The sequence below is a fragment of the Salvia hispanica genome, chromosome 2, assembly GCF_029641045.1.
Source record: "Salvia hispanica isolate PSC_SH4W2 chromosome 2, Shi_PSC_v1, whole genome shotgun sequence".
NCBI classification, from domain to species: Eukaryota; Viridiplantae; Streptophyta; class Magnoliopsida; order Lamiales; family Lamiaceae; genus Salvia; species Salvia hispanica.
In genome coordinates, this window is record NC_142693.1 from 64,526,164 (window position 1) to 64,586,363 (window position 60,200).

The window sequence follows — 60,200 nt, forward strand, 5'->3', positions numbered from 1 at the left end:
ACTAAAAATACACAATAATCATTAATTATAATTTGGATCCCCCACTATAAAATTCCTGCGTCTGCCATTGGTGGAATATGAGTCTTACTTGTGTATATTAATTTTAAATAAAATGTGAGTGAAATGAGTTGGTGAAAGGTGAGACCCTATTACCAATTATGGTAAAAGTGAACTTGGACTCCTATTCGCGGACGGACTCAAATAGAAAAACGGGACTCCTATTCACGGACGGAGGAAGTAACTAGTATCTCCCCGTGCGATGCACGACACATTATATTTCATCAAATATGTGTATAATACTGATTTATTAAACATAAAAAGTAGAAAATAAATTATTATTGAAATTAGCTCTTAAATATTTGTAGTAATTAAAATCTTTTGAATATAGTCTAATACAAAAACTGAAATTGCATTACCACATACCGCATGAAATTAAACAGACCAATCACCACATATCTAAATACAAGTATACAACACAACATATAATTAAAGAACTTTCAAATCACAATAGTGAAACACCATCACCACCAAATAAAGAAAATACAAGTAAAATCTGGAATAAAATTTAAAAAAAGTTTATTTTCAGATTTTAATGGAACCAACAAATCAAATGGAGTAAATATTATAGTATATTTCACATACCGCATAACATAATACGATTATAGTTTTCAACGTTAAGAGTCGCATTGAAAATGTAAAAGAATGATTGAATGTGGAAACAAAAAAAGTTTATGTACTGTAAGAACTAAAGAATTTACATTAGTTTCACTTCATTGAAGCATTACTCTCAACTTTCTTACTATTAGAACACGGTCATATAACTGCTCCTTAGTTGTAGTAAGAAAGTACCCAATTTTTACAGTGGAGTCAGTGTTGCAATTTTACAATCTTTGTCTTGTTTGATCAAATCTGCACTTCTCCCACTTTCAAAACCTTTTATTTTCTCAAATTATTAAGAATAAAAAACCTATTTGTGAATGTGTTGACAGCAGGAATCGAACCCATGCCTTGGCTGATTTTTGGTGAGACAAAGTGAAGAAAAGCGTGTAAGCTGAAGGGCGTTTTCAGCTTAAGTAGTAAGTTTTTGTGAGCCGTTAGATTTGATCTTGTTAGATAATTTGTATTTGAGCCGTCCATTCTAGTTGATGGATTGTTAGATTGTTTCTTGATTTTGTTTTTCCAGCTAAGGGCTTATATCCCCAATTTGTAGGGTTTCGATATTCATTCAATGAAAAACACAATTCCCTCACATCTACACTCTTACTCATCTTGTATTCGATTTGTTACACGGTTGATCACGAGAGCTTCTTCCAACACTATTTATTTCATCACCTTCATTCTCTTAAGTTTCATAGAATGCAACGGTCATGCTCTTGCTTATGGCCTTCTCTATTTCAAAACCTTTTAACTTTCCTCCATCATTATGAAAATAAAAAAAAAAAACTCTTCATTTCCTCATCTTTATTACCTTCATTCTTTTCTGTTTAATAAGATTTAAATTTATATATAAAATTTATATGTATAATTTACAATCCAAATTATCATAATGACATTGAAAGGTCTTTTATACAGTAATAATTGGAACTATGAACAAAATGTATGGCATTCCCCATTTAATTAACATTACGAATGGTATCTACAAAATTAAAATGCAACAGAGTTTAATAAAAAAGAAAATGACATTTTATTATTGTCTCGTGTATCTACGCGACTTAATTAATTTCCAAAAATAAATTTTAACATTTTCATTATATTAATTTAAAATAATAAATATATACTCCATAATACTGTAAGATTTTGTATAACAAAAAAAATATGGAGTAAATATCCACTTTAATGTAAATTTCCACTTATATAAATCCAAACATTTTATTATAATTATTTGGGAAATATTCAAAGAAGTCAGCAACAAATAAGTTAACACGAACCGTCGTTCATATGGTTCTTTTATTTCATTGGAACCGTGTCATAATTGAAGGATGTAATTATGGTAAGATAATTTTAAAGAATAGATAATGAATTTAGGAAAACAAAATTATATATAAAATTGTAATTTAGCGGTTTTGTAGGTCTGAATTTTAGGAATATTTTCCATATTTAATGTTTTGATATATATACCATATTATATATATTTGAATTATATTAGGGTATGTATATTGCGCTATACTATATACTAGATATAAATCACTCTGTAATTATGGATCCATCTCCCTATAATTATGAATTCAAATTATGTTAGGTTTTGAATATACAATGGAATCAGTTAACATCTGTCTCTAATAATAAGTTATTAATTTAATAAGTACAATACAAAATTAAATATTTTAACTCAATATATAGATGCAAAATATTTTGAATTTCTTTAATTATTTTATTGAATAGTTCAGACTATTAAATGGTCCGTTAATTCGCCAATCCCATAAATTAAGAAGTAATTGGTGCCCGCAGGGGCTTATCGCAGTTGGTTCTGGGGGAGCTGATATTGCTACAAGGAGCTGGGTTTGAATCTCACTATTGGCGCGTGGGAGCTTCCATCTCTCAAGCACAAGTGTGAGGCCTTGGGAGATGGGCTCCTGTTAGAACAGTGGATTGAAGGCCTCCTCTCTAATGGGCCGTTGTGTACCCTGATTGAACCCCCTCACAAACTGTCGGGCCGGGGTGTAGGGGCGGCCAGGATAACCGCATCACCTTTTTTTGCTACAAGAAGTAATTGGTAGTTTTACACCAATTAATCTCATTAATTATCAACCAATTAACAATTACCCATTTATAAGTCTCATTTCTCAAAATGGCTATTAATATCATTAATTTCATAAATTAAGAATGAATTGGCTAATTTGGCATCAATTGATCTTATTAATTATCAATCAATCAATAATTTACTCATTAAAATCATGTTACATTTTTGTTTCAATTTTTTATTTATCAATAATTTATCCTAAGCCATTTTCTTATTTGAGTTGCCTATTATTTGAAAACTTCTTAATTCCTTAATTTTCAAACCGTTATTTCACATTTTATAGAGATAAATGTGATAGGTATATAATGGAGTATAACTTCGAAATTTGTCAATCTAAAGTGTACTCATCAGTCATCAGATATAATGTGTAATATGACATAAATGAGAGATATCAAAAAGATTCTTATGATCGATAAATAATATAATAGCTATAAAATCTATACGAGAAATTTACTAATAGTGCCGTTAGTTAAAATGTCATTTACTTGTATGATGTGATCCCCAACGGAAGTACATGTCAGCAGAATAGAGGATCAACAGATCCTCCATGAAGAACATGGGTAGATCGCTGAATGTCGTCAAGCGATTTGTTGCTTCTACCATCTGTTTGCGAATAATATCCGTCACGGAAATCCCTGTGGGAGATGTGCCACACTGTATTCATTTGGTTTCTGGATCTCATGTGTTTGCTTCCTCTGGTACTAGGGTATGTTATTTTAGTATGGAATTGCCGAGTGCAGTCTCTGTCCTGGTCCAGAGAGATGATGTGCACCTTGGAGCGGTTGGTGGTCGCCATTCTGTTTTGGTTCGTCTTGGGGCTGCAGTAGTTGGACACTATCGTCTATCTCCTACTGGGGAGTTGCCGTACAATGCTTTGAATGTCAATTTGCGACCCATGCCGCTTGCCTGTCTCACCGTGTCTGATTATGTATGTCTCCGGCCAGGTGGGGAACTATTGGTTTTTGATGCTTTCATTGGTAGTTTTCTTTTCCGTCTAGATGTTGGTGTGTTAGCCCGCTGCTATCGTATGGTCGGAGGAAACCGATCCGTCCTAGTTGCCACTCCCTCTCATTTAACGCAGAAGCGTTGTTGATTCTTAGAGAGATTACGAGAGATTACGAATTTCTTTATGGTTCTACTTCTATTATGAATTTCATTATGAATTTCCGTGTAGAGAGTTACTTCTATTATGAACTAGTATCTACTTCCGTGCGATGCACGGTTCAATTAATTTTACGGAAACTAATTTAATATGTCACTTTATCATCACTCGAATTTGAAAACTAAATAAAAAAAGCTAAACTTGCGAAACTTAACATCTACAAAATATTTACAATAGGCATATATATAGACTACATATGTATTTGTTCTAAAGTTTTCATCCTATTTTTTTCTCTTCTAGAATTTTCTATTTTTTTCTTATATATTCTATTTATTTCTAAATATTTCTATTATAAATTATCTTCAAATTTTAATTTCAAAAATCAGGCTTATTATTTATTTGAACACATTATGAACAATAAAAAATACTAAAATAAGAAGACGATGAAACACTAATCACTTGATAAAACATTTTTTATCAACTCAATAAGTTAGAGGAATTCATATTATCACGAGAATAAATAGGAAATCTTTAATGATAATTTTTTCTAGAAAATAAATAAAAGTTGTGGATTAAGTAGGTTTAAGATGGTTTTCTCAGTTTCATATCAATCTAGAGTAATATAAGTAAAATGTTAAAACCTACAATTAGTATAATATTTAAAATTATATAAAAACAACAAAAGCACATATATTGATTAAAACATTTTTGGATATAAAAAGAATAATCTTATTTAAATAATACATAGTAAAATTATGTCTAACACCATCAATATGAAATTATTAATATACAATTTATAATGTTCAAAATATGGAAGCCATTGTCATAGAAAAATATAATAAATACAATCTACCTTCATATTTATTTATCAATTTCAAAGATCTAATTTATTAAATTAAACAATAAAGTCATCACATAAATCCAAGTCATCACATAAATCCATAAGAATTTATTATATCATATATGTCTCATAAAAAAAATAATCATGTAAACTCTTCACCTATATAATTAGGTCAACTAATTAAAAAAATGTATTGCTAACAAACTATTTATTAAGTATAGTAACTCATTTATATTAAAACATTACCCTTCGACTTCTCTTTGTACTCCAATACCCCTCTACCCTATCATTTTCCCAACATCTTTTATCCGCCTCCATCTAGCTCGGGTGCCCTTCTTCATCACCAATTATCATCTCCTGCACTTTTCTCGTCCTGCAGCGGCGCAATCTATTCCATAAGCCAGTTTTTCACCATCTACATGTAATAATTTAAAACAAAAATCAACTACATACCCTATATTACAACTTTTTACCATTTCATTGATTTAGGTGCTCTTTTTGCATAAAAAAATCTGTGGAAGTGACGAAGTTTGAGATGAATATGCAATGCTTAACTACAAAATATTATAGATGACCAGTTTCTATGATACTATATTCTATTTGTAAAACATTATTATAGCTAAGACTAAAAAAAAAAAAAAAAAAAAAAACTAACATAAAATAAAACAAACTAAAATTAAGAAAAGCATGTACGCGAAAACAATGTGATATTTTATACTCTACGTCTTCTTTGCTTTCGTTTGCCATTTCGTTGACTTTAAATGTTCTCTTTGCATGAAATCTGTGAAAACGACGAAGTTCGCGATGAATATGCAATGCATTAACTTCAAAATATTATAGATAGTTAGTTTCTATGATTTATTATATCGGATAAAAAATAATTTACAATGATAATATAAATTTTATGCTTGAAAGTTGAAACATTTACAATTATGTAAAAATGTACATAACGATTAAATAAAATTAAATATTATTAATGGATATGTAGTGTCATCAATCAATCATAATACTAAATGTACATAAATATCATTATGCATAGTATAACAACCTTTCATTTTCTATAATAATTATGACATTTTATAATTATTAAGGCCAAAACTCACCTTTTATATATGTTTCTATATTAATTATGACATATTTTATAAATATTAACATTTATACTCATAACTTACAAATATTTCAATATAAAGTCAAACCTCATCTTTTATATATACCATTGAAAAAGCCGTGCTATGCACGGATTTTTAATTTATTATTATATTCATACAAATTTAAAAAATAAAAAAAAACACAATTTTCTAATATTCCTTTTATTGTATGTAATAATTCAAAAATAAAATTAAAAAAATATAATATAATAGTAAATTATTCATAATGATAAATTTAAAAGTAAAGAAAATTTTTAGTTGCAAAAAATTTTAATTCTAACAAAAAAGATTTCTTTCAACTAATTTATGAACAAATAAATATAAAAAAATTGTATTGTGTCCTTAAACAGCAAGTTGCCCCATCAGCGCTAGTTCACTGGAAAATGATATAATATGTTAATTGTGAAAGTTTAAACTTCGAAATTTATTTTTCAGATTTTGAAAAGTGTAGGATGAACCAGAATGTGACCATAATTTTTTGATTTATTTGCCAATTTACACTTAATTGTCTGACACAATAATTCTCTACAAACTTAAAAACTGTGAGTTCAAATCTATTGTAAACGAACTATTTGCAAATTTGATCAACTAAAAACACACACAGATTCCATTCCCATCTCGTGGTTTTGCTAATTAACAAGTGCTGCAATGAGATGGCCTTATTTTTGAACACAAAACACACTACACACAGTCACACACCACAAAATCAGACATATCGGCGAATGTAGCTGTCCTCACCGCCGCCGGTATGCACAAGAGTGGAGGTGAAATACCACGATACGAGGTCGTGGACCGCGATCTGCCCTCCGGTGGCAGCCGAGATTCCGACCTCCACCTCCTGAGGAAGGAGGTTGCTCAGATCATACACATAGCTCACCTCAAAATTCTCCGACCCGGCGGCGACGCCAACGCTGATCACCTTCGAAGCCTGCCCGTAGTTGATCCGGGCAGTCACCTCCTGCCCGAGAATCGTGTTGCCGACGTCGGTCGTGTTCTTCGAAGCAGTCGATCCGATGTCGATCCCGACGTGGCGGTAGCTCGGGTCGTTCCCGGCGTTGGAAAAGATGTCAAATTCCACTGCGAAGGGGTCGACGACGGGCGCGATGAAAAAGGCGAATCCGTCAGCCGGGTTCGTGTCGCCGCTTTTGGGGGTTATGATGAATTTTATGGTGGTCTCGAGGTCCACCTGGGCCCCGGCTTGCCAGAACTGGATCGGCCTAGAGTACACTGCTCGGCCGACCCGGTACTGGAGCGGGGTGCCCGAGCTGTCGGTGTCGGTCATGCGGAGGTAGGTGGAGTCGGAGGGGAAGTGGGCATCGCCCTGGTAGATTAGGTCGGTCGGCTGCTCACCGTAGAAATCGTACGTGAAGGAGGTCGTCTGCGACCGCGCAAGGCCGGCCGAGGCGAGGAGGAGAAAAAGTAGTGGAATTAGGGTTTGGAGATGGTTTAGGTTGGCCATGACTTGATTAGGTATTTTGCTATGGATATGATTGAATGGATTGTTGTGTCGTGGCTTCTATTTATACAAGTCTAGGGCATATGTGAGCCATACTTTATGATATAATGTTTGTTTTTGGATAATATTAATAGACGTTTAAATTACAAATTTGGCCTGATTTCTGTTGATTATCACAAGGTTTGAATATAATATACTTCCTCTGTCCCATTAAAAATGCAACGTTTTCCTTTTTTGGTTGTCCCATTAAAAATGAAACGTTTCCTAAAATGGAAACAACTCTATCTTTACTTTTTCATCTCTCTTACTTTACTCTCTCTTCATTAACTCACAAAACAACACTACATAAAATCCCGTGCCGATTCCCAAATGTTGCATTTTAAGTGGGACAGAGGGAGTACTCCATTCATTTTAAGGTAGATGATCCTTTCTTAGGCGGCACAAGATTTTGTATGTTGGATAAGAAAGAATTAAGTAAGGCAGAGAATAAAGTGAGTCATCTTCATAATTGTGACGTTTTAGTTTTTCATAATTGTCCTATCTTTGTCCCTAAACTAAGTGACATTTTTTTAGGGTTTAGGGTTTATCTTCAAAGTATGAAAAAAAACTTGTCTTACTAAATCGACCGAGCATCACCAAAAGACATTGTTTGTACACAAATGATATCATTATAATAAAAGGAAGGAACATCTTTTTTTGTCCATGAATTTTGTCAAAGTATCATTTTTAGTCTGTGACCTTTGAAAATATCATTAATTTGAGGTCCATCAACTATGAGTTAATATCAATCGAAGTACTTTTTCTTTTTTTTACTATTTCCATGTTTTTTCTGATGAAAATATCCTCCAAACCTTGAAGGGTGTATATTTTTACTAAACTTATCACAATACTCACTTAATATTGTGACAAGTAAGAAAAGTTCATTCTTCAACTTTTTATAATTAAATAATTCTTCAAGTATCGTATATTGATTGTGACATTAATTTTTACGAGTATCCGTACCTTAAAAATATTTTAAAATTACTATTTAATTATAAAAAGTTGAAGAATGAACTTTTCTTTCATGTCACAAAATTAAGTGACAATATTGAAGGTCAAATTATATTTAGAAAATTTATCAAAAATATAGTAAAGATATTTATGAAAAAATATGAGTATATAATAAGTTTAGTAAATTTATATACTATCCTTCAAGGTATTAAGGGTATTTTCTTTCGAAAAAACTTGAAAATATGAAAAATATACTTTGATTGATATTAACTCAGAGTTGATGGACCTCAAATAATATTTTCAAAGTTCACGGAATTAAAATAATACTTTTATAAATTTAATGGATTATAAAACATGTTCTCTCTAATAAAAGTTGCCCTCTCCGTACTAGTTTGTTTGATCATATCAAGATATTAATCAAAATAGTATAGGGAAATATAACATCGATTATACATATAATAAAGGACCATATTTGATAAGCTTCATTGTTTCACTTAACAGAACACTCACATGCAATTTTTCACTTTGGAAAATGGGCAGAAATTAATGAAAATTTATGTTTTCAAGGACAAAACGAAGGTGTCACATTTATTTGACTATCATTTGAATAATGATTATTACGGCACACTTAAATATAACTTGCATGTGAAGTGCTCTGTTGCATGGGACAATAAAACTAAGATGGTCCTATCTTATTTGAATTACACAAACAACACACATACTATAAAAATAATAATTATAATAACAATAATAATAGTATTATAACATTGAGAACTTTGCATGTATGCCACCAAATCCATAACATTCTCAGTACCAATGCTAATTAATAAAGTAATACATACGTGTCGATCTTGAACAAACCTTCACTGAATCTGTTTTTCAATAATTATTTAAATAGTATATTAATGTAATAATTTATCATACAAATAATTATATTATATTTTATTTAAGTATGTTTAAAACCAGGTGAAAAATGTACCATAAATTAATCTAATCAAATCTATGTATTTGTAAATTTTGGAGTGTTGTATTGTAACTCAATATCCAATTGCTAACTACAACTAAATAATAGCCATTAGATATTCAAATTAAGGGCCTAGATCATCAACCAAGAAATATCAATACGATCAACAAAAAACGTCAATAAAGCCATATGATTAATTCCATAAAATATTAATAGGAGTATTAATGTCAATTACCTACATGTTTATCATTGTCTATTCTTCATTTATCATTGTCTATTTTTCATTTAAATATTTTCTTCTATATGTTTCAAATTAATCTTTTTGCGATTAATTTTTTTGCGAATTGAACGAAGGCTACTACTACTATTATGGTCATAAGGTAGCAAATTTCTTGTCAAGTAACCCAGACTTTCTCGGAGGAGGCTTGGTGAAATAGACATGCATGTGAAGATGCGGATTACCTGCACGGCTACACCTCGATAAAAAGACCCTATAAAGCCTGACTTTGTTGTCCCTGGGATTGGGATTGGGCCTTTCTTGCACAGCTTAGGTTGAAGGCGAAGAAGGCCTCCTTTCGAGGGCCTGAGTCATAAGTGAGATACCGCTCTGAATGAGCTAGAATTCTAACTTTGTGTCAGGATCTACGGGCCAAGGGACAGTCTCAAGTAGATAGTTTCTATAAGGCGTAGGCCTCCCAAAAGGTAACGAAGGTGTGCAAAGGTTTCCTTGGGTCGGACGGAGATTGGCCCTCGAGTGTGATAAACACGGTTTTTGCATGTTTCTAAGACCTAGATTTGACTCAATTTAAATGTCAATCATGCAGATTGTGTTCTTAAATTGCATATATTATACATTTTGATATTTTTACGTATTTGTTGATAAATGATTGAAAAAAATAAGAAAAAAAAGTGCAAAATGGCCAAGATGCAACAGCCTTTGTTCGTGCCCATTCAGCCAACGAGTTTAAATTCCAATTAGAGTGCAAAAGAAGAAGAGAGCTTGACTGCAAGACCCACCCATTGAGTACCAACAAAGTGGTAAATCAATTCTCAATACACTTAAAAGATACCAATAAAAATAATCCGTCGAGTACCAACAAAATGGTGATTAAATCAACTCTTATTTCACTTAAAAAATACCAAAAAAAAAAACTCCTCAAGTCGACTACTTCAATCTTAAACCTAATTTCAATTATGTAATTTCTATCTTTATTGTTCCTTGTAATTTTCATCTTCCATTATTCAAATTGATAAACTATTTTTATTTCATCTAAAAAAATATTTTCTTTCATAACAAATAAAAAGTAGTCCTCATTCATTAAAGTTTTAGGGTGTTTTTCAATTAACAAAACATTAGGGAACTTATCGTAATAACCCAATCTTTATGGTCTACATGAAATTTATCCTAAATTCTGACACCAAAAAGCCCCAATTCATCACTGCGAATCGGAAAAACCAAATTCCGCTTCATCGCCGCCGACGACGACAACCGTAAATTCCCCGCTCCAGCTTAAATTCAACGGTGCTCGTTAAATTCTCTGTTTTTCGTGTTATCGCGATTTTTTCCATTACTTTATCCGTTTCTTCCCCAAACTTTTCTCAGTTTTAGCTACCATCTCAGAAATAGAGCAATTCAATATCGCATTAATGCTAAATTTACTGTTTTAATCTCCAATTGTGTTTGAGTTCAACTGTTACTTGATTTTCTGGATTGCTGAGCTAAATTTTTGATTGATCATATTTCCAGAGCTGCATTGAAGTTTCTGAGAGAGAAGCAGCTCCGATCAATTACACAATAGAAATGGCTGAGAAATTAGCTCCCGAGAAAAGCCACAGCTACATCCACAACGGTAGTATTTTCTAATACAGTGAAATTTCTATATATCTCGATGTGATTATGAATTTATGAACTTGTGGAAATGTTGGTGTTCTAGGGCAAAAGGTGTTCGATTGGGATCAAACGCTGGAAGAGGTGAATATGTACATAGAGCTTCCAGCTAACGTTCCAAAGAAGTTATTTCACTGCAAAATTGATTCCAAGCATGTTGAGGTTGGGATCAAAGGGAATCCACCTTACCTTAATGTACGTTTTTTGTGCCTTTTTCTTGGACAGTTTGTTCTAATTCATCTGTGATTTGTAAGCTGTATTGAGTGGTTGAGAGTGATTTTGTCTCATTGGTGCACTACAGCATGAGCTTGCCTTCCCGGTGAAGACTGATTGTTCGTTTTGGACTCTTGGTATGTTTATTGTGCCCTGTTGTTGTTTGCTTAAAAAGAATACATCAATTTTAGTACTTCTTTTCTAGTGCAAGTTATAGGATACCACTTAGGTAGATCACAGATGAGGTTGTGACATTGATTAAGTCATTTCTCTAGGGTAGCCATGGTGTTAGATGAGTATGATAGCTTTTGTTGCTCTCTTTATTTAATTTATTCGTTAACTTTTATTAATAAGCGTCTACTACGGTTTATGGTGTGGTCAATGTATAAATTTTAGGACCAGAGGACAGTTTAAATGCTTTTGTTTTTGCTATAGGTAATCAAGATTCATGAAACTTCTTGAAAAAGAAAAATGTAGTATTGTTTGTAAGTTGAACTTATGCACTCACTATAGATATAAAAACTTCTGTTTTTACGAATTGCTTTTGGCCCTGCATCTTTATACTAATAGAACACAAGACTTTAAGATTCTGGAAATTAGATTTTTTTGGAGGAACAAGTGTAAAAGCTCAAATAATATTTTTTGGTCCAAAAGTCTCTGCAATGCTTGAAAATGAAGCCTATGATAAGTACATGCCCAAACTTAGACACGTTCTTAAAAGTTGTCTGATGCAACCAAGCCATCTTGCTGTTGGGGGGATATATTGTATTCTCGAAACTACAGGTGCATAAAAACATGGACAACTGTGTTTAGTTGATTGACATGCCAAATTGATGGAATTAACTGTACATGTTCTGGATATCATTATACGCTGTCGATTAACTTTTCCATTGCGGGAATTTAACACAAATTGGTATCTTGCAGAAGACAATATAATGCACATAACCTTGCAGAAGCGGGACAAAGGTCAGACATGGTCTTCACCGATAATGGGCCAAGCCCAGTTGGATCCTTATAATGCTGACCTCGAACAGAAGCGTCTCATGCTTCAACGGTTTCAAGAAGAGGTACACCATCTTAATTCTGTACCAAAAAGAACCCCAAGTTTTAGTTTTTGATTATTTGATAGATGAAAGGTTAAAGTTTGAGAAAGCTTTTGGTAACATTTCAGTTGATGAGCATGCAATATAGTTCTCCATATACATATATAATTGCAGCTAGATGTTCCATATAAAAGACGTTCGAGTAGAATTTCTGTATAATCATGTTATCCGTCAAGCAATACGAAGCCTGTGCATATGTAGTTCCATTTATTGCAAACAGAACAGCATTTTTCTAAAATGGAAACTAGATTCAGAATAGAACCCTCTATAGTGAACTGGATTTTGAAAGATTCGGCTTTATAAGGTCATTGTTCATGAAGTTGCACAACTTTTCCACTTCAAATCTTACATTTGCTTCTCCACTGTGATCTTTTCTGCAGAACCCGGGCTTTGACTTCTCGCAAGCTCAGTTCAGTGGGAATTGCCCTGACCCAATGACCTTCATGGGTGGGATCCGTTCTGGTTGATGGTCCTTCGTCTCAAGTTATGTATATATAGCATATTCTTATCTGGACGCGATCTTAATCCCACTGACGGTCATTGTTCTCGACTCTTCTAGGATTCGTGCACTATTTACTGCCTAGCAAGTGTACTTGTTAAGTTTCTGATAAAAAATATCCTCATTTGTTTGCAGAAGAAAATTATATACTGTGTTAAGTGTTTGCTACTCCACTTCAAATATTATTATTTTTAATTTAGTTCTATTAATATTATATGAAAATTGTTGATAATGCTAAGGATGGAGTACTCAACCAAGGCAGCCAACCTCGAGTGAGAGTTAAATCATAGAAACAATAACAACCAAACGAAAAAGAGAGAGAGAGTAGTTGTTGACAAACGCATAACTAAAAAAAAAAAGAGAACTGTTAAAAAAATCAAATACAGGACGAAACTTTTATAAAACACTAATAAGATTTTTCTAATGATGTTATATTCATTATGTCCGACATTGAATATATCTCTTTATCAATATCTTAAGATGGGACATGCATCAATATCTTAAATGGGGCACGTTTTGTACCTCAAAATGTGTACCAAACACATCACAAAAGTAATGTCATGTCTTCATTTTAGTTAAAGAATAAAAGCATCCTTAAAAACAATTATTTTCCTATAAATTTCGATAAATTTTGATTTTGCATACTTGTGTTAAAAATAACATATAAACAACAAATATAGATTAATATGATCTTATTTTACAATCAAATTATTGATTTATTCTGATTTTGCAAACTAGACATTGACATAAATTGATAATTTATTTACGTGATATTATCGGACGTCAATCATATGACGTCATGATTTAGACAATGAAACTATATTGTATTATTTCATTTAAATGATACTTCCTTCGATCTTCATTAATTGTCCATTTTGACACTTGTTTGATCTCCACTAATTATCTCTTTTTTCTTTTATTATTTTTAGTAAGTGAACTTCATATATATTCTATTAACTAATTTCAATCATAATTATTATATTATGTAGTGTAAATATTGGTTATTTTTTTATAAATTGGATTTAATATAAACTAAATTAAAGATCTTATGCGTAGGTATAAAACTAGAGAATACAAAAAAAGGACCTACTGTATATTCTAAAAACCTTTTCTCTCTTTTTTTTCTCAACAAAGACAAATAATTCATTAATGTGGACTGAAAGAAATACTCCCTTCGTCCCAGTTTTATAGTCACATTTTGCCACAAAAGTCTATGGTCACATTTAAAATTTTCCATATTTGGACATAAAATTTTACCCCATTATTCACTAAAATTACACCCAAATGTCATTATGAACATAAAAATAAATCAAAACAAAAATAAAAACCAAAAAGTCAACAAGGGATCCACGTTCAACCAACTCACTTAATTTATTACACACTCATTCATCTCACTTCATTTATTACACACTTCATCATCTCACTCTTCCATCTCACTTCATTTATTACACCCTCCACTAATTTCTTAAAACTCGTGTCCTAATTAAATATGACTATAAATGTGGGACGGAGGGAGTATTCCAGTTTATAGCATTAAACAATTTTAGCACCAAAATATCAAAATAAGAAAAAAAATCTTTAGTGCTGGTGCACAATTAAAGATGACTTTTTTAAATGATAGTTCCATGAAGCATCGATGGAGGAAGTAAACTCTGATCCGAAGCAGCCCTTGCTACTCCCAATCCCAATCCCAATCCCGCCAGGAAGTGTGAAGGAAGAGTTGAAGAAGCTATGGCAAATAGCAGCCCCCTCAATCTTTTGCCGATTGGCTATGTTTTCTCTCACTATCATCACCCAATCTCTCGCCGGCCACCTCGCCCAAAACCAGCTCGCCGCCATCTCCATTGTCACCACCGTCATCATCGCCATCACCTTCGGCTTCTTGGTACCTCTCTTTCCCCATTTCTGAGCTCCCAATAGCTGTTTATTTAAGGTTAAAAATCTGAGCTTGATGTCTCATTACCAATGTTAATTTTAGTGTTTAGTGTGTGTTTGTGGTAATGTGATGTTTTTGTTCCTTCTTTCCTATGGATTTCAGCAAATTTGAGCCCAAGATTGTTAATTTCTGTGACTTGCACCATATTTGAGTTCAAGATTCTTAATATAGATAAGTTGTAGCAGATTTGAATCCAGGCTTATTAATTTCTACAACTTGCATCAAATTTGAGTCCAAGATTCTTAATTTGGATAACTGCAGCAGATCTGAATCCAAGCTTACTAATTTCTATAACTTGCATCAAATTTGAGTCTAAGATTCTTCATTTCTATGACTTGCAGCAAATTTGAGTTCAAGATTCTCAATTTCTATAAATTGCATCATATTTGAGTCCAGGATTCTTCATTACTATGACTTGCAGCAAATTTGAGTTCAAGATTCTTAATTTCTATAACTTCCTGCAAATTTGAGTTCAAGATTCTCAATTTCTATAACTCTCTGCAAAATTTGAGTTCAAGATTCTTAATTTAAGTTAATCTTTGCCAACAACAACTCTTGAATGTTTTTTCTTGTCACGTGAAATAAGTGAAAAATGGCATTTATCCGCTCTCGATTAAGATTATCGATATTCGAAGCATGACTCCTCGTTATTAGCTAGGAATGGCTAGTGTGCTTGAGATGCTGTGTGGACAAGCCTACGGAGGAAAGCAATACCACCTGTTGGGCATATATCTGCAACGCTCGTGGGTGGTGTTGTTTCTGAGCTCGATAGCTCTTCTACCTCTCTTCATTTTTCTCGAACCAATGCTGAAGCTTGTGGGGCAGCCGGCGCCATTAGCAGAGCTGGCGGGTCAGGTGGCGTTATGGCTGATCCCTATGCACTTGAGCTTCGCGTTCCAGTTCACTCTGACAAGGTTCTTGCAGTGCCAGTTGAAGACGTGCGTTGTTGCTTGGGTCTGTGGTGCGGTGCTTGTTCTACACGTGGTAATAAGTTGGATTTTCGTTTATAACATGAGGGTTGGCATTGTGGGGATAGCCCTCACCCTCGATTTCTCGTGGTGGATGTCTGTTGTGGGGATGTTCATCTATAGTGTCTGTGGTTGGTGTCCTACTTCTTGGACTGGCTTCTCGAGGGAGGCTTTCGATGACCTCTGGGATTTCTTTAAACTGTCTCTAGCTTCTGGTGTCATGCTCGCGTATGCTCCCAAATCCCGTGCAATCCCTTCTTGAGTAGAACAATCTTTACTCATCTTCGGAGTCTAACATTTTCAGGTTGGAGAATTTTTACTTCAGGATGCTTGTTCTCGTCTCGAGCATCAAAGGGGCGGAGGTTGCTGTCGATGCCTTGTCTATATGGTTGGTGGATAATGATTCTTCTCGTGATTTTCTTGTTTTCGTGTTTATATTGATGTTTTCTTGGTGTCTGACAGCATGAGCTTCTACGGTTGGGAGTCCATGATTCCGATGGGGCTATATGCAGCAACGGGGTACGTTAAGCCTTTCTATTTGTTGCATCTTTACAACACTATCATACACTTCTTGCTCACTGGTTTGTTTCGTTTGCTTGTTTTTCTTCGATAAAGATACGTGTCTCAGTTCCATTTTCATTTGAGTATCCCTCCCCGATGAACTCAGGATCCGTGTAGCGTGTGAAATTGGAGCCGGGAATGAAAACTCTGCAAAGCTTGCTGCTAAAGTTTCCGTCTTCAACTCTCTGTTGATCGGTTTCCTGTTCTTTGTAATAATCATCGCCTTCCCGGACAAGATTGCAATGATCTTCATATCTAGCTCGTCTGTGATCTCGATGGTCGAGGAGCTAGCCCCGTTACTGGCAATAACCATTCTATTCAACTGCATTCAACCCATTCTTTCAGGTGTGGAATCCAATTAGCCTCATCTTTTGTTCCTCTATTCATCTTTTGATAGGCCAATCTTTTGGAACCAGTTCTCCTGTTTGGTCTGTAACAATCCTTCCACCTGAAGTCATGAATTGTGAATGTTAATAAAGGATACATCATTAGTCTCGAATCATGGATTTTCAGGTGTAGCCGTTGGATCCGGTTGGCAAGTGTGGGTTGCGTACATTAACATCGGGAGCTACTACATCGTTGGGGTACCTCTCGGGATCTTCTTGGGATGGTATCTTCATTTTGGCTTAGAGGTATAATGTCTTTTTTCTACAAAGATGGCTAATAAAAAGGCCATTTCTCAGAATTGAATAGACATTGTTGAATCCGTAAAAGAATCAGGCTTATATCTCAAGTGGTTTCGCAGGGCATATGGGCCGGGATGATCTGTGGGACGATAGTCCAGACGCTGATACTGTCCATCGTCACGGTTAGGCGCCCTTGGGGAAAGGCGGTGAAAGTCCATAGTTGCAGCTCCTTTGTCCACCACCGGACCTCATGAATGACTCCCGGTCCTAAGAACGGAGATTGGGTGTTCCGGCCACCCGGACCCGGTGACAGAGTGTATCACAATGATATATTATGTCAACTTTGGCTTTTTGTAACAGTGACACTGATGAACTTTTTATATCAAGATTTTTTTTCATAATTTTTCAGTTCATGAATCTAATAAAATTTACAAAGTTGAAGCCTAAATACATGTTGGTTAGTTTATAAAATTTTATAGAAAATGTTAGGACGCATGCCTTTTTTTTTGTTTATAAAAGTAATTGAAAATTTTCGGCGAATACATAAAAGATGGCTTTTAATAAAAATAACATATTCGCAAAAAGTAAAATAATTTTTTCAAAAATAATTTTTTATATACGATAAAGTTTCTTAAGCAAAAAATTAAAAACAAAGATTTTATATTAAAAATAGAATAAATGAGATATTATTCTTAATTCTTTGCAAGACGTTATTTTTAATTTGTGCAAGACGTTAATTACAAAATAAATGAGATATTATTCTTAATTTTGTGATTAACGTCTTGCACAAATAAAAGTGTTGGAAGAGATGTGCATTGTTGTTTACACTTTATCATACCCTAAAATTCAGAATCTTGAATCTGCCACTGCATGGAACACAAATCTGTAGTGAGAACAAGTGCTTATTCTTTAACGAAATAAAGTACTCATGATTATAATATTTGAGCATGATACAATTAAGTTTGATAGTTTAAATGATCCCACATAATTTGGTCTATATTATAGGAATATTTAATTAAGTTTTCACCCAATACATTTTCTTCTGATAATTTTATGACTTTTTCAAACCATTCCAGTACTACAGACATAAGACATAGCTCATGATGGTGGTAGTATCGATCTTGAGGAGAAATCTTTAGTGAGTAAGTTTTATGTCCCCACACATTACAAATTAAATATGTGGGAATATTTCATAATTGACAATCAATGATAAGAATCCTAATTTATTTTCTTAAACTTAAAGTTCACAAACCCCTCTACAGCTCTGCCCGACGCGATCTTCTCCCGTGCACAGCTTTATCCGATTGCCGATCAACACTTCGATACAACGAAGGTCGTATCACGCTCTCACATACATGATTGTTGTCTTTCCTAGCTAAGACATTTTTCATTCGATCAACATATGACGAATATATGAAATGTTCTGAGTCATCAACCATAAGTGTTGGGTACAAATTTGACAATATATCAAACTAATGTTGCAGTCGACGATCCTAACAATATAATAAAAAAATAAATGAGATATTATTATTAATTCACTTTAAAAAAAAATTAACATATCTCTCAAAATCAAAATCCCGGTGGACCTAACAATTTCATTGATTAGTCGACCTTTTTTCTACTTTTAAATATCATTAATCATTGTGGCCCCACGTCAGCAAATGCCATGACAAATTATCGTTTCATTTTGACGGATTTTATCATGAATGAAAGTGGCGCGCATTAATCGTGCCACGTGGAATTTTCTAATAAAGAAAGGCCCCTCCAAAATATTGATGTGATCATTAATAATACACTAATTCATCCCTAACAACAATCACCAAACTACATGATTATTTAAATATTCAATCACATCATCATATTATGACTTTATGCTTATAATAAAGTAAAAATTCATAGACAAACATATTAAAATAATTAACAACATCCAAAAAAAATCATAATAAAGTACCAACATTTAGGGAAAAAATATAGTAGTAACACAGTAAATTGTTAGAAAAATCACAAAGTTCGATCAATTTTTTTTTCGTTCCTTAACTTTTCTTCATCATCCTATCGTGAAAATTTTTGATTGCTTTATATTTCAAGTAGATGATTTCGGACAATATTATCTTATTCATAAGTGGTAACGCCCACCTATATATGACTTATATGTCAAATACAATTTCATTAAAAAAATTCATCAAGTAATAATTAAGAACAAACCCAAACTCCATTATTATTCAAGTTAATTTTCAAAATTATTGAACTGATCAAAATTTAACCAAACTTCTATTAATTTTCCAACAATTCACCCTACCTAGATTTTAAATATTGAATCCATCATCATATTATGACTTTATTCACATAATAGAAAAAAATAAAGAACAACATTAAGTAAAAAGATATTCAGAAAATAATACTCCCTCCGTCCCATAAAAGTTGAGTCGTATTTCTTTTTAGTCCGTTCCAACAAAGTTGAGTCATTTCCTTTTTTAACAAAAGACAAAACATCTAATCACTCTTACTTTATTCCATCATTTACTTTACTCTCTTATCTTTCATACTTTTTTCATCTCTCCTATTTATTTAATATAAATTCTTAATCCCCGTGCCCAAAAGTTTTGTCTCAATTTTTATGGGACGGAGGGAGTATAATTTGGACACCGATGCATTATTTCCCTTATATAATTTCCCTCTCTTCACACACACAAATCATTCACTCTCTCTCTCTCTCACTCTCAAACAATGTCGACTCTCTGCATTCCAGCTCAGGTCCCCCCAGTCTCCGAAGACTGCGAGCAGCTGCACAAGGCATTCTCAGGTTTGACTCCACCAACATTTTCTCTGATCTTCGATTGGATGATTAATTGCTTCTTAGTTGCCTCATTTGATTGTTTTGCTTCCAATTGAGTCCAACTTGATGTATGTTGCTCCGATCACTTCTCTATTGCTTTGATCTGCGATGATCTGTTTGCGATTGAAAAATATATGTTTGCAGTGGCGAGTTTCTCTGTTTATGTGAGAGTTGATCAGCTAGTGAGAAGTGATGATTGCTAGTTAAATCGGAAATGTTTGATTTTAATTTGAGAAGGGGGAAAATGTAGATGTGGATTTGATTTTGCTGAGTGTGATTACAGTTTGACCGATCTGTGATGAGATTTTTGTAGATCTCGATTGGTAGAAAGGATGTGATGGATCATCGCCCGATTATAGAGGCTGATCATCGTTGATTGAAGTTTTTTGTTTAGAACTCAATTGGAAGGAAGAATATGATGAATCTAATGTTGTTTTGTGCGATCGTATGTTGATCGTCTGAGATCTTCGTTTCTAACTAAGCGCAAAGTCTGTGTGTTGATTTTAAGCTGATTACTGATGAAAGGTTGTTTAGACCTTAATCGGGAAGAAGAATGCGAGTGATCGTACTTTGATCTTTATGGCTTGTTTAGTGTTTTCCTGCTTTCGTCTTTGATCTTTGTATTTAGTTGAGTTCAGAGTTTGTCGATTATTTGTAGGCCGATCATCAACTGGAAAGGAAACTGTGATACATCTGATGTTGTTTTGTGTGATCATGTGTTCATCTTTTCGAATTCTTTGGTTGCTTACGAATTGTGTTAAACTATTCTTTGATCTTCGTATCTTGTTCGATTGCAATTTTTTTGATTGATAATGCTGACTTTCCTTGCAATTTGTATGCATTGAAATGTACGTGTAGGATGGGGAACCAACGAGGACTTGATCATATCGATTTTGGGTCGTAGAAATGCCAGCCAACGGAAGCTGATCAGACAATGTTATGCCGAGACTTATGGTGAAGATCTGCTCAAAGCTTTGGACAAGGAACTCTCAAATGACTTTGAGGTTTGAGTCTACCATTTTTCATTTCTGTATCGATTTTTGATTGCTTTTTGTTAAGTGGTTTTTATTGATGATCAAGTGAATAAAGAGCTTAACATTGTTCAATAGCAAAGAGTAATCTAATTATACATTTTTATTTTCTCGTTGCTCGATTCCAGAGAGTTGTGTTGTTGTTGGCACTGGACCCTCCAGAGCGTGATGCCTACTTAGCTAACGAGGCAACGAAGAAGTGGACAGCGAGCAACCGGATCCTCGTGGAGATTTGTTGCACGAGGTCTCCAAAGGATCTGATTCTCGCAAGGGAAGCCTATCACGCTCGTTACAAGAAATCTCTCGAGGAGGACGTTGCTTATCACACGAAAGGAGACTTCCGCAAGGTGAATTGCTCAATCTCATAATACAGAAACAGAGGCGTCATTTTTCATACTAACATGTGAATATGGTTTGTTGAAAAATTTTAGCTCTTGGTGCCCTTGGTGAGCTCATACCGTTATAGTGGAGACGACGTGAACCTCCATCTTGCTAAATCGGAAGCCAAGATCCTGCGTGAGAAGATCACTGCAAAGGAATACAGCTGTGATGACATCATCAGAATCTTGACCACGAGGAGCAAGGCGCAGATCAATGCGACACTCAACCAATACAAAAATGAGTTTGGCAACGACGTGAACAAGGTTTCTTCAACTCAATGTTTTCATTTCCTACTTTCCTAGTCACATTAACGCAAGATTATGCAAGTGTTGTATTCTTGAGTGTTGAGTATGGGTCTGAAAGGAAACGAATCCAACTCATGATTGTAGGCTCCGTGCATATGTATTTAGGATTGTGTTTGTTTTGTCATATTCGTGCCTTTATTTCCGAACTCTGAAGTTACCTTTCTAACGGACAGGACCTGAAAGAAGACCCTAAAGACGAGTTCCTCACGCTACTGAGGGCTGCGGTGAAGTGTTTGGTCTACCCGGAGAAGTACTTCGAGAAGGTGCTCCGCCTTGCAATCAACAAGCTAGGGACGGACGAGGGCGCCCTGACCAGGGTGGTCCCGACAAGGGCAGAGGTGGACATGCAGACCATTAAGGAAATATACGAGAAACGGAACAGCGTGCCCCTCGACAAAGCCATCTGTAAAGACACCCGTGGCGACTACGAGAAGATGCTGCTGACCCTCATCGGGCATGTCGAAGAATGAGATTCGGGAGATGTATCAGAATAAAAGGCTTCTTTGAACTCGTGTATCTTGTTCTTGTTTGCTATGTTTCTGCACTGGTGTTTTTGTTATGAGCTGATGAATAATGTTGTGTGATTACGAACTTTTGTTCTCGATCTCTTTTTCTTGCAATATGATTTTAATTGACGAGTAGATAATGTTTATGAGGCATAAGACAAACATAAAATAATAAGCATTGGAAAAAAAATACGTATTGGAAGAAAATGCTAACATAAGCTATGTTAATAATACTCATATACTTTGGGAGTAATGCAGCAATCCTTTATCAAATCCAATTTGAACAGAGATGGATATGAGAACTTTATGTTTTATTTCGAAACAATTTTCTCGATTACTCAAATACTCCCTCCGTCCCACATTTGGAGTGACAATTAGTTATGACACGGGTTTTAAGAAATTGGTGGAGTGTGTAATTAACGAAGTGAGAGGTGGAGTGTGTAATAAATGTAGTTAGTTGGTGGAAAGTGAGATGAGTTGACTTTTTAGATTTTGATTTATGTTTTGGTTTATTTTTGTGTATATAATGGCATTTGGGTGTAATTTGAGTGAATAATGAGGTAAAATGTTATGTTCAAATATGGTAAATTCTACTACCTCTGTTCCTTAAAATTTGATACAGTTTACCATTTCGATCCGTCCCTGAAAATTTAATATACTTCACTTTTACCATTTTTGGTAGTGGACCCCATATTCCACTAACTCATTCCTACTAACATTTTATTATAAAACTAATACTTTAAAAGTAGGACCCACATCTCACCAACTTTTTCAACCCACTTTCCATTATATTTCTTAAAACCCGTGCCGGGTCAAAGTGTATCGAATTTTGGGGGACGGAGGTAGTAAATGTTACTTCAAATGTGGGACGGACTTTTATGGCAAAATGTCACTCCAAATCTGGGACGGAGAGAGTATTAAATAGTCATGAAATCGTTTGATGGGACCAGACAATAGAACGATGATTTTTACCTCTATTCAATTTATTTGCTTGGCAGTATAATCTTTTCTTTAAGAATAACTATTCAAATTCTCCATATCATTCCGTTCTTATTCCTCTTTATTTTAAATTTTGACAAAATTACACAAAATTAGGAGTACCATATTACGCATATTCCAATTCCAAATTTTTTTATTTTTAAAATTTGAATTCTATAATTTTTTTTTTTTAAATAATGACAATACGCATAACAATTGACGCACATTGTAAGACACAATAGTGTGTGGGCATGGGCAAGTGGTGTGTAGGGGTGTGAAATTGTGAATGTATAGTGTTTGTATTGTGGGTAACGTGTGCAGTGAGAATGCAGTGCATATCAGAGTGTATTCTATTACTTCCTCCATTTTTCCTCCGTTTTTAGTTAATAGATGGAGGCATTTCTTTTGATGGAATTTAAGAATTAGAATGTTAAATGGATGATGAATAAAATAAGAAAGATAAATAGAGAATAAAGTATTCTTTCTGTTCCATTTCCCATTTAAGATGGAGTAATGCTATGCAGCTATAATGTAACCGGCCACACAATGGCATTTTTGTAAATAAATTTAAAAGTCAATGCAAAAATTAATAGTAATAGCTAGTGCTAACGTGATTTTACGTAACCACCCTTTTCCCAAATTTTTACTTCAAATTTAAATTTACAACTTCTCTCCGTAATAATTTATGCATAGTTTACAATACAATTATATTATTGTTGTATTGGAAATAAACTATGGTAAGTACTGTATGCTTGCACATAGACTATAGTTAATACTCCATCCGTCCTATTAAATATGCAACATTTGCTTTTCGGCACAAGATTTTATGTATTGTTGTTTTGTGAGTTAATGAAGAGAGAGTAAGTAAGAGAGAAGAAAAAGTAAAGAGAGTATTGTTTCCCTTTTTAGAAACGTTTCATTTTTAATGGGACAGATCAAAAAGAAAAACGTTTCATTTCTAATGGGACAAATGAAATACTCCCTCCATTCCTTCATAGTTGAGTCATTTTTCCATTTTGGGAAGTTCACTCATAGTTGAGTCATTTCTATATATGGTAACCTTTTTCTTTTTCTTACTTTACTCTCTCTTAATTTATTCTCTCTATTTTATTCACTTTTTACTTTATTCTCTCTACCTTTTTCCCTCTCTTACTTTTTTATCTATTTATTTAACACACTCAACATCCCTTTCTTAAACTCCGTGTCGAAAAGTTTCGCCTCAACTATAAAGGAACGGAGGGAGTATATTTTATGAACAACAAATCTTATACACAATGGTACTCCTAGCTTTGGTAGTCATTTTTCATGAATGTGCAAAGTTATAGAATTGCACTGCATATCATATAAAGTGTACTTATATACTGTATTAGAATTTTCATATCTTCTAAACTGTAAATATAAGTCATATATTAATATTATAAATTATTGTGTATTTAAGATACTAGTATAATATTTTTCTACGATGTATTATGTAAAATAATTTAATTTTTTACATTGCAAAAATAACTATATTATATAATTATCATATTATTGCAAAAATAACTTCATATGACATAATACAACTTACACACACCAATAACTGAACTTGCTAGTAATACCAATAATAACATATAATAGTAATTATACTGACTTATATAGATAACATGGATAAATTTAAAATACAAAATACATTCATTGTACTAAACCACTAATAGGAGTTTGGCCGGAATGGTATATTATTAGTTTCACAGTTGTATATGATGAAAGCATTTAAAATTTTGTTACAAGAATATACTATAGCTTATAATAATTAATACTATCAAATATAAAAATTATAAATACAACATCATATTAATATATTAATTATTGCTATATGGAGCCGTGTAATATTATAAGTTATTATTATTGTCACAATTTTACTTTTATTATAGATTTTAGTTAAACTATATATGGAGTATTATTTGGTGTCGCAATTTATAATTATTATCAAATAACTAATAACTGATCTAATATCGAAAATTCTCAATTGATTTTACATTCAATAGATATATTATTCACTCGGAACAATTTCAAAATTTATAAAAAAAATTATTAATTGGAATTCACTTCAACTTCTATAGTTCTATTCTTGATGAACTGAATAAGTAAAATTTCAATCAAATCGAAATTGAAGAATAATATTTAAATTAAATTAAATCAAATTAAACAAGTGAAGCTAAACATAAATAATCACTAATAATAGAATTGAAATATCAGGAACATATTTTATTATGACTTCAAAATTAATTATACAGTACATATTACACATTAAATCATGTGAATAATAATTAAATATTAATATAGTTAAAATTGATCAAAATAACTAAATTACGTAATTAAAGTGTATGGTTCAATGCTTTTTTTAAATATAGGCATTGGGAAATAACTAGGAAATGTTTTTTTTTCATTAGAGTTGGATTTATTGATTTTCCAATCAAGTCAAGAATGAGGAATGAAATTAGAAGTCCAAATTATCGTATCATTGGTTGGATACAAATATACGAGTACTACTTATTTAAGATACAAATACACATAAGTAAATATATTATTTTACTACATAAGTTTTATACATAAGTATTTAATATTTGAGGATATATTAGTCTTTAAAAAATTGTTACTCTCTAGATACATAAATTTCAACAATTGAGTATTAACTACACAGAATTTTAATAATATTTTAAGATTATAGCTGGCCATAATGTGGCCATTTAGCATTATTCTTTAAGATGACACGTTTTCTTTTTTAGTTTGTCCCAACTAAGATGACGTATTTCCTTTTTTGGAAATTTTCTCTCTTCAATTAATACACCCAACTACTTTTTTCCACCCCTATTAAAATATTTATCTTTCTTTATTCCTCTATTTTAATACTTCCACCCACCTATTCACTATCTAATTAAACACATTAACCAATAACTCTTAAAATTCGTGCCGGCTAAGGAATGCGTCATCTTAGCCAGGACGGAGGGAGTAATAGAGAGTGTTTCTTTTTGTCAAAAATAGAATGACTCAATTATCTTGAAACTTCTCAAAGTAGGAAAAATGACTCAATTAATAATATATATTTATATATTATTTGTAGTTACCAAGTATAAACAATATTAATGAAGAAATAATAATTTCATTTTTTATTTTTATTGCACGAGACCAAGCTACAATTTGTTCTATTCATACTTTAATCTATTCTTGGTTGCCTACTCTGAATGGATGATTGCTGCATACAGTCATTTATTTACTCCACGAAATGACTGTTGCTGGCAGTTTCAGACAAACTGTGGCACATTATCTCAGTCACAAAATGCGTGCAACAATATTTTCTGACAAATTGTAAGAGATTCAATTTAAGTGAAATAAATGTCTTGCATCATTATAGTTTGACAGCAACTTCAACAAAGATACCCCAACTTATGAAGACATATTTACATCGTAAATCTAATATTGTACCCAATATCTCATTTCAACTTCTTTTTAATTTACCAAGAAAAAGAATTTCTTCATAACTAAACTACTCTCTTCGTTTCATAGTAATGAGACATTTTTTTTTCACACAGAGATTAAAAAAAATTGTGCTAAATGAATTAAATAATGAAAGAATAAAGTGAAAAATAAAAAAGATAAAGAGATGAAGAGAGAAAAAAAGTAAGAAAGAGTAAAGTAGGTGTGAAAAAATGTGAACTTTTAACTAAAAGAGAAATGACTCTATTACTACGAAATGTACCAAAATAACAAAATGATACTATTACTATGTAACGTACCAAAATGGCAAAATGACTCTATTACTATGGAACGGAAGGAGTAGTACTTTATAAACAATGCAAGTAGATCGCCTCTTAAGTCTTCACCTCTCGTGTGACAAAATTAAGAGTAAAACCAATCTTATATAATCTTGGATCAATTCACTTATTACTCTAATAACTCAATAATAAGAAAAATATGGCACAAAATTTAGTTTTGACCTCTACTCCGAATCACAGAATTAATCGTAAATAATGTCGCAAAATTCCAATCTTAGATAATCTCATATAAATTTACTTAACTCAATAATAAGATAATTATTATTATATGAGTAATAACACAAAGAGGACTAGAAATGAAAACTACAGCACAAATACATATTGACATAAACAACTCAATTAGCCAACTGCTTTTTTTTTTTGTACGAAAAAACGTCTAGAACATGTTAATCAAACCTAAGACAAACCAAAACCCACAACACAAGTAGAAAATCAAGAGCAGAGCACAATCCCCCATTTAAATAAGATAATCAAGATGCAAATTAACAGGTGGAGAGAAAACAATTGAGGTTAGGACCTAACAAGTTACACCAGGGCAATGCTGCTTTCCCCGCCGGGTGGCTTGCGCACGCCTCCAAAATAGTCGCGGGACTCCACTTTCCCGTCAGAGAAGATGTTGCTCCCGCTCATCTCCCGCAGCTTTGCCGAGCTAAGTGGCTTCTCGGCCGATGCAGCTGCCCCGTCCCCTTTGAAGATGTTGTTGCCCGAGAGCTCTGAGAATTTCTGGTCAGGTATCTTCTTTGCTGTTTTCAGAGGCTCCCCGGTCGAAACACCATTGCCAGCACCCTTTATGAACACAGTAATCGAATACATGATTACATATGCAGAGATTCTTGGTTCATAATAAACACAGAATGGAGAGTTGCACACTTACATTGTTAGAAGCATGTTCTCCAATTGTTATGCTCTCTCGTAATGCCAAGGCTCGAGCACCCAAGGGGCGGGCTTTGATTTCAGGAGGAGGAGCAAAGATGTTGTTGCCACTGAGCTCCTTGTTCTTGGCATCCGACAGTTGCTTTTGTAATTTAGCTTCAGATTCGCTCTCTAGATTTCCGCTCAGCTCTCGCTGCTTAGCAACTTCAGGAAGAGTGGCTGGTTTCTTGGGAGAAACTGTATCTTCATCACCAAAGGAGATGTGACTGACTCCCGACAATGCTTGCTAGTATCCAAATATCAATTCAGACGAGATCAGAATCGCATAACCTCAAATTTATGGATATAAATAAGCTAGAAACAGCGGAAGAAGTACCTGATACATACGCAGTCCAGTTTTGTTGGCTGAAGTTTCTTCGGCTTCATCAGTTTCCGACAATCCATTCTCTCCTTTGCCTTTAAAAATACCACTGCCAGTCATTTCCTTCATCTTATAACCGGAACACGGCTTCCTGAAAAATCCAAATATTTAGAAGGGAGAAGGTTTCTACCAAAACATGAACATAGGCCATGAACATTTTCAAGATATCTTCACATATACAGAAAGCAAAACATATCAACACCAATATCTAATCTTCACATTTAATTCATTTTTTTCACTTGAAAATGTCTAATTTACAAAAAGATCTACAAGAGATGATTGAATTCATCATAAATTTGATCTAATAACCTGCACAAGATTCAAATTTTCAACCTTTTCAGCCTTTTAAGTCATTCGATCTTGACGATCACTACAACAAAACCAGAAATGAAGACAGAGATCTCAAATCATAGCTGCTTTCTTCAATTAACAATGACATCAACTCAGCATAGCTTAATTATCACTCACCACAGCTCCGAATTTCACGCAAATTATTGACAAATAGAAAAATTATTGCTTACTTCAGAAACATACCATAATTATGCAAAAATAAAATTCAAAAAATAGAGTAACGTACATAACAAATAAAAGGAAATGCGAAGCTAGATCTCTGACCTCTTATTCAAGCTCTCAACTTCTTCATCAGTAACCTGACCTCCAAACACCACCTTGCTGATCCCATCCGACGGCTGTCATTTCATCTCAACCAATTCAAAATCATAAACTAAAAAAAAAAATTCAAAAACGGCGATTGTAGTACCTGGTGAGAGCGGGCGGCGGAAGGCGGCGCCGGCGAGATTTCCGGCGGATTCTCCGACCACGTGAGCAGATCTGCCGTCGAAGTGTGAGGCTTCCTCACCGGCGTGCTCCTCTCCATTCAATTCACCAACAAATTCTTCCAAACAAAAATTAAATGGAGAAAAAGTAAACTCCTCAGCAAATAATTAATCGACGGAATCGAGCTTCGAGATCTGAAGCTGATTGAAATTATTCCTTAATTTCTCGAAATTTCACTGTTGATTTTTGTTGTTTGTTTGGAGCTGCTGCTGTGAAGAAAACACTCTCTCTCTCTCTCTCTCTCTCTCTCTACTGTTATTTATACTGCTCAACAGTCCTATTTTCTCTTCGATTTTTCTGTTTATTTTTTTCAAAATTTATTTCGCGAAAAAGAGGGAACCGCAGGAGGGGCAACCGGAGGGAGGGGGGCGATTGGGTTGCTTTTTGAATTTCTTTATTCCGCCTTATCTCTCTCGATTTATAGGGTCGGCATGTGCTTCTACTTGGATGGCACGTGACAGTGCAGAAGTGAAGAGACTTTTGTGGAATTACCAAATTGCCCCTTCGTGTGGATTTCAGGGCATCCGCAACGCGACGTCGCTAGCCGAATGAGATGGACGCGAGCCGCTTTGTGCATGTGTTTTGTGGATAGGCAATGGGACGAGGGAAAATTTGCGAGCCTTTTTTGCTTCTGTTTTATTTTTGTTCGTGTGTGATTTTGTATTTTATTTTTATTATTTTATCGAACACTACTACTATAAGACACTTGCCCTCAGGCATTAATGAATTTATCACTATGACAATGTACATGGACACAATATGTCACCCTCTTTTATATCTAATTTTTTGGTGGGATAGGGAGTATAAGATGAAGACTAGTTTATCGTAGCATTTTTTGAGTGATTTCGATTTCATTTTCTTAAAATGGGTTTCTTTATTTGGTTTCGTTAACGAGTTCTTGAATGAGAGTGATGTATCGGAGTTATATTTGGTGGAGAAAAGCTATGGGTGTGAAAAATAGATGACTTTATTTATAAATAAGTATGATTGTTGTGAAAAAATAGAGAATACATGATGTTTCAATGCAATGTTATAGTTGGAACTCTTTTTTTAAGTTTTTGTTCATTTATTTATAATAAAAGTTTAAGTTGTGTATTTTGGAAGCTTCAATATAAAGTTTTAGATTTTAATCACATATTTAAAGCAAATTATATCCAACTCCAACGACATTTCTCGTTAAATAGGTAAAAACTAAAAAAGATTTGTAATACATTTAAAAATGTCCAAGTATTTGACACTTTACAGGTACTTAAATACTACGCCATTCCATGTCTCAATTCCCACAAGAGTATGCATTTTTTATTGGACACGAATTTTAATGTATAATTATTAAAATAAAAAATATAGAAAAAAAAATTATAGTATTGTTAGTGGATAATAAGTCTAATTAGAGAGAAAATAATTTTCAAAATTAGAATATACCATACTATCGTGGGATAGAGGGAGTACAATCATGAAAATAACTACATTTGAATATTAGGATATTTTGGCACCCAATTTTTTTACCTATTTTATTTCACTTGAAAATTACAATAAAAATTCCATTGAACTTTTCAAAGTTGGGTACCTATATGGAGTAGATTATTTTTTGAACAAGATTTTAAATGTTTGAGACATTTTCGACCTTTTTTTCAATTTTCCTAAAGTGGCTAGTAAAATGAGCTAAGTTTAACTGATAAACATAAATTTTGGTAACGGATCATAAAAGTATTTTTGTAAATGTTTATACAAGAAAATAATAAAGTACTAATGTTTATTATTTCAAAAGAGAGAATGATTTAAATCCAATAAATAGTATAGTTATAAGAAAAAATATGTTGTTAAATACATTAAATATTTTACTGTGTAGCAATGAAACGATATTTATTTAAATCGGAGTTATAGTAACTCACATCACATTATGGCGGAATATTGAATAACATCCCTCAATAATCTTTTATGCTACCATGTATCGTTTTATAATCATTTCTACTTTCTTATTCATCAAATTCACAGCTTACCTAATACTTATGACAAATAAATGTATGTAAATGCTTACTATGTAAATTAAATGTGTTTTAAAATTAATTATTGCGCTTAAATTCGATTGAATGAAGCATCCAATGCGATAAATAACTACATCATTATGACTTTATTTCAAGAAGATTGTACAATTTTTTTAGTCACTTTACTTTTTATATAAACTAGTATCACACCCCGTGCGATGCACGAATTAATTTGATTTCATAAATATATTTATATTTAAAATTAATTATTTTTAAATACGATACAACTATATTATTTAAGGTTTAAAAATCACAAACATGTAAAATAATTTAAATGTACAACCCCAAAACATTAAATTTAACAAATTTGAAAATCAACCAAGTGCATACACATTTTAAGATAATGGTATGTAATCTGCATTATTTATAAAATTAATCAAAGTTCCAATGACTAATTTTTTATATCTAACACAAAACAACAATCATAATTTTATAACTTGAATACCATTTACATAAAAAAAAAAACAAAGCAATAATCATCAATACTAAGGAGACTTTTTAATAGACATTATTAACAGTGGAATCACAAGTACAGTCAACCTCGTTGATACAAATTAAAATTTTCAAAAAAATTCAAACAATCTTTCTTACGTTCCAGCCAAAAAATATATATTGCTTGCTATAATTGTGCATGTAATTATTTCCAAGGTCAAGCCTAAAAATAATTACACACTAAATATACGTTCGCCGTAACTTACGCCTCAACCCTATTTCCTCCTTATTTGCGGTCAACTAACAATTCGATATCAAATTTTATTATTTTAGAAGACATATTATATTAATATTTACATCTGTAACTGAAATGAATGAAAATGTTACATCTCAATACCAATTCTCGAAATAAACTACAAATCTCATACTTCAATAACAAAAGTTTTAATTTTATGCTTAAACAATTGTATTCAACACCACAGTTCACGTAGTGTATATAATTCCTATAATGAGTTAATCAAATTTATCCAAGCCCAATTATAGAAAACCATAGAATAAAGAATAAAGGTTGTCGAAAGATGAAACCAGAGAATAAAGGTTATTAGAAATTAAGTGATAAATGTCATAGAAATATGAAATAATGTAATGAGTGAGTGGATGTAAACTACGAATCTCATACTTACATAAAAAAAAGTTTTAATTTTATGCGTTAAGCAATTACCTCCAACACCACAATTCACATAGTGTATATAATTCCTGCAATTACATAAACAATGAGAATTAATCAAATCTATCAACGTTTATAGGAGACCGTAGAATATATTTGTCGGAAGATGAAACCAAAGAATAAAGTTTATTAGAAATTCTATGACAAATGCCATAGAAATAGGAAATAACGTAATGAGTTTGTGGATTTAGAGCCACCACATGTCATAGATTTATAGTTGAAAAAAACATTTCACTTCTCCAATGATTTATAATTAATTTTTAAAAACCGTTTATTTTTAATTAATGACATTATGATTGAAATTCAATAAGTTTTAATGTATACTAATATATACGTTAGTGAATATAGCTTTTGACTGGATTATAATCCTTCATTATATCTATTGAAATATAACATAAATTTCTAGCAAATAATAAATGTCATCAATTTTAGATAGGCAACGGCCTCATCAATATTTACATATAAGATCTACGTATACACAAATGCATAATAATGATAGTAACGGCAACTTAGCCTTTAAATTATGATAATCAATCATAAATTTTATATATTAGCCACATCTTATATCATACCGAAAACTCTTAAATATTCAAAATGTATCCCAAAACTCGTCTTTTATATTAGTATAGATTAATCACACCTACTAATTCGTAATTTAGGAGGAATGTGAAGACATGAAGCAATTAATCAGTAATTTGAAAAGGGCAATTACGTCACGCATAATATTTGAAAACCGTATGCTTATACGTAGAGATAACGTTTTCCCTTGAGTCATATAATTATTATTGCGTATAACAAAACCCAAGATTAAGATAAGCATATAAATTTATAGTAGTAATTTTTTATAAGAAAAGTAGATAGAGTTAGTTAAGGGGTAGGTTGAAATTCTCAAATTTATTTTTTCAAAATATTTCTCTCTAGGTCGTAGACTCGTCTTGTTGGTGATATAAACCTATTTAGGTCAAGAGTTGGTCTCTTGTGCGCTCCAATGTATAGTGTGTCTTGTTGGTGATATAAACCTATTTAGGTCAAGAGTTGGTCTCTTGTGCGCTCCAATGTATAGTGTGTCTTGTTGGTGATATAAACCTATTTAGGTCAAGAGTTGGTCTCTTGTGCGCTCCAATATATAGTGTGCGCACATCAGACATGCATATTCTTAGATTAATATTTATGATAAATTCCATAAAAACAAATATTTGTGATAAATTATTATTTTAAATAAAAGTGATAGTAGAAAGTATGAAAAGAAAAAGTGGGATGATTATATCAACTTCTTTTGCAATGCAAGGCTTGGCTAACTTAGGTAACACATAACAAAAGAGATTCCATTATAAAGCCATATATTCCTCATCCTTTCAACTTCAACATTTTTATTTGATTAGGGGCATTCTTGGTCACTTGTACGAAAATAAAATTACAAAATATGGTGAAAATACTAGTAGTATTATTATGAGAATTTATTCAACATTGGACTATATATTATTCGATACTTATTAACATGATTTTCATCTAGCTTATTCCTGTGTATTACTAAGTTTGTACATTTTGCATCAAGGACCAAGGCCGAAGATAAAATGGGCCCAACTTAAGAGATGTTAGCAAAATACCCATGGGCCGCGCGCCGGCACAATTCTCTCCATTATGCAAATAGACTACCTACAAATCTCCATGTTCGGTGAAGATCAATTTTGGTTTTAAACATATGATAAAAGTATGAATTTGGTTTAAAACAATCTTTTAGGTCCATAACAGATGAAATTCTTGTCGGAGACTCGGAGTGGTCCTTCTTTGACGGTTTCGTAAAAAAATAACGGTCATGCCAATTAGCGTTGACCGTTAGTATTTTAACTGAACCGTAAAAAAAGGACTATTTCGGCAGACATTTTCATTTGTTATGGACCCATTTTTCAAAAAGTGAATGGTTTGAGCTAAATTCATATTTTGGTCGTATGTGTAGGACTAAAATTGACGTTTTGTATGGAAATTTTTAATACACTTGATGAGTTAGCAGACTTTAAAAGTATTGAATATAACGGCCATTGGTTATACATATCTATTGATAGATAAGAACAAATCAAACAGTTTCCATGATATTTCCGTGGTCTGAATTGAAAAACATTATTATTACAGCCGGCTTATATATGTTTCCAACTAACAATGCTTGTCGTCGCCTTCAATAAATAATAGAGCAGGTATGGTTATAATAAAATAACTATACAAGAGACAAATGAATTTGGTCCAACTCCTCCGTGAATAGATCACCTGTTGTGCTGTGTTTGATAACTCAAATTTCAATTGCATGATGGCGGCTTATGGTGCTGCCATTTCTCTCAAGAACACGATGAAATGTATTCTACAATCGTCTCGCGTTTCACTGCTTCCTCTCTCTCTAGAAGTCATCCTAATCGCCGCCAAAGCTATCGGTCCTTTGCAGGAAGTTCTGCTAAAGTTGGACGAGACCGGCTACAACAAGATCAGGGCGAAGGTGAATGATTTGGATGAACAAATCAAAGAGGCCATATGGGAGTTTGAAGATTTACTAGAAACATGTTACACCAATCAGATTCTTCCACAGCTCGAAAGCTCAGGAGGTGTCAGAGGTCAGCTGTCTTTCTCTGTAGATCTGCAGAGTCTACGACAGAGTGTTGATGCCTTTTCAATAAGGCTGACTCTGCTGAGGGAGAAATACGATGTTGAACTGGAGAATATGCCAGAAGAAGAAGAAGAACCTCTTCCCCCAAGAATTGATTACGGTGGAATCAACTCGGAGATGGTTGGATCACCTCATCAATTTGAGGCAATCAGGGATCATCTTCTTGCGGAAACTGAGCATAATTGTATATCAATTACAGGGATGGCAGGGGTTGGAAAGACAACTCTTGCAAAGAAGGTGTTTGATGATCCATTGATTCAGAGCCATTTTGAGTATCGAGCATGGGTCAAAGTGGGCAGAATGTGTGAAACTTCTGTCACATTAACATGCATTCTAGCTCAAGTGGATCGCAACACTTGCGAACAAATGTGTGAAGAAGACTATGATTGTGACAAGGAATTTGTTGCACTCTTTAAAGACATATTCAAGGATAAGAAATGTCTCGTTGTGTTAGATGATGTGTGGAAATGGGACACGCAATTAATGGTTAACTTGCCCCAAGAGAACGTCCGAATCTTGTCTACAAGCAGGCAAACAATCAAAGGATATCCATATATAAAAGTGCGCTTGTTGTTTACAGAAGAAAGTAAGAAATTACTCGGTGAGAAGGTGTTTGGTGAAAAGGGTTTCCCTCCACACCTTGAGGAATTGGGAGAGAAGATTGCCTACAAATGTGAAGGTCTTCCACTTATGATAGTCACGGTTGCAGAGTTCCTACCTAAAGAAGAAAAGACCCAAGAATATTGGATTGAGGTTGCTGAAAAACAACATTGTCAGGTCTTCGTGAATGCATATAATCAAATATATGAGGTACTTTTCTCCAGCTATAACTACTTACCTGAAGATTTGAAAATGTACTTACTCTATTTTGGAGCTTTCCCTCCATATAGAGATTTCAAAGTATCCAACCTCTTCTCTTTGTTCACTGCTGAGGGGTTTCTTCAATTGCGTGAAAAAAAAGAATTTCAAGATTTAATGAACTACTCGGTTAAGCTTGGTGACTGGTATCATCTAGTTTTACATGAATCAGAGCCACTATCTTGGTTTTCAATGCACGTGTTTCGTGTGCATTCTTGTTATCAGTATGTGTGCAAGAAAGAAGCGAGTAAGATCAAGTTTTTGCATGTTTTACAAAGTTGGGATGATGATGTGAAAGACCAGCGTCGATTATTTGCACATTGCAACACTTTATTTGCCTTCAAACAAGTGTATGATTCAATAAATGAAGATTGTGCATCCATTGTCCGTTCTCTCCTTTGCTTGGGTCCTTACCACCAATATCCCGTACCAATACATGCCATGGATTTTAAGTTGCTCAAGGTATTGTATGCTGGTCGTGTCCGATTTTATCATATCCCACTTGAAATCTTGAAACTAGTTTGCTTGAAATACCTTTCTTTAACTTGCAACAAAGAGCTCCCTCCATCCATATCTAATCTTTTTCACCTCCAAACCTTGATTATCCATCAACATATGAACATTAAAAAGCGGGAATCTCAGTTATATATGCCAGAGGAAATATGGGACATGCAAGAACTGCAACTTATTGAGGTACTGGGAAGAGACCTACCAACCCCTATTTTTGATGCTACTTTGGACAAACTCTTCTATCTTTATGGTGTGAGTGCCAAGAGTTCACTAGGGAGATTCTCAAAAGGATCCCTAATGTAAAAGAACTCAAAATTGAGATGGAATTGAAGCCTTATGATGACGGCAATGATAGCAACCCATCGTGTGGCTTGGGTTATATATCAGAAGAACTCCAGAATTTGAATAAATTTGCGTGTTATGTACTAAACCCTGAGATGAAGCATGATTGTATGGTTCCTCTTTCAATGTTTCCATCAACTATATCATTCTTGACATTGAGTGGCTTAGGATGTCCTTGGAAGCACATGAATAACATTGGTTCGCTGCTACCAAATCTTTCGGACCTTGTGTTGCAACACTATGCCTTTCGAGGCCCAGAGTGGGATATAGAATCAGGGAGCTTTTCTAAACTTGAGAGACTTGTAATTGAAGACACTGACTTAGTGCGATGGAGGCCTCAACATGGAAGCCTCCCAAAGCTTCACCTCCTAAGCATACGTCATTGCTACAGATTACAACAACTCGAATGGACGCCTGATCCTTCAATGGTCACAAAATGTAAAATTGAATTAGTTGAGTGCAATTACTCAGCGGTCGCTTCTGCCAAGCAGTTAAGACCCGAATCTCTCTTTACTGTACGTGTTGACATTTCCTTTTGAGATGAGAAGTCGTAGCTAGACTCTCTCAACTTGCTTAACAGGTTTGTCTCCCTACTTCATTTCATTTTCACAAACTACATCCATTCATTTCTTTCTTAACAAAAATGCTTGTGCTTGTGATTTAAATTTGCTGTGTTTTTTCTCTTACTTGTTTAGTCTATCTAAAATGAGGGAGGTTTTTATTTTGGTTGCTACAGCTTATGTGATACTCCCTTCGTCCCACAAGAATATGCACTTTCAATTTTAAAAACTCTTTTATCTCTAATGAGGTGGGAACCATTCCACACTAACAATACTTTAATTACTCTCTCTCTCCTCCTCTTACTTTACCAATTTTGCATTAAAACTTGTGCCGAACCCAAAGTGCATATTCTTTGGGGATAGAGGGACAACCACGTACCATATTATGAATATTTATGCATGCTCACATCCTATATCCATTTATCGTTTTTTCAGGCAAATGTGAGAGCAGAAAATGGGTCAGTTTCACTGTTTCAAATTGTGTTGTTTCCAGTGATTTGTTGGATTTTGAATTATGATTGTACCTAAAACTATTGTAAGATATGGAGTATTTGTGTGAAAGCATTACATGCTTGATTTTCACTTTGTTTTGATGGTCTGTTGAATCCATTGATGGGATCCTGATACGGGCAAGGCGGACACAACACAACCCCGTTAACCCACCCTCGAGCCTGGAGGCTCTCTACGTCAACGCAAGACCCGAGCGCACCATTGTCAGATCATCAATATATAAAGACTATCTTTAATTTATTTTTGTTGTTTTGGATAGTATGTATGTTTAATTATTACTTTTGTGAGTCGAGCAATGTTATAGGCTCCTTTTCGGGTTTTCTTTGCCGGTTCTTTCCCGAATCGTATTAAGAGTCGAACCGCATAGGGTCCATAGATTTATCTAGAAATATGTACTTCTCCTCGATTACATAATATAACAGATAAATCAATGGCAAATATCTCTCTCGATCTTCTCTAAATCCGCATAATGTGATGATGTTGCAAGAGATCGCCACCACACACATGCCTATTGCAACACTTTAGTTTGTTTCAAACGTGTGTATGATTTAGTAAAAGGTGATCGTGTAGTTTATGGACATGTTCGGTTTCCACTATTGCTCGTGACTAGAGGTCATTTATTATTCTTTTCTCTTAATCGGTTACTCTTTTCCTTGAAAATTTGGCTGGTGAAAATGTATCTCAAACAGTCTCTATAGTGCTAAAATTACATTGTTTCTACTATTATCGGTCCCTTCCCGACCTATGTGACTAATTTAATCCTAAACAAAGTCTATTTTATCTTATCTCATATTACTGATCCATCTCAAGAAGCTCACCAGTTCCTGTTGATAGTTTTGACTCGTATGAAAGAGCCAATTTAGACAGTTTATGTTCGTATCTAGAAGTCAATTTAGTTAGCATTGCCCATGGATAAGTTGATGTACCCAAGATTTTCCATGCTGAGCCCAAAATATATTGACCCATTTATTTATTTATTGTTGGGCAAAAAACTATATATACTTAAGGCCCATAGTTGGGAAAGCCCATTTTTCCTTTTTTTTCTAATGGGCCTTTGTTTTACTGCTTTTGCTACGACTTAGAACCAAAGATACCAACTAGTAGTGTAGTTATTTAAATCGCGTAACATGTTTGAATATATGTTGAATCAGTACATTCCTTTCTTTATATATTAGTTTAAAATGTTCATATTCCAGGAATATGTCAATGGATATGTGAATTGTTATTTTGTTGAGCCAAGTTTCTGGTGTTAGGAATGATGTAGGATTTACCATATGCCTACAGTTAACCCTTCAAATTGTAATATTTCCTATCGATTTGTGATTTAAAACAAATACAAATAAAGTGATGTAAACAATTGGAGTTCATATGACAATGTCACATTATTTGACTAGTTGGTGGATGTTTAAATTGATCATTCACTGCAATTGCCAATATATATGTGTATTTACAATACATGGAGTGTAATTTGGTATTGATTTTTTTTTTGTCGAACATACTAAAAGTTGGCATGTGTAATTGCGTAAGATTTACATCCACTTGACAAAGTTGGCTACTTAAATAATGCTAAGATAAACATTGAGAGCTACCAATGCATCAATTGGGACACAATAAAAATATCATAATATGTGGTGTCAATTTTTTTATTAAGCATGATTAGTACACTTATAATAAAAAGTACACTAAGCTTGAATATATCGACAATTTACTAGTTTTGTATTAGCAATAATAACTGAGCAGGTATGGTTATAGTATTTTAAATTATACTACTCCCTCCGTCCCGCTTAAAATTACACGTTTTCCTTTTTAGTTTGTCCCAACTAAAATGACACATTTCCTTTTTTGGTAACTTTCCCTCTTCAATTAATCACTCAACCATTTTTTCTCACTCCTATTAATATCCATCTTTCTTTATGCTTCTACTTTAATACTTACACCCACATTTTCTCTCTCCAATTAAATACTTTAACCAATAACTCCTAAAATCCCGTGCCGGCTAAGCAATGTGTCATCTTAGCCGGGACGGAGGGGGACGGAGGGAGTAATAGACAAATGAATCAAGTTTCAATCTTGCCTAAGTTTGAATCAAGTTTTCCTTCAATTAACTCTTCAAGTCGAAAATTTGCATTCTACTCTGTCTTTATAATTCACATTTCAGTCAAGTGATGGCGGCTTATGGTGCAGCTACTTCTGTCAAGAATACGATTCAGCGTATTCTATGATCGTCTCGGATTTCGCTGGTTCCTCCCCCTCAAAAAGTCTTACAACCAGCGTACGAGGCCATGGTTCGCTTGCAGAAAGTTCTACTGAAATTGGATGAGACGAGCTGCAGCAAGATCAGGACGAAGGTGAATGCTTTGGATGACCGAATCAAAAAGGTAATATGGGACTTCGAAGATTTGGTAGAGTCCCATTACACTGATCAGATTCTTCCACAGCTCGAAAGTGAGAGAGATCGCTCGTCTTTCATAGTAGATATGCAGAGCCTGCAGCAGAGTGTTGATTGCTTCATCGAGAGGGTGATGGTGATGGAGGCAGAGTATGATATGGAGCTGCTGAATATGCCTGAAGAAGATGGTGAACCTCTTTCCTCAAGAATTGATTTTGGTGGAATCAACTCTAATATGGTTGGATTATCTCAAGAATTTGAACAAGTCAGGGATTATCTAATCAAAGATGATGGGAAATGGTTAATATATGGACTATCTGAAGAAGTTGAAGAAGAAGTGAGGGATTATATTACTGATGATGAAGGGAACTGGTTATTAGTGACCGGGATGGCAGGGGTAGGAAAGACAGCTCTTGCTAAGAAAATATTTGATGATCCATCGATTCAGAAACATTTCGAGCTTCGAGCATGGGTCAAAGTGGGCAGAAAGTGTGAATTCGATGAAACGTTACGATGCATTCTAGCTCAAGTGGATCCCAACATTCTATCTCAATGCAGAACCAACGAGAAGTTAAGCGGAGTCTTGGAAGAGAGATTGAAGGATAAGAAATGTCTCATTGTGTTGGATGATGTATGGGAATGGAACACAAGAGTAATGGATACCTTGCGAAAAGATAAAGTCCGAATCTTGCTTACAAGCAGGAAAACAATTAGAGAATATCCAGTTCAAGTAGTACGCTTATTGGATGAAAGCGAAAGTAAGAAATTACTTGGTCAGGAGATATTCGGTGAAGAGGGCTTCCCTCCTTACCTTGATAAAGTGGGAGAGAAGATTTCCGACAAATGCGAAGGTCTTCCGCTTATGATAGTCACAGTTGCAAAGCTCCTATCCAAAGAAGACATGAGCCCACAATACTGGACCGATGTAGCCTATAAACAACATAATTCAATCTTTGTGGATACATATAATCAAATATCAGAGGTACTTTTCCCAAGCTATGAATACTTACCTCAATATTTAAAAATGTATCTTCTCTATTTGGGAGCTTTCCCTCCGTATAGGGATATTGAACCATTCACGATCTACAATCAGTTGAGCGCCGAGGGATTTCTTGAACCAATTGGACAACAAACTTGGGAAAATTTTATGGTCGAACGCTTGGTTGAGCTTGGTCACAGGTATCATCTTTTTCTATTCGAATTAGATGGTTCATCTTGGTTTTCAAAGAAAGAGTTTCGCGTGCATTCTTGTTGGCAGCACTTGTGTAGAAAAGAAGCTAGTAAGATCAAGTTTTTGCATGTTTTACAAAGTTATGATGATGATATGAAAGACCAACGTCGGTTGTGTGTCCATTCCAACACATTGTTTGCCTTCAAAGAAGTGCATGACTCAATAAAAAGTGATTGCGCATCTACTGCCCGTTCTCTCCTTTGTTTAGGTACTTTCCATCAATATCCAGTGCCAATACATGCCATGGATTTCAAGTTGCTTAGGGTGCTGGATGCCCTTATGGTCCGGTTTTACCACATCCCACTTGAAATTTTGAAATATGTTTGTCTAAACTACATTGCCTTGACTTGCAACACAGAGCTCCCTAATTCCATATCTAACCTGTGTCAACTTCAAGTCTTGATCATCACCAAATGTATAAACATTAAAAAGCGTGGAGCTTTGTCGTATATGCCGGTGGAAATATGGGACATGCAAGAACTGCAACATATTCATGTTGTGGGCATAGATCTACCAACCCCTAATTCTGATGCGACTTTGGACAAACTCTCTAGTCTTGGTGGTGTGACCGCAAAGAGTTTCACTAGAGAAATTCTCAAAAAAGTCCCTAATTTAAAGGAGTTATTTTTCAGATAGAGTTTAAGCCTTATGATTACGACGATGATAGTAACCCATTGAGTGGCTTGGATCATCTCTCAAAAGAGCTCCACAATTTGGTTAAACTCTCATGTTTGGTACAGAGCCCTGATATGAAGTATGTGTCTATGGTTCCTCTATCAATGTTCCCATCAAGTCTGGTAATATTGCACTTAAGTGGCTTAGGGTGTCCATGGAAGCACATGAATGACATTGGTTTCATGCTACCAAATCTTATTTCCCTCGCATTAAAACATTATGCCTTTCGTGGGATATAGAATCAGGGTGTTTTTGGAAACTTAAGACACTTATAATTGAAGATACTGATTTCATTCTATGGAGACCTCAACATGGAAGTCTCCCAAGCCTTAGGCTCCTGAGCATACGACATTGCTACAAATTACAACAGCTCGATTGGATGAATGATCTGTTAACGGTTACAACAGTTACAATTGAATTAGTTGAGTGCAATCCCTTGGCCGTCGCTTCAGCCAAGCAATTAAGACCAGAATCTCACTTTAAGATTCGTTTCTACTCTTCTTTTTGAGATGACAAGTCGTATCTAGACTCTCAACTTGGTTAACAGGTTAGCCTTCATATTTCTTTTAATTTGCAAAAACCACGTCAGTTCATCTCTTTCTTAACTAAAATTGTATGTTTGTGATTTAAATTTGACTTTTATTTCTCATATATTATTGTAGTATGTGTGTTCTGAATTAGATTTTGACACCCAACACAAAACCAAAGATATCAATCATAGGCTTATATGAAATATTATGTTTAAATTACGTAAAATATTTTGAATATTTATGTATGCTAACATCTTATATTCATTTTTCATTTGTCACAGGCAAAATGAGAGAGCATAAGGGATTAGACGCTATGTTGTATTGCCATGTTGTTCATATTAATCTAAGGATAGTAATTTTTTGGATTTTGTTAAGGATTATGAAACCTTAATGTTAAATTATGTTTGATTTTGTGCGAAAATATTACATCCGTTTTTCTCTAATTCAAGGATTGTGCATAACATTTGCATGATTTCACTTTGCTTTGATATTTTTGCAATATATTATATAGATCCCTTAGTTGAAGTTCATATATATGTGTAATTGCGTTGTATTTACATACTAATTAATGGGAGTTAATTAACAAAGTTAGCCACTTAATTAGTAACGCTATGGTAAATTTTGAGAGCTATTCCAATTGGTACACAACTAAGAATATCACATTGGTGGCATAAATATTTGGGTATGTCAATTAAAAAAATATATTATTTCTACAGCCGGCTTAAATTAGTTTTCTATTAGCAATGTTGATTGTCGACTTCGATAATGAGATTTTATTTAAATTATACTATTAGATAAATGAATCAAGTTTATTCTTGCATGAGCTTGAACCAAGTTTTCATCTAACTCTTGAAGTTGAATGTAAACTACCTTTATATTTCATAATTCAATCAAGTGATGGCGGCTTATGGTGCATCGGTTTCTCTTAAGAATACAATTCAGCGTCTTCTACAATCGTCTCGTATTTCGCTGGTTCCTCCCTCTCTACAAATCTTACAATCCGCAAACGAATCCATGTGCCGTCTGCAAAAAGTTCTGCTAATATTAGACGGCACCAGCTGCAGTAAGATCAGGGCGAAGGTGAATGATTTGGATGAACGAATCAAAGAGGTCGTATGGGAATTCGAAAATTTACTGGAATCCCTTTTCACGGATCAGATTCTTCCACAGCTCGAAAGGTCATCGAGAGGTGTGAGAGATGGCTTGTCTTTCTCTGTAGATCTGCAAAGTCTGCGGCAGAGTGTTGATTGCTTTGTCGAGAGGTTGGAGGTGATGGAGGTGGAGTATTTTACTGAACTGGTGAATATGCCTGAAGAAGAAGGTGAACTTCTTTCCTCAAGAATTGATTTTGGTGGAATCAATTCAAATATGGTTGGATTATCTGATGAATTTGAACGAGTCAAGGATTATTTGATCAAAGATAGAGGGAATCGGTTGTTAGTTACTGGGATGGCCGGGGTTGGAAAGACAACTGTTGTTAAGAAAGTATTTGACGATCCATTGATTCAAAGACGTTTCGAGCATCGAGCATGGATCAAAGTGGGCAGAAAATGTGAATCCGGTGAAATTTTACGATGCATTCTAGCTCAAGTGGATCCTAACACTCGCGACCAAATTCTTACCCAAGCAGACGACAATGACGACCGAATATTAGTTGGACTCTTGAAAGAGAGATTGAAGGATAAGAAATGTCTCATTGTGTTTGATGATGTATGGGAATGGGATACACGAGTGATGTATAACTTGCCTGAAGAGAATGTCCGGATCTTAATCACAAACAGACTAAGAATTGATGAATTGAATAATCTTGCTACTAAGGGTACGTTACGCTTGTTGAATATAGAAGAAAGTAAGAAATTACTTGGCGAGAGGGTGTTTGGTGAAAAGGGGTTCCCTTCTGACCTTGAAAAATTGGGTGAGAAGATCGCCTACAAATGTGAAGGTCTTCCACTTATGATAGTCACAGTTGCAGAGCTTCTATCCAAAGAAGACATGACCCAACCATACTGGACCGAGGTAGTTGAAAAGCAGCAAAATTCAGTCTTTGTGGAAGCATATAATCAAATATCAGAGGTACTTTTTCCAAGCTATGACTATCTACCTCAATATTTTAAAATGTTTTTTCTCTATGTGGGCGCTTTCCCTCCATATAGTGATATCGAAATACACAACCTTTTTGATCGGTTGAGTGCTGAGGGGTTTCTTGAACCAATTGGAGAACAAACTATGGAAGATTTCATGGTCGAATGCTTGGTTGTGCTTGCTCACAAGTATCATCTTATTTTACTCGGATTTGATCAAGAATCTTGGTTTTTAAAGAAAGAGTTACGCGTGCATTCGTGTTGGCAGCACTTGTGTAGAAAAGAAGCTAGTAAGATCAAGTTTTTGCATGTTTTACAAAGTTGTGATGACGTTGTGAAAGATCAACGTCGGTTATGTGCCCATTCCAATACTTTATTTGCCTTCAAGGAAGTGCATGAATCAATCAAACGTGATTGTGCACCCACTAACCGGTCTCTCCTTTGTTTGGGTCCTTTTCACCGGTATCCGGTGCCAATAAATGCCATGGATTTTAAGTTGCTAAGGGTATTGGATGCTCTTCAGGTTCGATATTACCATTTCCCACTTGAAATTCTAAAATTAGTTTGTTTGAACTACCTTGCCCTAACTTGCAACAAAGAGCTCCCTGTTTCCATATCCAACCTTTTTCACCTTCAATTCTTAATTATCTTTCAACATTTGAATATTAAGAAGCGTGGAGTTCTCTCGTATATGCCGGTGGAAATATGGGACATGCAAGAACTACAACATATTTATGTTGTGGGAAGAGACCTACCAACCCCTAATTCTGATGCTACTTTGGACAAACTATCCAGTCTTGTTGGTGTCAGTGCTAAGAGTTGCACCAGAGATATTCTCAAAAGAATCCCTAATTTAACGACATTAATAATTCAGATGGAGTTGAAGCCTTATGATGATGACAATGCTAGCAACTCATTGAATGGCTTGGATTATATCTCAGAAGAACTCCGAAATTTAGAGGCACTTTCATATTTAGTGAAGAACCCTAAGTTGAAGTATGAGTGTGTGGTTCCTCTTTCAATGTTCCCATCAAGTGTGGCAATATTGCATTTGAGTGGCTTGGGGTGTTCATGGAGGTACATGAATGACATCGGTGTGCTGCTACCAAATCTTGTGAATCTCAGGTTAGAACACTATGCCTTTCAAGGGTCAGAGTGGAATATAGAATCGAGGTGTTTTTTGAAGCTTAAGAAACTTGTAATTGAAGATACCGATTTGGTGCGATGGAGAGTACAACATGGAAGTCTCCCAAGGCTTGATCTCCTAAGCATGCGACATTGCTACAAATTACAACAACTCGATTGGAAGTGTGGTCCCTCAATGGTTACAACTCGCACAATTGAATTAGTTGAGTGCAATCCTGTAGTTGTTGCTTCTGCCAAGCAATTAAGACCGGAATCTCTCTTTAAAGTTATTGAGTACTCTTCTTTTTGAGATGAGAAGTTGTAGCAGACTCTCAACTTGGTAAACAGGTTTGCCTTCCTACTTCATTTAATTTGCACAAACCACATCAATTTATTATTTCTTAACTAAATCTTGTACCGTTTTAGTCAAGCAATATGTTTCGAATATATATGTATGCTCACATCGTATATTCATTTATCATTTTCCAGTCAAATGCGAGAGCAGAAAGGATCAGATGCCGAGTTATCACATCATTTCAGTTGCATTACCGTATTGTATCCTGAATCTAAGACTAATCATTTGTTAGATTCTGTTGAAGATTATGAAACCGAATGCTTTATTATGGTTGTAACCAAATTGTTGTTAATTAGATTTGTGTGAAAACATTATTTGCATTTTCCCTATTTTCCCTATTTGTGCATGATTTTCCCTTAGTTTTGATATTTTGTTGAATCAGTTGATGCGTTTCTTTATAGTATTAGTTAAAAATTATCATATTCTTGCAATATATTAATGAGATCCCTTAGTTGAAGTTCATCAATATGTGGATTGCTGAATTTTCTTGATAATTGTATGTTTAGTACATTTGAGAGCTTACCTTTATTCTCTTATGGGTTGGAAAATTGTAATGTTTCACTCTTATGGATTTACATGAAATTCTTACTTCCTCCTTCGGATAAAAATAGACACTTTTCTATTTTGGTAACTGCGGTAGAAGGTTTTGGAGAAATGGCTGAGAAGCATATTATTTGATTGAACTCTGTTCTTGTTGCAAATGCTATATTTATGCTATCATGTGTGTCAATCAACCTCGTCTTCTTGTAAGGTTTTTCTACAAGATGCACTGGTGTGGTGTTCATATGGATGAGCTCACGTTTTCAAGTGATCTTAGCAGCATTGCTGGACTGTCTTCTCTAAGATTATGTTTTTAATGAGACAGCAGAAGGGGCAGTCTAATGCTGAATTATGTTTGTAACCGAAACTATTGTTTGTAAGATTTGTGTGAAAACATTACATGCATTTTTCTTTTATTCAAGGATTTTAAGTAATATCTCCGCACTATGCATAATTTTTGTTTTGTTATGATAGTATGTCGAATCAGTTGATGCGTTTCTTTATACTCCATTCGTCCACCATTTAAAGAGCCATTTTGACTTGACACGAGTTTTAAGAAATTGTTTGACTTTGTGAAGAAAGTAAGAGCGAGTGAAATGTAGGACTCATTTAAAGTAATAGTTTTATATTAGATTGTGACTGCAAAAAGTTGGTGGTATGTGGGGTCCACATACTAAAAGTGGAATAAAGTAAATGGCTCTATAAAATCATGGACAAACTAAAATGGCAAAAGAGTTCTTTAAATGGTGGATGGAGGGAGTATTAGTTTCAAATTATCATATTCTTTCAATATATTTATGTGGATTGCTGATTTTTTTTGAGTATATTTGAGAGTTCGACCTTGACTTTTTAGTCTAAAAATTGTAATGTTTCTAATGTTGCTCTGTGTATTTGAGAGTCCTTATCCATGTAACCATTAGTTATAGGTAGTATAATATTACCAACATTGATTGGATATAATTGAGCAATGCTGATTATTGACCTCAACAACTGAGCAGGTAATGGTTATATTTAAATTATGCTAATAGACATGGAATTTGTCAATAAGCATACAACATCACATCTTCTCTCACAACCTACCGCCTTGACCAAATCCACCCTCTTCTCCACCACCAACTCTCCTCTATTACGCCTAACATCACCACCTATTCAGCTGTGTTTTGATCATTCATATTTCAATTGGGAGATGGCGGCTTATGGTGCTGCGGTTTCTCTCAAGAATACCATTCAGAGTCTTCTACAATCGTCTCGCCTTTCGCTGGATCCTGCCTCTTCAGAAATCTTACAACAGGTGTACGACGCCATGGCCAGCTTAATGCAGGACGTTCTGCTAAACTTGGACGACACCGGCTATAGCAAGATCAGGACGGAGGTGAATGCTTTGGATGAACAAATCAAAGAGGTCGTATGGGAATTCGAAGATCTACTAGAATCCCATATCTACGATCAGATTCTTCCACAACTTGAAAGCTCGCCGGGAGGTGAAAGGGATCACTTGTTTTTGTTTGTAGATCTTCGGAGTCTGGTAGAGCATGTTAATTCTTTCATGGTGGTGGTGACGTTGATGCAGTTGAACTACGATATTGAACTGATGAATATGCCGGAAGAAGAAGGTGAACCTATTTCCTCGAGAATTGATTTTGGTGGAATCAATTCAAAGATGGTTGGTTTATCAGATCAATTTGAACAGGTCCGAGATGATCTATTCAACGATGAAGGGGAATTGTTATTAGTTACTGGGATGGCAGGGGTTGGAAAGACCACTCTTGTTAAGAAAGTATTTGATGATCCATCGATTCAGAGACATTTCGAGCATCGAGCATGGGTCAAAGTGGGCAGAAAATGTGAATTGAATGAAACACTACGATGCATTCTAGCTCAAGTGGATCCCAACACTCACCATCAAATGCTTACACAAGGAGATGACGATGATGATAAATTAATTGGACTCTTGGGAGAGAGGTTAAAGGAGAAAAAGTGCCTCATTGTTTTGGATGATGTTTGGGATATATTTCTTCCAATACAAGTAAGAGCTTACTTGCCAAAGGAAAGTGTTCGATTGTTGCTTACAAGCAGGCTAAGAAGTGTTAAACCATCTCTGACTCAAGTAGTACGCATGTTGAATAAAGAAGAAAGTAAGAAATTACTTGGTGAGAAGGTGTTTGGTGAAAAGATATTTGGTGAAAAGGGTTTCCCTCCGAACCTTGAGGAATTGGGAGAGAAGATTGCCAAAAAATGCGAAGGTCTTCCACTTTTGATAGTCACAGTTGCAGAGCTATTATCAAAAGAAGAAAAGACCCAAGAGTACTGGGCAGAAGTAGCTGAAACACAACATAATTCAATTTTCGTGGATGCGTACGATCAAATATCGGAGGTACTTTTCCCAAGCTATGACTACTTACCTCAACATTTAAAAATGTTATTTCTCTATTTGGGAGCTTTCCCTCCTTATTGTGATATTGACGCACACACCCTCCTCGATCGGATAATTGCTGAAGGATTTCTTGAACGGATGGGAAATAAAACATGGGAAGATTTTATGATAGAATGGATGGCAGATCTTGTTGAAAATCATAATCTTTTATTATTCGAATTCAAACGAGGATCTTGGTTTTCTAAGAAAATGTTGCGCGTGCATTCTTGTTGGCAGCATGTGTGTAAGAAAGAAGCTAGTAAAATCAAGTTTTTACATGTTTTACAAAGTTGTGATGATGTTTTGAAAGATCAACGTCGACTGTGTGCCCATTTCAACCCTTTATTTGCCTTCAAAGAAGTGTATGATTCTATAAATAGAGATTGTGCATCCACTGTCCGTTCACTCCTTTGTTTGGGTCCTTACGACAAATATCCGATCCCAATACATGCAATGCATTTCAAACTTCTCAGGGTGCTTGATGTTGATAGGCCCCGATTTTACCATATCCCTCTTGAAATTATGAAATTAGTTTGTCTAAAGTATATTGCCTTAACTTGCAACAAAGAGATCCCTATTTCTATATCCAACCTTTTTCAACTCCAGTTCCTTATTGTCAATCGATATATGATCATTAAAAAGCGTGGAGCTCTGTCATATATGCCGATGGAAATATGGGACATGCAAGAACTACAACATATTCAGGTCATGGGAAGAGACCTACCAATCCCTGATTATAATGTTACTTTGGACAAACTCTCTAGTCTTTTTGGTGTGAGCGTGAAGAGTTGCTCTAGAGAAATTCTCAAAAGAATCCCTAATTTAAAGGAATTATCTATTCTGGCGGAATGGAAGCCTTATGATGATAATGATAGCAACCCATTCACTAACTTGGGTTATATCTCAGAAGAGCTCCATAATTTGGAGAGCCTTAGTTACCGTGTAGTGAACCCTGAAATGAAGTATGAGTCTACGGTTCCTCTTTCAATGTTCCCATCAAGTTTGACAAAGTTGGAGTTGAATGGCTTAGGGTGTCAATGGAAGCACATGAATGACATTGGTTCACGGTTACCAAATCTTATAACACTCTATTTACAACACTACGCTTTTCGCGGCCCAGAGTGGGATATAGAATCAGGGTGTTTTCTGAAACTCGAAACACTCGTAATTGCAGACACAGATTTAGTGCGACTGAGACCTCAACATGGAAGCCTCCCGATGCTCGACCTCCTAAGCATACGGCATTGTTACAAATTAAAGCAACTCGAATGGACGCGCGATCCCTCAATGATCAAAACTACAATTGAATTAGTTGAGTGCAATCCTTTAGTAGTCGCTTCTGCCAAGCAATTGAGGCCGGAATCTCTCTTTACAGTTCGTTGCCACTCTTCATTTTGAGATGAGTAGTTGTAGCTAGACTCTCAACTTGGACAACGGGTTAGCCTTCCTACTTCATTTAATTGGCATAATCAAACGACATCAATTAATGCATTTATTTCTTAACTAAAATGCTTGTGCATGTTATATAAACTTACATGTTTCGTGTTCGTTTATTGTCTTCCAGACAATTGAGAGAGCAAAAGGGGCCAGACGCTGTATTATTCCATCATTTCGATAGTAGTATTACCATGATGAATGCTGATCTATGTTTGTGTCCGAAACAATTGTCACTTAGATTTGTGTATTATTTTACATGCATTTTCCCTTGTTCAAGTATTTTATATAACCTCTGTGCATCATGCATGATTTTCACTTTTATTAATTTATACTATGTTGAATCATTTTAAAATATTCATATTCTTGCAATAAATAATAAGATTCCTTAGTCGAAGTTCATGAAAATGTGGATTGCTGAAATTTTTTAAACCAAGTATGATTGCATACTATTGACAATTAGAAGAAGATATAAAATTCCAACAGTTATGTGTCACTTGGTAATCAAAGCCTTAATTGCTTGAATTTCTTCAAATGGAGTATATCGTTCTACACTTGTTATGTTTCACTTGGTAATCAAAGTCTTAATTGACTCATTTCACTCACATTCCATTTAAAATTAGTAATATAGTACTCTCTCCGTTCCATAGTAGTAGAGACGTTTCTTTTTTACACGAGATTTAAGAAAAATTGTGTTAAAGTAGGTAAAGAATAAAGTAGAAAATGAAAAAGGCAGAAAGGAGAGATGAAGAGAGAATAAAGTAAAAAAAAAAATAAAGTGGGAAGAAATGTGTTGACTTTTACTAAAAACGGAAATGACTCCACTATTAAGGAACGTACCTAAATGGCAAAATGACTACTATGAAACTGAAGGAGTATATAAATGAGACTCATATTTCACTAATTATTTCTCACTCACTTTTCTTAACATTTCTTAAAATCCAAGTCGAAAAGAAGTGGAACTCTTATTTGCGGACGGAGAGAGTATTATGCTAATATTACTATTAGTTTGGGCTCTAATGAATTGATATAATGTGTAACTATTATTCAAAACCACATTACTCGACGTTTAAACTTGGGGTAGTTATCATCAGAAGCTAATCAAACTATTCTACTCCATTTCAATGTAAAATATTACTCCATTCCGCAGCCGGCTTAAATTAGTTTTGTATTAGCAAATAGCAATGCTGATTGTGTTGACTAAAATTATTAAGCTGGTAATATATTTAATTGAGCATAATTTTCATTTAAGTCACAATCATTCGTGACTTTTGAAATAGTAATACAAAACTATAAATATTTTAATTTTCGAAATTGCCCCACAATAGTCAAAATCAAAATTAAATATGATTATCAAATATTAAATGACAATAATAATGTTGTATTGGAATTTGACGGTTATGAAAATTTAAAATTTTAACTTTATATTCCAGATTTTAAATTTATGTTTCTCATTGTAAGTGATTCACATTCTTTTAAGGACGTGTGACTCATTTTCTTTATAGTAAAAAATAACAATTTTTTTCTCTTTTAATTTATTCTCTCTAAGCATCTCTTTTATTCTTGGATACTTAAATACTAACATTTTCTTTCTTAAATTTCGTGAGGGTAATTTAATTGTCTTTTAAATATTTTACTCCCTCCATCTCTAAAAATTTGTCACATATTTCCACTTTTGTTCCTCCCTAAAATTTTTTAATCTTTCACTTTTACTATTTTTAGTAGTAGACCATACATTCCATTAACTCATTCACACTCATATTTTATTATAAAACTAATAAATAAAAGTAAGACTCACATGCCACTAACTTTTTCAATTCACTTTCTATTACTCCCTCCGTCCTACAAAGATTATCCTATTTTTCTATTTCCGTCCGTCCCACAAAGTTTGTCTTATTTCACTTTTTACCATTTTTTATAGTGGACCTCGTATTCCACTAACTCATTTCTACTCACATTTTATTATAACATTAATATATAAAAGAAGGACTCATATTCCACTAACATTTTCAACTCACTTTTATTGCATTTCTTAAAACCCGTGCCCGGTCAAGTGAGACAATCTTGGACGGAGGGAGTACATTTCTTAAAACCTGTGGCGGGTCAAATGGTGATGAATTATTAGGGACGGAGGGAGTAATATACAATGACTTCAAAGTTCAAACTTGACTCTACCGTTGCCTCTGAATATTGATATCTACTTTCCCCTGATGTGTTCTGTTCACCACCAACAATTGCAGCCTACTCTGCTTTGATAATTCATTTTTCCATCAAGTGATGGCGGCATTTGGCGCTGTCGCTTCTCTCAAGAATACGATTAAACATATTCTACAATTGTCTCGCATCTCGCTGGTTCCTCCCTCTCCACAAATCTTACAATCCGCCTACGATGCTATGTGTAGCTTGCAGGAAGTTCTACTAAAATTGGAGCACACCGGCTTCAGCAAGATGAGGACGAAGGTGAATGATTTGGATGGACGAATCAAAGAGGTCGTATGGGAATTCGAAGATTTACTAGATTCTCATGTTTATGATCAGATTCCTCCACAGCTCGAAAGCTCATCAATAAGTGAGAGAGATCAGTTGCCTTTCTCAGTAGATCTGCAGATTCTGCAACAGAATCTTGATTGCTTTCTCGAGATGGTGGCAGTGATGGAGGTGGAGTATTTAATTGAACTACTGAATATGCCCGAAGAAGAAGGTGAACCTCTTTGCTCGAGAATTGATTTTGGTGGAATCAACTCATACATGGTTGGATTATCTCGTGAATTTGAACGAGTCAGGCGTATCCTTCTCGTTGAAGATGAAGCTGAAGGGAATCGCTGCGATCTTGTTGGAATGGCAGGGGTTGGCAAGACAACTCTGGCGAAGAAAGTATTTGACGATCCATTGATTCAGAGCCATTTCCAGCTTCGAGCATGGGTCAAAGTGGGAAGAAAATGTGAGTCCAATGAACTATTACGATGCATTCTAGCTCAAGTGGCTCCCAGCACCCGCGACCAGATGATTACCCAAGAAGGCGGTGACGATGATGAGATGTTAGTTGGACTCTTGCAAGAGAGATTGAAGGATAAGAAATGTCTCATTGTATTAGATGATGTGTGGGACAGGCAAGTAATGGATAACTTGCCACAAGAGAATGTTCGGTTCTTGCTCACAAGCAGGTTCAGAACTGAAGAATCTTCCACTCGAGTAGTATTACGTTTGTTGGATAAAGAAGAAAGTAAACAATTACTTGGTGCCACGTTGTTTGGTGAAAATAGTTTCCCTCCACACCTTGAGAAATTGGGAGAGGAGATCGCCTACAAATGTGAAGGTCTCCCGCTTATGATAGTCACTGTTGCAAAGTTTCTATCGGAAGAAGACAAGACTCCACAATTCTGGGCCGAGGTAGCCAAAATACAACATAACTCAGTATTTTTGAAGGCATATGATGAAATATCTGTGGTACTTTTCCCAAGCTATGACTACTTACCTCAATATTTAAAAATGTTTTTTCTCTATTTGGGATCTTTCCGTCCATATGTTAATGTGGATCAATATAGCTTCTTCAATCTGCTGAGTGCTGAGGGGTTTGTTGAGCATTATGGAGTACAAAATTTTAACAAATTTATGATCATATGCTCGATAGTGCTTATTGACCGGCATCTTATTCTATACGAACTCGATGGAGAATCACAGTTTTCAAAGAAAGACTTTCGCGTGCATTCTTGTTGGCAGCACTTGTGTAGGAAGGAAGCTAGTAAGATCAAGTTTTTGCATGTTTTACAAAGTTGGGATGATGATCTGAAAGATCAACGTCGGTTGGGTGTCCATTGCAACACTTTATTTGCCTTCAAAGAAGTGTATGATTCAATAAAAAGTGATTGTGCTTCCATGGCCCGTTCTCTCCTTTGCTTTGGTCCTTACCACCCATATCCAGTTCCAATACATGTCATGGATTTCAAGTTGTTAAAGGTACTGGATGCTCTTCAAGTCCGGTTTTACAATATCCCACTTGAAATTCTGAAGTTAGTTTATCTAAAGTACCTTGCCCTAACATGCAACGCTGAGCTTCCTATTTCCATATCCAACCTTTTTCAACTTCAATTCTTGATTATTGTACAACATATGGTCATTAAAAGGCGTGGAGAATGGTCATATATGCCAGTGGCAATATGGGACATGCAAGAACTACAACGTATCCAGGTCATGGGAAGAGACCTACCAACCCCTAACAGAGATTCTAAATTGGAAAAACTCTCTAGTCTTCTTGGTGTGAGTGCAAAGAGTTGCACTAGTGAAATTCTCAAAAGAACTCCTAATTTGAAGGAATTACAAATTCAGATGGAGTTGAAGCCTTATGATGAAGATGATGATAGCAACACATTGAGTGGCTTGTATTATATCGCAGAAGAACTCCACAATTTGGATAGTCTTACATGTATTGTAGTAAACCCTGATATGAAGTATGAGTATGTAGCTCATCTTTCAATGTTCCCGTCAAGTATAAAAATATTGAATTTGAGTGGCTTAGGGTGTTCATGGCAGCACATGAATGATATTGGTTCCCTCCTACCAAATCTTTTGATCCTCTCAACAAAATGCTATGCCTTTCGAGGTCCAGAGTGAGAGATAGAATCAAGGTGTTTTTTGAAACTTGCGAAACTTGAAATTAAAGACACTGATTTGGTGCGATGGAGAGCTCAACATGGAAGCCTCCCAAGGCTCGAGCACCTAAGCTTTAGCCATTGCTACAAATTACAACAACTCGATTGGGAGCGAGGTCCCTCACCAGTCACAAGGCCTATAATTCACTTTCTTGAGTGCAATCCCTTAGTTGAAACATCTTTCACCGAATTGGTGGAATATATTTGGGACTCTTCTTTTTAAGATGATATTTAAATCATGTCAAGACTCTCATCTTGGTTAACAGGTTAGACTTTCTACTTCATTTAATTTGCTCAAACCAAGCCAATTCATTTATTTCTTACCTAAGCTGCATGTGCTTATTATTTTATAAACTTGACGTGTTTTTGTTATTTTTTTTACTTTAATATATGCGATTTACGTTGTTGGCTGCTCTTTTTCTTATTATACTTTGCGCTTAATGAATATTTATGTACGTTCACATCCTATATTCATTAATCGTTTTCAGCCATAAAAAGAGAGCAAAAGGAGTTGGATGCTACGTTTGCCAAGAATTGCAATTGTTGTTCTGACATATTGTTGTCTGAATTTAAGGATTGTGATTTATTGTATTTTGTTGGTAATTGCTGGGTTTTTTCCCTTACTAGTTTAGTCTATCTAAAATGAGGGAGGTTTTTATTTGGTTGCTACAACTTATGTGATATTTTCCATAATAACGAATCCAAAATGCATATTTTTTGGGGACAGGGAGAGTAGTTGATTCAACCACGTACCATATGACGAAATTTTATGTATGCTCACATCCTATATTCATTTATCGTTTTTTCAGGCAAATGTGAGAGCAGAAAATGGGTCAGTTTCACTGTTTCAAATTGTGTTGTTTCCGGTGATTTGTTGGATTTTGAATTATGATTGTACCTAAAACTATTGTAAGATATATTTGTGTGAAAGCATTAGATGCGTGATTTTCACTTTGTTTTGATAGTATGTTGAATCCATGGATGGGATCCTGATACGGGCAAGGCGGACACAACACAACCCCGTTAACCCACCCTCGAGCCCGGAGGCTCTCGACGTCAACACAAGACCCGAGCCACCATTGTCAGGCCATCAATATATAAAGACTCTCTTTAATTTATTTTCATTTAAGTATATTTGTTGTTTTGGATATTCTATGTTTTTAATTACTTACTTTTGAGAGTCGAGCAATGTTATAAGCTCCTTTTCGGGTTTTCTTTGTCGGTTCTTTCCCGAATCGTATTAAGAGTCGAACCGCATAGGGTCCATAGATTTATCTAGAAATATGTACTTCTCCTCGATTACATAATAAAGGATAAATCAATGGCAAATATCTCTCTCGATCTTCTCTAAATCCTCATAATGTGATGATGTTGCAAGAGACCGGCGCCACATGCATGTATGCCTATTGCAACACTTTAGTTTGTTTCAAACATGTGTATGATTCGGTAAAAGGTGATTGTGTAGTTTATAGGACCTGTTCGGTTTCCACTATTGCTCGTGACTAGAGGTCATTTATTATTCTTTTCTATTAATCGGTTTCTCTTTCCCTTGAAAATTTGGCTGCTGAAAATGTATCTCAAACAGTCTCTATAGTGCTAAAATTACATTGTTTCTACTTTTATCGATCCCATCCCGACCTATGTGACTAACTGAATCCTAGATAGAGTCTATTTTATCTTATCTCATATTACCGATCCATCTCAAGAAGCTCACCAGTTCCCTGTTGATAGTTTTGACTCATGAAAGAATCAATTTAGATTTTAGATAGTTTATGTTCGTATCCAGAAGTTAATTTAGTTAGCATTGCCCATGGATAAGTTGATGAACCCAAGATTTTCCATGCTGAGCCCAAAATATATTGACCCTTGTGATGATATGTGGCTGCATCAACTCTACTTCAACGGGAAAGGCTATGTACACAGTGACCTGTGGGGGCTGCACCAGTGAGTTCATTGGGAGGAGGCAGATACTATATGAGTGTGATAGATGATTTCTCTAGGAAATGTGGGTGTTTATTTTGAAGGAGAAGTCAGAGGCTTTCTAAAAGTTCAAAGAATGGTGTATAATAGTTGAGAGGGAAAAAAGTTGTGTGGTGAAGTGCCTGAGAACAAATAATGGCTTGGAATTTCTTTCAAAAGAGTTTGAAAAATTCTTCCATGAGAAGGGAATCAAAAGGCATAGGACAGTCCCCCTTAACCCACAGCAAAATGGGGTGGCTGAAAGAGCTAACAGGACTATCATGGAAAGAGTAAGAAGTATGTTGTTGGCCTTTGGGATGGAGAAGAAGTTCTGGACAGAGGCAGTGTCTACTGCAGTGAAGTTAATCAACAAATGTCCTTCTTCAAGCATTTACTCTGAGACACTAGATGGTATGGAAGTTATGGCCAGTATATTCATCTGAGACCATTTGGCTGTAAGGCTTTTGCTTATCTGAAGCAATCCAAACTGGATGCAAGAGCTCTCAAATGTGTCATGATAGGCTATCAAGATGGTGTGAAAGGGTATAGGCTTTGGTGTATAGAGCCTGGAAGCAGTAAGGTAGTGATCAGTAGAGATGTTACCTTCATTGAGAATGACATGCCATTCAAGAAAATTATGGCCTCAATCTCTGATAATTCTGATCCTGATGCTAATGCTGGAGTTCAGGTGGAGAGTCATTCTGAGGAAAGTGATTCAGAGAGTGTTAGCACTGAAGTAGAAGCTGATAATGCACATGATCTGAGTGGTTATCAGTTGGCCAGAGATAGAGCTAGAAGAACAAACATTAGACCGCCCTCCAGATTTGCTAATTCAGAAATGCTGTATTTCGCTCTATGTGTGGCTGAGGAGATTGAGTTCTCTAAGCCAGGGTCTTACAAGGAGGCAATGGAGTGTAAAGAAAGAGATAAGTGGCTAAAGGCTATGATTGATAAAATTGATTCCTTGATTAAAAATGGCACTTGGATTCTGGTGGATAAGGTGGAGGGCAGCTTCAAAAAGAAGATTGAATCTGCTAATAATGAGCAGATCAGATTTAAAGCCAGGTTGGTGGCAAGGGGCTTCACGCAAGAGCATGGTATTGATTACAACGAGGTGTTTTCTCCAGTGGTCAAACATGCATCTATTAGAATTTGCTGGCAGTAGTGGCAAAACTAGATTGGGAGCTTGAGCAGTTGGATGTAAAGACAACATTCCTACATGGAGATCTTGAGGAAATCATCTATATGTGTCAGCCAGAAGGTTTTGTTAAGACAGAGATGGAAAATAAGGTGTGTCTATTTAAGAAGAGTCTCTATGGCTTGAAACAAGCCAGCAGGCAGTGGCATAGAAAGTTTGATAACCATGTGTTGAAGAATGGTTTTATCAGGTCAAAATATGATGAATGTGTCTACATCAAAAAGAGAAAGGGGGTTCCAGTTGCTTATCTTCTTCTTTATGTTGATGATATGCTGGTTGCAGGATCATCTAAAGAGGAAATTCAGAGAATAAAAGATGACTTGAGCTCTGCTTTTGATATGAAGGATTTAGGTGGAGCTAGGAGGATTCTGGGTATGAATATCATGAGGAATAGACAGAAAAGGAAAATCTGGCTGAATCAGACAGATTATATCTCAAGGGTAGTTAGGAGATTAAGGTTAGGAGATTCCAAGGCTACTGCAACTCCTTTGGCTATGCATTTTAAGCTATCTGTGGGGCAGACTCCAAAGGATGAGAAAGAAAGATTGGAGATGGAGTCAATCCCTTATGCAAACATTGTTGGGAGTGTAATGTATATGCTATGATTGGAACAAGACCTGATGTAGCTCAGGCCATTAGTACCACAAGCAGATACATGAGCAATTATGGGAAGGAGCATTGGTCTGCTTTGAAGTGGATACTAAGGTATCTGAAAGGAGTTAGTGATTTTGGAATATTATACAAATGAGCTATGGAATACAATGGAGATTCTATAATTGGTTACTGTGACAGTGACTATGCTGGTAGTGTGGTTACTAGAAAATCTCAGTCTGGTTATGTTTTCACTTTATTTGGAGCTGCTGTGAGTTGGAAGTCAGGACTGCAAAGTGTGGTGGCATTATCTAGCACTGAGGCCGAGTACATTGCACTCACCTCAGCTGTGAAAGAGAGCTCATGGTTGAGAGGACTTGTAGGAGATTTTGGTGTGGTGCAAGAGGCAATCCCAATTGGTTGTGATAACAATGGGGCTATCAGTTTGGCTACGCATCATGTGTATCATGAAAGGAGCAAGCACATTGATGTTAGTTGCACGTTATAAGAGAAGAGATTGAGAGAGGAAGAGTGAGGGTATTCAAGGTTGCTACTGCAGATAATCCTGCAAACATGTTGACTAAACCTTTGCCAAGAAAGAAGTTTGAGTTGTGCATGAAGCTCATAGGCATGTGCAGAAAGGAGAGTGAGTTGAAGCAACCAGGTGGAGAATTGTGATGATATGTGGCTGCATCAACTCTACTTCAACGGGAATGAAGTTTTGGCTAAGTGTTGGAGAAGTCGTGTTCTACACTAACACGCTTCTTTAAATGAGAGGAACTTTTATCCGGGCCGTTAGATGCAATTAGATTAGATGATTGAATCTGGTCCATCCATTGTAGTTAATGGAAGTAGTTAAATTTGTTGAGTTTTGTTTTAGCCTCTTAATCGAGAGGACTATTGTATCCAATTCAATTTTGAAAAGTTCATTCAATAAAAGAAATCCCTTTTCGTTCCCAATTCGATCGAAGTTCTTGCGCTCCACAATTTGTTCTTCAATCTCGCGATCCCACTCGATTCCGCAACAACCCTATTTATTGTTGGGTAAAAAACTGTAGTGAGGCCCATAGTTGGAAAAGCCCATTTTTCCTTTTTTTTCTAATGGGATTCATTTTACTGCTTTTGCTACTACTCGAACCAAAGATATTAGTTATTTAAATCGCGTAACATGTTTGAATATATTTATGCATGCTCACATCCTATACTAATACTCTCCATCCCATTAAATATGAAATATTTACTTTTTTTACACGAAATTTTATGTAGTGTTGTTATATGAAATAATGAAGAGAGAGTAAAATGAGAGAGAAGAAAAAGTAGAGAGAGTATTGTTTCCACTTTTAGAAACGTTTTATTTTTAATGGGGCAAACTAAAATA

At 34.8% G+C, this 60,200-nt stretch overlaps 6 protein-coding genes and 3 pseudogenes across 11 annotated transcripts; 7 read left to right on the top strand and 2 right to left on the bottom strand.

The window, feature by feature from the left end:
- Positions 1–6,386: 6,386 nt before the first annotated feature.
- Positions 6,387–7,337, bottom strand: LOC125213420 (agglutinin-2-like). Its single transcript, XM_048113966.2, has one exon. The coding sequence runs from the start codon at positions 7,288–7,290 to the stop codon at positions 6,538–6,540; it is 753 nt and encodes a 250-aa protein (XP_047969923.2). The 5' UTR covers positions 7,291–7,337; the 3' UTR covers positions 6,387–6,537.
- A 3,280-nt stretch (positions 7,338–10,617) lies between these two features.
- LOC125213472 (uncharacterized) lies at positions 10,618–13,143 on the top strand. Of its 2 annotated transcripts, none has more exons than XM_048114040.2 (6): positions 10,618–10,763; positions 10,989–11,091; positions 11,176–11,324; positions 11,431–11,479; positions 12,267–12,409; positions 12,826–13,143. In XM_048114040.2, the coding sequence occupies exons 2-6, from the start codon at positions 11,043–11,045 to the stop codon at positions 12,910–12,912; spliced, it is 477 nt and encodes a 158-aa protein (XP_047969997.1). In that variant the 5' UTR covers positions 10,618–10,763; positions 10,989–11,042; the 3' UTR covers positions 12,913–13,143. The 2 variants fall into 2 exon arrangements, with proteins under 2 accessions (XP_047969997.1, XP_047970005.1); XM_048114048.2 differs by having other exon boundaries at positions 10,679–10,732.
- A 1,394-nt stretch (positions 13,144–14,537) lies between these two features.
- On the top strand, positions 14,538–17,436 carry LOC125205442 (protein DETOXIFICATION 27-like). 3 transcript variants are annotated; one of them, XM_048104374.2, is made up of 7 exons: positions 14,538–14,829; positions 15,535–16,076; positions 16,153–16,236; positions 16,311–16,367; positions 16,516–16,754; positions 16,923–17,041; positions 17,155–17,436. In XM_048104374.2, the coding sequence occupies exons 1-7, from the start codon at positions 14,581–14,583 to the stop codon at positions 17,287–17,289; spliced, it is 1,425 nt and encodes a 474-aa protein (XP_047960331.2). In that variant the 5' UTR covers positions 14,538–14,580; the 3' UTR covers positions 17,290–17,436. The 3 variants fall into 3 exon arrangements, 2 of the variants coding, with proteins under 2 accessions (XP_047960331.2, XP_047960340.2); XM_048104383.2 differs by having other exon boundaries at positions 14,539–14,829; positions 15,539–16,076; XR_007173758.2 differs by lacking the exon at positions 17,155–17,436 and having other exon boundaries at positions 16,516–16,837.
- A 2,287-nt stretch (positions 17,437–19,723) lies between these two features.
- LOC125200825 (annexin Gh1-like) lies at positions 19,724–22,175 on the top strand. The gene is made up of 5 exons (XM_048098608.2): positions 19,724–19,838; positions 20,730–20,875; positions 21,031–21,249; positions 21,334–21,546; positions 21,762–22,175. Exons 1-5 carry the CDS (start codon positions 19,763–19,765, stop codon positions 22,056–22,058), a joined length of 951 nt encoding a protein of 316 aa, XP_047954565.2. The 5' UTR covers positions 19,724–19,762; the 3' UTR covers positions 22,059–22,175.
- Positions 22,176–27,188: 5,013 nt separating this feature from the next.
- LOC125202844 (uncharacterized) lies at positions 27,189–29,254 on the bottom strand. The gene is made up of 5 exons (XM_048101321.2): positions 28,939–29,254; positions 28,794–28,867; positions 28,134–28,269; positions 27,759–28,043; positions 27,189–27,670 (listed from the first exon to the last, which is right to left on the bottom strand). Exons 1-5 carry the CDS (start codon positions 29,053–29,055, stop codon positions 27,410–27,412), a joined length of 873 nt encoding a protein of 290 aa, XP_047957278.1. The 5' UTR covers positions 29,056–29,254; the 3' UTR covers positions 27,189–27,409.
- Positions 29,255–34,456: 5,202 nt separating this feature from the next.
- On the top strand, positions 34,457–37,724 carry LOC125200435 (putative late blight resistance protein homolog R1A-10; annotated as a pseudogene). Its single transcript, XR_016135320.1, has 2 exons — positions 34,457–37,162; positions 37,578–37,724. The product of XR_016135320.1 is annotated as a putative late blight resistance protein homolog R1A-10 (transcript).
- A 2,078-nt stretch (positions 37,725–39,802) lies between these two features.
- LOC125202388 (putative late blight resistance protein homolog R1C-3) lies at positions 39,803–42,920 on the top strand (annotated as a pseudogene). Its single transcript, XR_016135329.1, has 2 exons — positions 39,803–42,494; positions 42,759–42,920. The product of XR_016135329.1 is annotated as a putative late blight resistance protein homolog R1C-3 (transcript).
- A 448-nt stretch (positions 42,921–43,368) lies between these two features.
- On the top strand, positions 43,369–45,993 carry LOC125200445 (putative late blight resistance protein homolog R1A-10). The gene has a single exon (XM_048098092.2). It carries the CDS (start codon positions 43,375–43,377, stop codon positions 45,991–45,993), a length of 2,619 nt encoding a protein of 872 aa, XP_047954049.2. The 5' UTR covers positions 43,369–43,374.
- A 1,657-nt stretch (positions 45,994–47,650) lies between these two features.
- On the top strand, positions 47,651–59,330 carry LOC125200452 (uncharacterized; annotated as a pseudogene).
- The last annotated feature ends 870 nt before the right edge of the window (positions 59,331–60,200 follow it).

Excerpts from the sequence above, each read along its gene's own strand:
- LOC125213420 (XM_048113966.2), bottom strand. The coding sequence starts at position 7,290 with ATGGCCAACCTAAACCATCTCCAAACCCTAATTCCACTACTTTTTCTC.
- LOC125213472 (XM_048114040.2), top strand. The coding sequence starts at position 11,043 with ATGGCTGAGAAATTAGCTCCCGAGAAAAGCCACAGCTACATCCACAAC. Across the intron at positions 11,325-11,430 it reads GGAATCCACCTTACCTTAAT|CATGAGCTTGCCTTCCCGGT; the intron begins GTACGTTTTTTG and ends GGTGCACTACAG. Across the intron at positions 12,410-12,825 it reads TTCAACGGTTTCAAGAAGAG|AACCCGGGCTTTGACTTCTC; the intron begins GTACACCATCTT and ends TCTTTTCTGCAG.
- LOC125200825 (XM_048098608.2), top strand. The coding sequence starts at position 19,763 with ATGTCGACTCTCTGCATTCCAGCTCAGGTCCCCCCAGTCTCCGAAGAC. Across the intron at positions 19,839-20,729 it reads GCTGCACAAGGCATTCTCAG|GATGGGGAACCAACGAGGAC; the intron begins GTTTGACTCCAC and ends ATGTACGTGTAG. Across the intron at positions 21,547-21,761 it reads TTGGCAACGACGTGAACAAG|GACCTGAAAGAAGACCCTAA; the intron begins GTTTCTTCAACT and ends TCTAACGGACAG.
- LOC125200445 (XM_048098092.2), top strand. The coding sequence starts at position 43,375 with ATGGCGGCTTATGGTGCATCGGTTTCTCTTAAGAATACAATTCAGCGT.
- LOC125202844 (XM_048101321.2), bottom strand. The coding sequence starts at position 29,055 with ATGGAGAGGAGCACGCCGGTGAGGAAGCCTCACACTTCGACGGCAGAT. Across the intron at positions 28,868-28,938 it reads CCGCCGCCCGCTCTCACCAG|CCGTCGGATGGGATCAGCAA; the intron begins GTACTACAATCG and ends ATGAAATGACAG. Across the intron at positions 28,270-28,793 it reads GTTGAGAGCTTGAATAAGAG|GAAGCCGTGTTCCGGTTATA; the intron begins GTCAGAGATCTA and ends TGGATTTTTCAG.
- LOC125205442 (XM_048104374.2), top strand. The coding sequence starts at position 14,581 with ATGGAGGAAGTAAACTCTGATCCGAAGCAGCCCTTGCTACTCCCAATC. Across the intron at positions 16,237-16,310 it reads GTCGATGCCTTGTCTATATG|CATGAGCTTCTACGGTTGGG; the intron begins GTTGGTGGATAA and ends GGTGTCTGACAG. Across the intron at positions 16,755-16,922 it reads CATTCAACCCATTCTTTCAG|GTGTAGCCGTTGGATCCGGT; the intron begins GTGTGGAATCCA and ends ATGGATTTTCAG.